At 39.1% G+C, this 72,089-nt stretch overlaps 3 protein-coding genes and 1 non-coding gene across 5 annotated transcripts; 2 read left to right on the forward strand and 2 right to left on the reverse strand.

Moving 5' to 3' along the window:
- The first annotated feature begins 8,454 nt into the window (after nucleotides 1–8,454).
- Nucleotides 8,455–9,162, forward strand: LOC104085575 (uncharacterized). Its single transcript, XM_009589646.1, has one exon. It carries the CDS (start codon nucleotides 8,455–8,457, stop codon nucleotides 9,160–9,162), a length of 708 nt encoding a protein of 235 aa, XP_009587941.1.
- A 4,763-nt stretch (nucleotides 9,163–13,925) lies between these two features.
- Nucleotides 13,926–18,921, forward strand: LOC104085574 (uncharacterized). Of its 2 annotated transcripts, XR_683882.3 has the most exons (5): nucleotides 13,926–14,647; nucleotides 16,301–16,456; nucleotides 16,573–16,922; nucleotides 18,210–18,331; nucleotides 18,464–18,921. XR_683882.3 is itself a non-coding variant. In XM_009589645.4 (4 exons), the coding sequence occupies exons 1-3, from the start codon at nucleotides 14,087–14,089 to the stop codon at nucleotides 16,894–16,896; spliced, it is 1,041 nt and encodes a 346-aa protein (XP_009587940.1). In that variant the 5' UTR covers nucleotides 13,926–14,086; the 3' UTR covers nucleotides 16,897–16,922; nucleotides 18,210–18,436. The 2 variants fall into 2 exon arrangements, 1 of the variants encoding a protein (XP_009587940.1); XM_009589645.4 differs by lacking the exon at nucleotides 18,464–18,921 and having other exon boundaries at nucleotides 18,210–18,436.
- Nucleotides 18,922–41,116: 22,195 nt separating this feature from the next.
- TRNAK-CUU (transfer RNA lysine (anticodon CUU)) lies at nucleotides 41,117–41,189 on the reverse strand. Its single transcript has one exon. It is a non-coding gene; the product is annotated as a tRNA-Lys (tRNA).
- A 917-nt stretch (nucleotides 41,190–42,106) lies between these two features.
- On the reverse strand, nucleotides 42,107–47,374 carry LOC104118812 (acetylornithine aminotransferase, mitochondrial). Its single transcript, XM_009630171.4, has 3 exons — nucleotides 46,827–47,374; nucleotides 45,614–46,048; nucleotides 42,107–43,015 (listed from the first exon to the last, which is right to left on the reverse strand). Exons 1-3 carry the CDS (start codon nucleotides 47,247–47,249, stop codon nucleotides 42,476–42,478), a joined length of 1,398 nt encoding a protein of 465 aa, XP_009628466.1. The 5' UTR covers nucleotides 47,250–47,374; the 3' UTR covers nucleotides 42,107–42,475.
- Nucleotides 47,375–72,089: the final 24,715 nt, after the last annotated feature.

The raw sequence follows: 72,089 nt of genomic DNA on the forward strand, positions 1-72,089 counted from the left end.
AAAAGTAATAGGCACGTGCTGGCACCTTCCAAATACTTCTACTCTAGTTGAAGAGAGTGACTTAGTTGTCGGATTCAACTTTTTTTCCCAACTGCAGCAACATACCTTTCATTAAAACAATTATTACATAAGGAATAGGGGAAAAAAAAAGGAAGAAAACATAAATAGTAAAAATCCACCTCACATAATTTGTATGGAGAAACTCTTGAGGTCGTTTGCTCAAGAAACATGTTATGTAGGAATTATTATACACAGATTAATAATGTAGGGATTAGTAATGCTGAGATTTTTTATCGAGCATTTGATTCTTAATAAAAATAAAATATAAAGGATATTAATAATTTATTTGAGGAAACGAAAAAGAGTAAGTTTGTTATACCATGTTATATTAGGCATAAAATAATATACACATTGGGATATAAACTTATATCATGATTAGTTATGCAAGTTTCAACATACAAATCAAAGAATGTATAAAGCAATACCAAAACTTATATCATAATTATTTTATCTTAAACCTCAAATAAAACGAGCGCACATGGGTCATTTGCTTTAGAAATAAGTTATGCAGGGATTATAATATAGAGATAATAATATAAAGATTATTTTTTATAAGAAGTTTAGTTTTTGTACTAAAAATGAGATATATAGGATGAAAATTATAAAATAAAAGTTTATGTTTAAACTTGATAAAATTGAAAGGATATTGATGATGGATTTGAGAAAAACACAAAAAGTAATTTTTGTCTTTTAGAATTAATCCTTATATAATTTAATTCATGTATTGTCATACCAAATTATACTAGCTAGGTATAAAATAATACATCAAATTGGGGTTAACTTTTATCATGATTAGCAATGCAGTTTCAATAAACAATCTAAACATTGTATAAAACAATACCAAAACTCATATCATGATTATATTATCTTATACCTCAAACCAAACAAGAACAAATTGCATAAATCTAGAAGTAAAATTCATAACTAGATTTATAAAGATTTAAACTCTAAGAAATAGAAATATATGTACAGATTTTTTAAGAGAATAAAATCCTTAATTATGAGAATATGTACTCATATAAAAAAATTTGACATTGAGTGATGTATTAAAGTTTTAAGCATTTGGCCAACATCTCTAGAGGTTTTGTTGATAATCATAGATATTCTATTTCTATTGCCGGCGAGCACATCCAGCGCCGGCGTCGACGTCCCACAGGAGACCAGGTATGCCCCTCTCTCGATTCTCTCTCCCTGGCCTTTTCTTCTTCTCTCCCTTTCTTCCCCCCCCCCCCCCCAAACCCTAACAATACCAATCCGACGGCTACCATCCTCTCTCTTCTCTCTCAATTTTCTCTTCTCCTTCACCCTTTCTTCTACCCCTCCCAAACCCTAGCAGCAGCGAACTCGACGACTTTGTTGCCGTCGGGACCCCTCTATTTTTCTTCCTTTTCTTCTTCTACACTGTGTTTTCGGATTTCAGCCATCACTCTTGCACTTTTAGTAGGGCATCTGTTATCTTTGATTCTCGGCTGTCACTATTTCTCGGCCCGTTATTTGTTCTCTCCGGCGATAGCAGGCCGATCTGGTGTCACGCCCCGACCTCGGGGAGCGGTGCTCAACTGAGTAAACCCAGTCGAGCAAGCTTAATTTATATTAACCTCTCATCATTACTCATACTTGATTTACCATAACATAATTAGATCTTGACTTTCAAATTGAATACATTTGGCTCAATGGCCTAAAATTCTCCTCATGATGGATACATAGCTTTATAAATAACTGTAAATACTATGAACATAGATATATGACAAAACTCAAAACTTTAAGTACATGACCCACAGTATACATGGAGCTTCTATGACAATAGATACCTAAATACATAAAATGAACTAGACCCAAACACCCACTAGAACTGTAAAGGGCTCACCATAAGCTGAGTAGTGAAGAAGGTCCCTATCAAAGATCCATATCATCCTGTAGAAGTATACATGCATTCATTAAAAGATGCAGCTCCCCCGGCAAAAGGGACGTGAGTACATGTGGAATAGTACTCGTATGTAAGGCAGACAAAATAACATATGAAGATACGGTAACTCAAATAAGAGGCAAATAAAGTATATCAAGAAACTACGAAACATCCCATAGAATCAAATTTCAAGTCTTATTATACTTACATCATTCTGAACATCTTTTGGGATCAATTGAGCCATATGAATTATGCGTGGGATACAAAATATAATGTAAATATAACAAAATGTGCAAACAATGGCAATGAAAGTGGCACCTATATTTCGTGTTTGCTATGCGTCTTACTAGACCGTCCACAACCCTCTCTTACTATGCAAATTATACACCTATGCGTTTCACAGACCGTCTATAGTGTTCATCTATATTATACACTTATGCGTTTCATAGACCGTCTATAGTGTTTATTCATACCGTACATATATGCGTTTCATAAACCACTCATAGTATTTATTCATTTATATTATACACTTATGTGTTTCATAGACCGTCCATAGGATTCATTTATATTATACACCTATGCGTTTCATAGACCGTTCATAGGATTCATTTATATTATACACTTATGTGTTTCATAGACCGTTTATAGGATTCATTTATATTATACACCTATGCATTTCATACACCATCCATAGGGTTCATAACACATCATTATGCACATAACCATATATAAACTCAAAGCGACATGATTAACATTACATTTAAGGTCGTAATTTCTCGTATCATTGGAATACTTCATGTTCATGCTCATCATGGAGAAACACAGCTCATTACATTAGCACATGCATGGTGAATCAATAAGTCGATTTCAATGGCACATGAGCCCAATTTCTTTTCTTAAGGTTCATCATCATTTAGCATAGGACATCTCCCTTGCATCTCGTTATTCACTCACTTGTCATCTTGAGATCATTAGCTAAGTTCGTGATTCTTCGGGACGTAATGTAACAACCCGGCTGGTCATTTTGAGAGTAATAGCCCTGATCCCCTATTTACTATTTCCACATACCTTTTTCTTCTTAGGTGACTTACCGGGAGGTTTTGTTTTTGGTTTCGGAGTCTTTTGGGACACTTAGTCCCTAAATAGAGGTTTAAGCCTTAGAAATTGGACCGTAGTTGAAACTGTATGAAGATGACTCTGGAATGGAATTCCGTCAGTTCCATTAGCTCCTTTAGGTGATTTTGGATTTAGGGGAGTGTCCGCATTGTGTTTTGGAGGTCCGTAGCTCATTTAGGCTTGAAATGGCATAAGTCGAATTTTTGAAGTTTTGAGCCGGTAGTGGAATTTTTGATATCGAGGTCAGATTCTGATTCTGGAAGTTGGAGTTGGGCCATAATGTTTAATATGACTTGTGTACAAAATTTGGGGTCAATCGGATGTGGTTTGGTTGGTTTCGGCATCAGTTGTCGAATTTGGAAGTTTCAAGTTCTTTAAGTTTGAATCGGAGGATGATTTGTGATTTTAGCATTGTTTGATGTGGTTTGAGAATTCGACTAAGTTTGTATGGTTTTTTAGAACTTTTTGTTATGTTTGGTTGAGGTCCCGGGAGCCTCGGGTGTGTTTTGGATGCTTAACGGATGAATTTTGGACTTAGGAAAGTTGTTGAGTTTTTTGTTTTATGGTTCTGGTGTTTCGCACATGTGGAGGGGAGACCGCAGGTGCAGGCCCGCAAGTGCGGAAGACCAGGCACAGATGCGGAATTTGGAGGCTTGATCAGGGGTCACAGGTGCGAGGAATTTCCGCATCTGCGATGCCCGCAGATGCGCCCAAGGACTCGCACGCGCGGAGGAAGATCGCAGAAACGGACAGTGTTCCGCAGGCGCACACGCGTAGGTGCGGCCCCTTGCCGCAGACGCGGACCCAACCCTCTTAAGTGATTTCCGCACCTGTGAGGTATTGTCCGCAGGTGCGACCCATGTCCCGCAGGTACGAAGATCGCTAGGCAGAAAAGGGGCATAATCGAGGGTTGAGGTTCATATTCACAAATTATGATTTTTGAGCTCGGGGGAAGGCGATTTCTTGAGGGATTTTCAGAGAAAGCTTTAGGGTAACGATTTCTAACTTGTTTTTGGTTGTATTTCATTAATCTATAGTCGTTTTCTCCATTTAATTTCGGATTTGGATTGAAAAGTTGGGAAAATGGGGAAAACGTTCCACAATCGAATTTCTGAGTTTTGAATGGGTTTTAGACATTGGATTTAGATGATTTTTGTACGAGTGATCTCGTGAGTGAATGGGTGTTCTTAATTGGTAACGTTTACCTGATTTCGAGACGTGGGCTCGGGTCGACTTTTTAGGACGGATCTTGGAATTTTTATTAAAATCTTGATTTCATTAATTAAATTAGTCTATTATAGTTGTATTTGTGATATGTAATTATTTTAGCTAGATTTGGGCCATTCGGAGTCGGATATTCGTGGAAAAGGTATTTTGACCGATTGATTGAGCTTGGTTCGAGGTAAGTGGCTTGCCTAACTTTGTATGGGAGAAATCTTAAGATTTGGAACTATTGTGATATGTGAGCGCCGTGTACGTGAGGTGATGAGTACGTACACAGGATAGTTGTGGAAAAACCCGATTTCTTACTGAGCAACAACTTGTTTTCCTTTTATTTTGAATTATACCATTTTAATGAGTATTAATCTATTTTCATTCTTAATTGAGTTATTCCAATATGTGTAGCTATCATGTTTAGTCTAATACAGCATGTCTACGTGTCTTAATTGCTTATGTGAACTCTGCGCAACATGCTTAGTGAATTTTCTGCTTCCTCCTTGACTGGTACTTAGTCTAAATCGTAAGATTTCATGATGTAGTTGTATTTCTATTTTTACGCTGCATATTTAATTTGGGACTACGGAATGGTATTCCGGGAGATCCCCTTGTACTGCATATTTACTTTGGAACTACAGAATAGTATTCCGGGAGATCCCTCTGTCTTGCATAGTTACGTTTGGGACTACGAGACGGTATCTCGGGAGATCCCCTGTTGTTATCTCTGTGTATTGAGCCGTTACCTTCTAAAAATTCTTTCTTATTAAATTTCACTCTTTATTTTACTGCGATATTTCATTTTTGCCTTGCTTTATTATCATATTTCAGTAGGGTCTGGACCTGACCTTGTCACTACTCTACCGAGGTTAGGCTTGGCACTTACTGGGTACCGATTGTGGTGTACTCATGCTACTCTTTTGCACATGTTTTTCATGTGCAGATCCAGGTGCTCCTTATCAGCCGCATTATCAGTGAGCCGAGACATCTTTGGAGACTTCAAGGTATATCTGCAGTGTCCGCAGACCTGGAGTCCCCTTCTACTCTTCCCCATATCCATTATCTTCTGTATTTTCTTTTGATAGACTCTGATGTATAGAGACACTAGATTTTTTTTCTATAGTTTGTGATTTACGATGTTCCAAGTTTTGGGATTGCTGTGTATTGTTGAACAGTTGGTTGTTAAAAATCATGTTTTTCATTTTATTATTCCGCAGATGTTAGGCTTACCTAGTCGTAGACTAGGTGCCGTCACGACGTCATACGGAGAGGAAATTTGGGTCGTGATACGTAACATCGAAGTCATTTGTATTTATTATTTTAGAAGCATATATACAATGACTAAAACCATTGAAACATACAATGCCTCATAATTCTCATTTTGGCAAGCGGGCACATTTCATGTTCATACTATCACTTACTTGTACTTGCCATGGGTGATCATAGAACATTAAGAGCATTTAAAACATTTAGGAACACTATAACCTTTACTCATGAGAACGTAGGAGCTAATAACACATTAGAAACAAAAGTACAAATACGTTCATCTCATAACCTTTTACACCATATATCAATTCATTCGTACTTTCAACTACTTACAATATCATTATTTCATTGGCTCTCTTAGCCATACATATGATTCTTCTTTCATGGCACAATGGTCGTATTTCATATTTCACACTTTCATATCTTTCCTTTCATAGATCATCATCATAAATATCAATATATAGAATATTCCGAAAATCACAACTTTAGGTTCGTTAGTAATGAAGGCTTTAAACACAATAGGTTTCTTTTCAAGAAATGGAGTAAAATGATTGGCAATCAAAGCACAAGTTAAAATCATAAACGAGTAACACATTATTTATTCTAGAAATACTTTTACCCCAAAGGGCAATACATAATTTAAACTCATGAATATATAAGAGCTCAAAACACGTTGGAAATACTTACAAAGCACAGCATAGTTGAAACAACCACATTTGGGTATGACTTGAGTACATAAGCTTTTAGACAAATCTATTTTTGAAGTCAATTTGGAACAGTTGAATCAAGGCTCATTTCTTAACCTTTCTCACATCATTTCATTTCATTTCATTTCATTGGCACCATTGGCCTGAAGTATAACTTTCATTCTTGGTATGGTGGCCATACTTTATATCTCCAACTCACTTCTTTCACTTTCCAACATCTTTATAGATTATCAACAACAAGACATTTCAAATCAAGACTTTAGGTACACATATGAGCAATTAAGAGTCTTAAGCACATTGAGTTTTTCTTCCACAATTTGGCATGATAACTTTCATTTGAAACACTACTCAAAGCCATAACATTTTAATACACATATCATTCTTGAACATATTCCCAAATGATAACATAATGAGATAGGAACATTTGGAACACATTTTGAATACATAATTCTCGACACTTAGCTTACTCGAGACAATTGAATTTATAGGGAACAACTCGAAACATGAGAATAAGGAACTTGAGCCAACCATACTTGAAACATACGGGAACATCATGGAATTCGATTCTAAGAGAGAAGTTTAGCCAATATACCTCGCTTTGAGCTTTCCTTAAATTACTACAATATTCCCGAAATCCTAGCAACTTCGATCTATTTAGAAACATAACAAAATTGAACACAGATTAGGAAGATATTCATGGTTTTATCTCATTTGAGCATTTTATCAAACACTAGATGTGCAAATTTGATTACAAGGTTCTGCCACAAGATTTCCTTCACTCCACAACCCAATCTTTACCCATTTGAGCTCTAAAATCTTCCCACAAACATTATTGGTACATGCATGTATAAATAATACTCTCACACCCAAGAATCATACTCTCAATCACCCATCTTATGCCCAAATTCGAGATTAAAAATATGGGTATGGAACCTTACCACTTAGATAAAGACTTTGTAAGCTTTCTTGTTGAATTTCAAGGCTTGAGCAAGATTTTGATGAACAATTAGCTTAGGGATTTCTCCTCTCACTCTAGGGCACTTCCCCTCTCTAAAAATATCAGATATTCCCTTTAAAAATAGTCCCTTAGGTCTATTTATCGAGATAGGGTCGGGTTATAAAAATAAAAGAATGGACCCTCCGAAATTCGGACCGGGCTATAGACCAGGCTAGGCACGCTTTGTAGCGAGCTACAGACCAGGCTTCGCGAGCTCTATAGCGAGCTACCGACAAGGCTTTGCAATGGATATAACATGGTCTAGCGTGCTACAGACCAGGCTTGGCGAGGGATATAGAACGATCTAGCGCGCTAGGAGCTGGGCGACGTGAGGTCAAAATGATTCAACTCCCCAACGCACTGTTCAATCCAAAAAGTCCAAAAATATAATACTTTAGCCTACCTTAGCACCACGGAACCTTAAATTATTTGCCGAAAATTTACGGGGCCTTACATCCGACGACGCCCATCTATTTTCTTAGTCCTGTGGTTTTTGTGTGCTTTTTAGGTAGTATTCGGTGGCTATTGGTGACGGGCGGAAGGCGCACACGCAGACGTAACTGAGCAGGCTGGCGTGCATTGAGGTCCCGCAGCCTCGGGGTACACCACACCATAATTACAGGTTCTACAAGCGTGAGTTGGCACATCCCTTCTCTCCCATCTCTTATTTCTCTTTCTTGTGTTAGTTAAATTGTTGTTGTAGTAGTTCATACTAGTTTAGTCATTCTAGTAGCCTGCCTGTAGTTTCAACTTGTTTTCTTCAAGTCGACATGTTGTTTGTTTTGTCTTAGAATTTTACCCTAGCCTACCGTAGGTATAATGGCTTTGGTCTGTAATGGTAGCGTAAGGTCATGTCCTCGGGGAGGGAGAATAGTGGGGAGGGGCATAGGGAAGGGGATAGGGTATAGGGCGGGGCCCAAAATGGGCAAGGGGAACATGATGGCCTATAGGTTGAGAGTTGGATCGTGGAATATAGGGATGTTAACGGGTAAGTCTATAGAGTTGGAAAAGATTCTCTATAAGAGGAAGGTCAATATAGCTTGTGGGTAGGGTCGAGGGTGAGGGATGCAGACAGGTTTAAACTATGGTACTCGGGAGTTAGGAAGGGTAAGAATGGAGTGGGAATTTTGGTGGATAGGGAACTCCAAGAGTCAGTGGTAGAGGTTAGGCGTGTGAGTGATAGATTAATGGCTATTAAGCTAGTAGTTAGAGGGATCACCCTAAATGTCATTAGCGCTTACGCACCGCAAGCGGGCTTGGATGAGGAGTTTAAGAGGCGCTTTTGGGAGGGGTTGGATGAGGTGGTGTATGGTATTCTGCCTACAGAGAAGTTATTTATAGGAGGGGATTTCAATGTACATATTAGGTCGTCTATTGGTGGGTATGGAGAGGTGCATGGTGGCTTCGACTTTGGGGATAGGAACGGAGAAGGTATTTCACTGTTCGATTTCACTAGAGCTTTTGAGTTGGTGATCGTGAACTCTAGTTTTTCAAAGAGGGAAGAGCATTTGGTTACTTTTAGAAGTATGGTGGCTAAGACCCAGATTGATTATCTTCTCCTCAGGAGGAGCGACAGAGGGTTGTGCAAGGATTGCAAGGTTATCCCAAGCGAGACCCTCACGTCACAACATAGGCTCTTGGTGATGGACGTCGATATCATGATAACAAGGAAAAAGAGGTTTGTTCAGGGTCAACTGATGATTAGGTGGGGAGCCTTGACGAAGGCTAAAGCTCAGGAACTGGAGGGGAGGTTGCTGGCTTTGGGAGTCTGGAAGAGTAGCAGGGACGCAAGAGAGATATGGACGACAACGATGACAGACTGTATTAGAGAGTCGGCGAGAGAGGTGTTAGGGGTCTCGAAGGGTTACCCAGGTAGGCATCGAGGCGACTGGTGATAGAATGACGTGGTCCAAAGTAAAATGGAAGGAAAGAAAGGGATGTACCTTAAGTTAGTGGAGAGCACAGACGAGGATGAGAGGAGAGCAAACAGAGGAAGATATAAGGAAGCTAGGAATGAGGTGAAGTTAGCGGTCACTGAGGCTAAAATTGCTGTGTTTGGTCATTTGTACGACGATCTGGAGGCCAGAGGAGGAGACAAGAAGTTATTTTGACTGGCCAAGGCGAGAGAGAGGAAGACTCGTGACCTGGACCAAGTGAGGTGCATCAAAGACGGGGATGGAAAAGTACTAACGGAAGATGCCTAGATTAAGTAGAGATGGCAAACTTACTTTCATAAACTTCTGAATGAAGAGGGAGACAAAGACATTGTGCTAGGGGGATTAGGGCACTCTGAGAGTCACCGAGACTTTAGGTACTGTAGGCGTATTAAGGTTGAGAGGTCGTAGGTGCTATGCACAGGATGAGTCGGGGCACAACTATCGGGCCAGACGAGATTCCGATAGAATTATGGAGGTGTGTGGGTAGAGCAAGCTTAGAATGGCTGATTGCGCTATTTAATGTTATTTTCAGGACGAAGAAGATGCCAGATGAATGGAAGTGGAGTACGATGATACTGATGTACAAGAACAAAGGTAATATCCAGAGCTGTAACAACTATAGGTGTATCAAGTTACTAAGTTATACTATGAAAGTTTGGGAGAGGGTGGTGGAAGGAAGGTAGAGGAGGGCAGTGTCTATATCTAACAACCAATTCGGGTTCATGCCGGGTCGTTCGACTAGGAAAGCTATCCACCTTATCAAGAGGTTGGTGGAACAGTACAAGGATAGGAAGAAGGACTTGCATATGATGTTTATTGACCTTGAGAAAGCGTATGACAAGGTTCCTAAGGAGGTGCTTTGGAGATGCCTGGAGGTGAAAGATGTGCCGGTAGCTTACATTAGGGTGGTAAAGGACATGTATGATGGAGCTAAAACTTGGGTTAGTACTGTGGGTGGTGACTCGGAGCATTTCCCGATTGTTATGGAGTTGCACCAAGGATATGCGCTCAGCCCGTTCTTATTTGCCCTGGCGATGGATGCACTCACACACTATATTCAAGGGAAGGTGCCTTGGTGTATGTTGTTCGCTGATGATATAGTTCTGATTGATGAGACGCGAGGCAGCGTTAACGAGAGGATCTGGAGGTTTGGAGACAGGCTCTTGAGTCTAAGGGTTTCAAGTTTAGTAGGAGTACCACCGAAACTTAAGGGCAAGTTCTATAGAGCGGTAGTTAGACTGGTCATGTTATATGGGGCTGAGTGTTGGCCAGTCAAGAATTCCCATATCCAGAAGATAAAAGTAGCAGAGATGAAGATGTTGAGATGGATGTGTGGGAACACTAGGCTGGGTAAGATTAGTAATAAAGATATTTGGGAGAAGGTGGGCGTGGCTCCCATAAACAACAAGATGCGGGAAGCGGGCTTAGATAGTTCGGGCACGTACGGAGGAGAAGCCAAGATGCCGTGGTTAAGAGGTGTGAGCGGTTGACTTTGACGGGTATGAGAAAAGGTAGAGGGCGGCCTAAGAAGTATTGGGGTGAGGTGATCAGGAAGGACATACACGACTTCAGATTTCTGAGGACATGGCTCTAGATAGGAAGGTGTGGAGGTCGAGCATTAGGGTTGATAGTTAGGAGGGAGTCGAGCATTTTTCTTCCTTCGTACCGGAGGTAGGGCTAGCATGTTAGGGTGTTGTCTTGGATTATTAGTGGTGTAAGTTTGTGTCCACACTATTTTTCTATTTTTTTTCATAGTTCGGTGGCTCTATTACTGGTTGTTGTTATTATTTTCCTACGATGCTTATATTATCTTTCTGATTTTTGTTATTGTCACAGATTCTATTGTGTATTTTTGTCTTTCTTGAGCTGAGGGTCTCTAGGAAACAGACTCTCTACCCCTCCGGGATAGGGATAAGGTCTGCGTACATTCTACCCTCCCAAGACCCCACTTGTGGGATTTTACTGGATTGTTGTTGTTGTTATTGTATAGAGATTCTATTTCTGTAAAGATGGTTGTTATATTATCAAAAGAATATGATTGTTATAAAAAGAATAATTTTACAAATAATATGTTGTTATTAAAATGGATATTATTATTATATATAAAAAAATTATTATACAAACGTAAAATATAACATAAAGAATCGATTCCAAAAGAAATTTAACTTTTTATAAAAAAAATATTATTATATAAAATAACGGTTATAGAAAGATGTGACGGTATGTATCTCTTTCTCCATTTGACTTCCTTTTCAATTTCTTGATCCAATCCTACCAAGTATTGTCGTATGCAACCATCCTACCTTCTCAATTCACACTACCTCCATCTATCTCTTTCATATTACATGTTCTTATTGCCTTTTAAATAGCGACGCTAGAATTATATATAAATTATACATAATAAATTTGTATATGCTATGTCTATACAAATTATATTATATGGTAACTCTGACCATGTCTATACATAACTTTATAAGAACTACCTTTGCTTCTTATTCTTCTTTTTGTCTTGTCTCCGCCATATGAAATTACATGTATTACGTATTCAGAGGCGAATAACTATATAAAATTAATACCATCCTAGGCGTTAGACCAGGCTATTAGTTATGGTACTCCACTTCTGTTAGCTTAATTGCATGAATTAACAATTTAACTTCTAGTTGTCGTACTTTCTGATAATTTTACTTGTTTTTCTTCCTGATATGATTATATTATATTGCATATAATTATGCACCTTCATTATTTTCAATTATCTCTATTGACATATTAATTCAAATTCAAATGTCAACAGGAAATTACATTTTTTCCCACATTATTTTTTTCTTTCGTTAACCATAAAACTTTGTTACCTATAAATTTTAAAACTTCTTATATATACTTTGAAGGTATCGTAAATCTTAAGTAACTTAAATGATTAAATAATAATATTTTATAGAAAAATATCGTTTGTCATATATTTATTAGTTTGGTGTATATACCATTTTTGATTATTTTTTTTGTAGATTTACCTCACAAATTTCACATTTTTAGGTTTTTTACTACCCGAAAAAGTGAAAGATCTATCCATCTTACCATAGCCCAAGGGGCGGATCCACCCCTCCCTGGTGGCATGGCACCCGTTAAGATGATAAATTTTTTATATACCTATATTAAAATTTTCTTAAACTATGTTAAATATTTTATCCTGCCACCCGCAATCATAAACTAAACAAAGGTGTCATGACTGATAGACCTTTTTGAAAGTTTTTCTTGTGTGTAAAATTCAATTTGGAATTTATCTTGAACCTTGTCCGACTTTTTCTTTTCTTTATGCTTTTTATTTCCTTTTGTCCCAGTCATTTCCCTTTTTGGCTGCCTCCCAATTTTCTAGTTGTCGTTTTACTAGTTTTATATTTTTCTTTTCTCCATCCTATTATTTTATATGTGGTCTCTAGCAAAATACTTAAAAAAGGAACTCCAAAACTTTAAAATTTTATAAAATAAGTATTCCTCTTAATCTTAAATTTATGAGTTTTCTTCTTTCAAATCCGAAACACTTGGGTCTTAATGGGATTTGGATTGAGATCAATTATTTTTCATCTTTTTTCTATTATATCATAAAAATTTGTGTTATTATATGGTTATTAAATATAATTTAAATTTTTTTACTACTAAATTATGATGAAAATTTTGTAAGCATTGCTTAAAAAAATATGAGATTTATGATTTTGATTTTTGGGAACTTGTAGTTTATTTAACCCTATACTTATGGGATATAATTTATCTATTGAAGATATTTTTTAAAATTTTCTTATTCTGATTGATTTAATTCCCTTGCTGAAGATGTTATCTTACTTGTGTAAATTTATATTTAATGTACAGAAAAGATATAATTTCCTAGTGAAAATATTGATTTTACTTGTGTTGTTATAATAAAAGTGTTATTCCTTATTTAAAATGCCAATTACGTTTGTTTATTTTATATATGAGATGTAATTTTTATATTTGCAAATACAAAATACCTATTAGGTTGACCCGAATAAACTCAAAAAACCCGAATACATTAAAGAAATTTATGGCACCCGCTACCTTTAAATCCTAGATCCGCTTCTGCATAGCCCTGATTGTACTTAAAAGTATCAATATAAGCTATAATGCTTTACATCAATTCTGTTTTTAACCTTTGTCTTATATTTGCTACTCCCTCCGTTTCATATTAGATGAAGTACTTTTCTTTTTAGTCTGTTCCAAAATGAATGACACATTTCTAAATTTAGTAATCATTTACTTTTGAGATACCAATATTACCCTTACCATCCCTCTTTCAAAAATATGACACGGACCCACTGAATTTAAGAGTAAACATTTTGTGGTGTTTACTCACCGGATCTTTGATCTTAGAGTAGCTAGTAGACTCTAGAATTGAAGGAAAGTTTTTTGACTTAGTTAACGTGGCAAAGGAAAAGATGGAACATGTGAGTCACATTTGATTTAGTATCTATTTTATCATGATTTTCATTAAAAAGCTAGCATATAGGCCCATAAGGATAAAATTGGTACTTAAAATAATTTGACAATAGTATAATCATATTTATCAAACTCAATGCTCAGTCAAATTACGAGTATTATGTATCACATCGATTCTTTTGTGTAACCTTTGTTTAGAATTGCTAGTCTTTTGCAACTCTTTATAACATAGAAAGTACTCGTAGGAAGCGTTAAAAATCCAAAACTAAGGGGGGCAAATGTAAGAATCTGAAAACTGGGGTACTGATCTTGTAAAATTCATATATTTCTAATACAACAACGAACAACCACTCCCTCGCTCTAAAACCCTTGGCGTCACTGCTCATTTCACTACTAAATCCCAATTCTCCGGCGGCGGCGCGTTCTCCATTCAGATATGAAGCAGAAGAAATTGCTAGCCTTAGGGTTCGAGGGTTCCGCCAACAAAATCGGCGTAGGAGTAGTAGCACTCGACGGCACAATCCTCTCAAATCCACGGCACACTTACATTACGCCGCCGGGACACGGTTTTCTCCCGCGTGAAACCGCGCAGCACCACCACCAACACGTGTTACCCTTAATAAAATCTGCCCTAGAAACCGCCGGAGTAACTCCGGACGAAATAGACTGTCTCTGCTATACGAAAGGCCCTGGCATGGGTGCGCCGCTGCAGGTTGCGGCGGTGGTTGTGCGCGTGTTATCTCAAATGTGGAAGAAACCTATCGTTGGGGTAAATCATTGTGTGGCCCATATTGAAATGGGTCGGATTGTAACTGGAGCGGATGATCCGGTTGTGTTGTATGTGAGTGGAGGAAATACTCAGGTTATTGCGTATAGTGAGGGAAGGTATAGGATTTTCGGGGAGACGATTGATATTGCTGTGGGGAATTGCTTGGATAGGTTTGCTAGGGTTCTTACTCTGTCCAATGATCCTAGTCCTGGGTACAACATTGAACAGGTTAGTTTAGCTAATTTGTAGAAAGTAATTTTTTTGTCCCATTTGCATTAAATTTGGACTTGGCTGTTTTTGTTTTATGAAAAAACAAAATCTTTATTCAGAAACTACGTTAAACTGGACTTCTAAATATTAAAAACATGTATAAGAACAGTTCCATCTCAAAAAAAATATATGTATAAGAACAGTTAAGTAAATCTTGGTCAAAGAAAAGTTTTCGCAGACAGTCTAAATAGTGATTATGTGTTAAAAACAGATGGGGTGCAAGGTGTATTGTACTAACTAGTGATAGTTGCGTGTTTTCGCTTGATTTTCCGATTGGTTTGCTTGTCATTGGCCCTTTCCTTTATCTTCCCGAGCCGAGGGTCTATCGGAAACAACCTCTCTGCCTTTTTAAAGGTAGGGGTAAGGTTTGCGTACACATTACACTCCCCAGACCCCATTTGTGGGAATATACTGGGTTTGTTGTTGTTGTTGTTGTTAGTTGCTATCCTTAATGTAGGTACTGAAATTCTTATTGCATTTATTGGTATAACCTATTGGATGAATAGCATACTTTTCACAAAAAGGGTATGATGATGTTAAAACCTGCTTAGGAGGTGCGAACAAGGTAAGAGGTTTTGTGGGTTGGGGAGAGAGAGGATAAATTTTAATGTTTTATATACCTTTTCATTGTTCTGAAACTGTAACTTAAGAAACCCGAGAACAAAGTTTGCCCTTTTCAAGGGCTAGGGTTATGCACTGTTTAATAGATGTTTTCATAATATGTCTGCATATTATTGTACTTTATTGCTGGTTTGTCTATGCCTCCTCTTAGTTATCATATTTTTCTGTATATTTTACCATGTGAACACTCCTTTAGCTACTGTAAATCGGGACCTCTAGCTTTACAATCTAGTCTGCTTGTTTATCACCCATTTTACCAATTTTACCACATCTACTACCTCCTTCATTTACAATTTTAGAAGTTAGCATACTGTTCATTAATTTACTTTTGATCAACCCGCTAACTCAGTAACTAAAGGTGTTATTTAACCAACTTTAGATATAAGGGACCCCGAGAAGCGAAGGTTGCTTTGACTAATATGTTAATTTGAATTCTAAAGAAAAAAACTAATATGTTTGATTAGGAGGGAGCGATAGGAAGGGGCGCATGACAAATGAGGTCCCTGTGTTGCATCTGATTTATGGGGGGTTGGGTTTGATAAACAGGGATCTTGTTAGTATATTCTTTCTTTCTTATACACTGTGCTCTTCTTATTCCTTTTGCGTCTTCCTTTATTGTTGGGTTTGCTTCAGATTATAGCTGACTGGACCTGATTTATTTTTTCCTTGTATGTTATAGACTTGTAATCATCGTGTATTTTTTAGTGTTTACATCTCAGTTTAAAGTTTGGAAGGAAGGGTAATTGATTTAGTAGAAGCAAAATACTAGTGACGGGTGATATAGTTTTTATACCCTTGAGGAGAGCCTGTAAGCACCATTTTATATTTGAAGCTTTTTATAAGTTATTTCACATAATTTGTTATCTGCTGACTTTTTTAAATCTGTATTTGTCAGTGTAGCTGGTTCATGCTTTTGTCTATTATGATAATTAACACAAGATTAACAAAGGAATTAATCAGAGATCTCATCATTGTTTTCCTTCTCGTCAGCTTGCAAAGAAAGGGGAAAAGTTCATTGAACTTCCATATGTTGTAAAGGGAATGGATGTGTCGTTCAGTGGAATACTGAGCTACATTGAAGCCACTGCTGAGGAGAAGCTGAAAAATAATGAGTGCACACCAGCAGACCTTTGTTTCTCTTTGCAGGTCAATATTCAGATTTTGACTTCTTGTCTTCAATTCAAAATTTTACACTGAGTCATTCTTAAAATCCAAAATGCAAAAATTTTGATTGCCATCTCTTTTGTTTGCAACTCTTCTAGGAAACTCTGTTTGCGATGCTTGTAGAGATTACAGAAAGAGCAATGGCACATTGTGATAAGAAAGATGTGCTAATTGTTGGTGGTGTAGGATGCAATGAGCGCTTGCAACAGATGATGCAAATAATGTGCTCTGAGAGGGGGGGCAAGTTGTTTGCTACTGATGACAGGTACTGCATTGACAATGGAGCAATGATTGCTTATACTGGTCTCCTAGAGTATGCAAATGGTGCATCGACTCCGATGGAGGAATCAACATTCACACAGCGATTTAGAACTGATGAGGTCCTTGCAACTTGGAGAGAGAAGGAATCAGCAAAAGTCTGAATAACAGCTGGGTATATTGTATTGAGGTATCTTCACTCTGTTTGCTTGGTTTGTGATTACATTTGAAAGTGACATAGTTTTTGAAGTCTTAGATTTTATTTTCATGAAGTTACATTTATAGAGATTAGAAACAACCCAAGCAAATGTGTGTCTTTACTTCAAGGTGCGCTTGTTTTATATGGATAAGAACTGGCATGATTAATGTTTATAAGAGAAATGAACTTTGTGTGTGGGATAACTCTATCCATTGATGAAGGAGACCCAAGTGCTATTGAACACATTCCAGGGAAAAGCATTTGTCTATAGTGATAGTGATCCATCATCTTGACTTGAGTCTCCACCATATCTATTTCCTGCCCGCTTGTAGCGGTTGGTTAGGCTAGGCCAGTTAGAACCTTTCCGTACTTCTGGATTCTGATTGAACTAGGGAGGATCGATATTGCCGGGGAAGATTGTTCTTCCACAGCTGGCTTGTTAACTATGGTCTCTTGAAAGTTTCATTCTTTTACGAGCTCTCCCAGCCAACAACGTGCTAACCTTAAGCTTGCAAGCACCTTGGTCACATCTAGGTTCCTATTTAATTGCTCTATTTGGGATGGAAAGAAAAAGATCTGCCTTCTGTGGAAGAATCGCTCGAAAGCATGCGATGGGCCTTCCCTTTCTTTACGTCATCCACCACCCTGTCCTATCCACTCTCCCCAAATCTCTACTCGTAATTTTAAGAAGACGCTATTATAGGGACTCTTGACACCAAATATTTGACCTTTAATCTATCCTTTCTCATGCAACTACTCATGTAGTTCGTCATACTGTAGCTCAAACTAAATATAGTAAACATTCTCATGGTTCTTTCTTATGATGAGAATGTATTTTAAACTTAAGAAGCAAACCATCAAGGCATCGACGTATAGAACTTGGAGCGTCTAGTAATGTATTTCTTGTTTAGGCACATGTTTAGGTCCTTTTTCCTCTAGAAGATAGTGTTCTTGTTATTCATGTTTGTCGTGCATTTTGATCAATAGTCATTATGATACCATATTTGTGAGAGGTATGATGTATGTGTTAGGAATACTGAGGTTGCTTTAGTCAAAGCTCAAGATCGTAAGTTTCTTGTTAATAAATATTTTTCCTTCTGGCATACTATAGTTTTCACTTCATTTCATTGAGGCTGTTCTAAATTCTAAGAAGTCTTTGTTGTATTAAGCAATTGTACAGTTCGGCACTGCTGAATTGAACTCTCTGAAGGTCTTTGCGCTTCTCTTTATAGGCCTTTTTAACATGTTCTAATGACTTGCATAATTTGTCTATGGCAGGAGAAGATGTAAATCTTATTTGGTATCTTCAGTTTGTTACACTTTCATGGTCAATCCGTGTGATTGTATTGTACTCTATTTATCTGCCCATGGCGGCTTATAATGGTCAATCCATGTCAACTGTAAGTCGTACATGAACAGTTTGTGCACTAGTTACACATTACCAGAAGATTATTGTAACATATTTTTATACATTATTAATACTGGAACTGCCACTACTTTGGACCCTTTGAAAGCTTATGATCTGCTTGCAGCCTCTGAGTGCTTGGGCCGATTCTTGAGCGAAGGGCGTATTTCATAGCTAATCTTGAAGGTTTGGGGCTTGATTTCGGGTATCTAGGAGTGACGGTGGTAGTTTTTTCTGGTGTTCGTCAGTGCTGGTGGTGGTGGTGGTAGTTGTTCATTGCTACCTGGTCAGTAGCACAAAGGGTCTGGTAGGTGCAGTTTGGGTGACAGTAGTAGCTGGAAGCTCCGAGGGAGGGGGTGGAAGCAGCAAACACTTTTCCTTCTACTTCAATAATTTTCCTTTCCAATAGTTTCTCACGCTTATTGAAATTATATGCACCAAATATTAGTCAAAACTTGGATGACTTACTGCAAGCAATGTGTGGGTCGAGTTAATGCAAATTTTCATTATGTCTGAACTTTATGTGGAAACTTGATTGTTTTCTCAGATCTTTTATTTGTTATTTAACTTCAAAAGATTCATCAACTCAAAATCCGAACAGTTGAATTATTTTGCTTGTATCATGAAGAATATACTTTGTGTTCTTTTGAAGAAGTATAGTGATTGAGTTTTGGTTCTTTTACTCGGTCGTTTAACTCAACCCCTTGACTAGTAGAGCTGAGTTTATTTTCTGAGCTTTTAAACAAAGACGGGCACATCGATTAATTTAGGGGAATTGCATACCTATACCTAAAAGGAATTACAAAGGAGATGATGTAGACAAATGTAACAATAGTCACAGGGGGATTGGGTTCTAGTGAAAGAAAAAAAAAAGTAATGCACTTTGTTTGGTTTTACTGTCATGACAGATCACCAACCAAAAGTTTTTTGAAACTAAAATGTTATCTTAAATCATCTATGTGATGAATGTTTGCGAGAGTTGGCACAAGAAATATGGAACCGACTCCAGTTGCCTTATAAGATTGGTCAAATGGTGCAGCCTATTACTACTAAGGAAAAAGTGGAATAGCTTACAGATAATCGGCAAAACCAACTCAAAATCTTCCAAGTTTGTTTGCTGTAAATATGGCTTACGGGAAGAAATAAGCATTTCAATTTGAAAAATTGTATGCCAACATTGGTCATCCCATAACACGACTTTTTGAACCGGATCTACCGAAGTTATTTCGTGTCAGGGGAAGCGGACATGGACGTGAGGCTTGACTCACAAGTCTTTCTCAAGAGAGGAAGTTACCTTGGGTCAATTATCCAGGAGATGGGGAGATATACGAGGATGTCACACACAATATAAGAGTGGGGTGGATGAAATGGAGGTTAGCATCTGTAGTCCTGTGTGACAAGTGTCACGTCCCAAAATCGAGGAGCGCGACCGGCGCTCAACCGGGTGAACCGGACCGAGCAAGCCTGTTAGATTCCTTCTACCCAAACTCATTCATGAATAAAGAGAATATATGTTTCCTTAATTAAACAATAAAGTGGTCATGTCCGCAATTATCAATTTCTTACCATAAGTTTCACCATTTTTAAAGTCTTAAATGGACAAGTAACACAACCACAACATAGCATAGTTTGTCTTTACCAGGACCAATACACAATCCACACTATGTCTACGGAGCCTCTATAGATAAAGAAGAGTACAATGATAATGCCGGCAACAAGGCCCCGGCTATACATCAAAACAGAATACACAAAGTACAAAAGATTCATGACCCCAGAATGAAGTGGGGCTCACTAAGTCAGCTGGGAAGAAGGTGCACTGCTATCACTGACCAATATCTCCTGCTGTGGAACCACCTGCATCCATTAAAAGATGCAGCGCCCCCAGCAAAAAGGACGTTAGTACTGTCGAATAGCACTAGTATGTATAACTAAACACTCTCTCAATAGAATGACAGATAATACAAACAAGATTATCATAATATCAAAGGAAGCTTTAATCAACATCAAACCTCAATTTAGGATCAAGACACTGTTCAAATTAATTTTCATATCTCACATTGGGAGATTTTTAGTATCGATATACCATTATTCACAATACCATTATTCCCCATACCAATACCACCGTACTCTCAGCACGGAGTCCGACCACGACCCGTCGGCTAGGCTATCTCATTAGAGACATCAACCACAATTACTCTCAATATCAATACCACCGTCTTTAATACGGAGTTCGATCACGACCCGATCGGCTAGGCTATCCATTAGGCACATCAACCATAATTACCATTTCAATTACAATTTCCAGCACAATCACCATCATGTGTGAGGCATGGTGTCCGATCACGACCCGATCGGCTAGGCTGTCTTAATCGAGACATCAACCTTTTTATATCAATCATCGCATTTCATATTACTTTCACATCTTTTTATTTCATTGGCATTAATGGCAATTATTATAAGATCATTCTTGGCACGTTGGCCATATTTAGTATTTCATGCTCACCTTTTCACTTTCTAACATCAACATCATCATCAACAACAATAACAACAGTTTGAATCAATGCATGTAGTAAACATGTGAGCAATTAAGAGTCTAAGGCACATAGAGATATTTCACAAAATTTGGCATAATAGCCTTTGTTTGAATTTAACTTGAAGTCGAACATTTCTAATGCACAGCCCATATTTTTAACACATCCTCAATTGATAACATAACATAAATAAAGCGATTGGAATACTTGTTGAACTTATATCTTTCAACCCAATCTTACTCGGAACAACCAATTTTACAATGATCCACTCGGGACTTACATAATTCACATGAATATCGTGGGATCCAATTCTAAGAGGAGAGTTTAGCCAACATACCTCAATTGAGCTTCTTTAAACTCTAAAATATTCCGCAATTCTTAGCAATTTCAATCTATTGTATAAATATAACAAATTGAATTAAAATTAGGAAGATGATCATGGTCCTAGCTCATTTGAGCATTTTATCAAATATTAAGTGTGCATTAAGGTTCCAAGGTCCTTTTATGGAGAATTCCATCATCCCACAACCCAATCTTTACCATTTTTAGCTCAACAATCTTCCTACACCCTTTTATAACACATGCATGTAAATAAACAACCCTCCTGCCCCGAAATTATCTTGCTAATTGTCCATTTCTACATAAAATTCGAAAGTGAGGGTTAGGGTGTAGATTCTTACCTCTAGGATGAAGACCTAGTGAGTTTCCCTTCTTAATCTTCCAAAACTTGGGCAAGAATTGAAGAACAATTATTGAAGAATACCTTCTCACTCTAGGGAACTCTCTCTCACTCTAAAATATCAGATTATAGCTCAAAAATGACCCAAATAGTGTATTTAATGAAATAGGGTCGGGTTTTAAAAACCCAAAAATGGAGTTCCGAAACAGTTCTGCGGTCGCCTATGCGACCGCATAGTGGTTATGCAGACCGCATATAGGTCGCATAATTGCTGACAAAATGATCAAAAATCTGTCTATGTATGCGGTCACTATCTGCATAACTGTTATGTGGTCGAATAATGCACGACATAACAGTTATGCGGTCGCATAGTCGACCGCATAGCTTTTGCCAGATTTGGACCTTTCCTGCTCATTTCTGCGGCCATTATGCGGCCCGCAGAGTGATTATGCGGTCGCATAATGAACCGCATAAATGCGTTTTTCCGTCAAAAATTTTCCTTTACTTTCCGGCACGTAAGCCTAGTCCGGCTTAATCCTCAACACGTAAGCCTAGTCCGGCACCATGAAATATTATTTTCTTTGCAAATTTTACCGGGCTTTACACTTAAGTACTTCAAATTTTTTCGGGGTGTTACAACAAGAAAGTGCCACCGAAACTTAAAGGCAAGTTCTATAGAGTGGTGGTTAGACCAGCCATGTTGTATGAGGATGAGTGTTGGGCAGTCAAAAATTCTCATATCCAAAAGATGAAAGTAGCCGAAATGAGAATGTTGAGATGGATGTGCGGGCACACTTGACTGGATAAGATTAGGAATGAAGATATTCGGGAGAAGGTGGGCGTGGCTCCCATGGATAACAAGATGCAGGAAGCGAGGCTTAGATAGTTCGGACATGTGTGGAGGAGAAGCTTAGATACCCTGGTTAGGAGGTGTGAGCGGTTGGCATTGACAGGTATGAGAAGAGGTAGAGGCAGGCCTTAAAAGTATTGGGATGAGGTGATCAGGAAGGACATGACGCGACTTCAGATTTCCGAGGACATGACTCTTGATAGATAGGTGTGGAGGTCGAGCATTAGGGTTGAAGGCTAGAAGAGAGTCAAGCATTTTTCTACTTTGTACCGAGGACAGGGCTAGTCTGATAGTGTTTCGCCTTGGAATATTAGTGGTTTATGTATTGTCCACACTATTTTTTTGTTTTTTCATAGTAGTGGCATTATTACTAGTTATTGTTATTACTTTCCCATCTATTTTCTGTCTCTTACGATGATGATATTATTTTTCTGATTTCTGTTGTTGTCACTAATCTATTATTTATTTTCGTTTTCTTGAGTCGAGGGTCTTTCGGAAACAGCCTCTCTACCCCTCCGGGGTAGGGGTAAGGTCTGCGTAAACTCTACCTTCTCCAGACCCCACTTGTAAAATTTTACTGGATTGTTGTTGTTGTATCTACCGAAGTTATTTCTTCTATAGACGAAATGAGGCTCCCGTCGAGAGATCTATTAGTGACATCAAAAAAACAATTTAAGAAGTGGTCTTGAGAACACAAGCCCTAAAACTTTAGCTAAAACTACTATTCAAGAACAAATCCCTCAAACAGATCAAGAACGTTGCATGTATATATTCTCTAGTTCTTCTTCACTCATAAATATACGACATTTAAATATAGTAAAAATCTTTGCTGACACTGTAGTTTTACTTGATTACAGAGCATGCTATAAGTGAGATTCCAAGGTACACAGTGTGAGCTATTGGGATAGCCTCAGGCTTGTCAAAAAGAGTTGCAAGTAGCAGATAAATTTCGTTCAGTTCCAACTGGCAACTGGCAGCACCTTTTTCCTTTTTCTTTCTTCAATATTCTTTCTTCCATGATGTTCCGTAGTTTCTCTTTAATGAGAGATTCCACGCTCTTCTTTGAGTGGAAGCCTCAGACCCGAGTGGAAGTGCAATGTGTCTGGAAACTTGAGATTGTAAATGGATTCGAGTAACCATCCTGATCGCCTCTTTCGTATAAGTTCAAAATATTTATTCGTTTAAGAGCTGAAAGGCTATGCTAATTAATTATGCTTGCATTATGAATAATAGAATTTATATCCTTCTGATTAAGCATCGTGATTGAGTTTTAGATGTTCAGAGACAACTTCTTGACTAATAAAATAAGAGCTAAATTTTCTGAGCTTTTAAACTAAGACCGTCACATTCTGTTTATTCGTAAAACGGTACAGTTGACTTTATAGCGTGATTTATAGACAAACGAATCGATTTGATCCCAAAAATGATAAATGAATAAATAAAATACAAGACTTAGCGTTGAAATCAAGATAAAATAGCAAATAGCTTGGTTCCGCGAGCAAGGCTTCCGGAGGCAGCAATAAGAATAATGTTAGACAAAAAATAAGTATTATTTAGCTCGGAATAGTGTGTAGCATAAGTTTGTTAGAGATTTTCGTGTCCTATAATGGTTGTTGAAGCCATTATTTATAGTTATACCTAGGGAACAAGGTCCAAGGATCAAGCCCCTCTTAAATGACAATGATGGGGGCTAACGACATGCCATGAATGCCAGAATTCTCTGTAACGACTGAGTATTTAATACTGAGGAATATTCTTCATTGAATGTCATCTGGTGACAAGTATTTGTTTGCTCTTGTTGATAATGTTCCCTTAAGGATCCTCGGTGCCAACCGAAGCTATTGTCCTCGGTCTTGGTTTCCACTCGCTTCATCTTCCGTCTGCCCTCCCCCCTCCCCGATTCCACGTGTCACTCTGTCATTCGAGCATTTAATATGAACCGATTTTACCCTATACAGATAGTCCTCCTGCTTTCCGGTGGCACATCTTTGTGTCACCGGAAAGTTGGTGAAGATTCCTTTCTTGGCGGAAAATTTTCTGAACCTTTCTGAAAAGTTTCTGACGCTTGATAAGACGCACGTCTCCTCGCATTTAATACCCTAGACACGTGTTACTCCACGATTTAGCAATATTTTCACCAGTTCTCGAGATAATCATGGTCACGATTTTAGTCACATATTCCTTTACTTATATACCTCATTCTTCTTCTTTCACTTCTACCAGTTTCATAAACTCTTCTCAACTTCTCTGCATTAAAATTCTTTCTGCTTCCGTCTTTCTTTGACCTTCTTCAAAAAACTCTTATCATCCTCTGCTGATTATGGCTTCTTACACTGATTCTTCCAAGAACTCCGATTTTCTCTTCGGTGGGGGCCCGAAGAGGAGCAAAGACAAAGAGATCGATGTTGATACTTATCCTCCTACAATGAGCACCATCATCCCGAAACATCTCAACACAGCCAAGGACTTCGAAGAGATGTTTCCTACTTCAAACTCGCGCACTTGGCCTATTGGCAAATACCCTTCCTCTATTCATCCTTCCAGTATTCCTGCTGTGAAGGAGGATTGTGACTGTCATGCCTTGAACATCATTGCTCTTGATCTGGTAGAGCGAGTGACCTTCACTAAGAAGGGTTTTACGTATGTTTACATGTATCCCTTCACTTTGGGTCCGTTCTCTTTGAGCGGGGGACTTGACCCCATGATTTTGGAGTTGTGCCACCGATACCAGGTTTGTTTGGAACAGGTAGGCCCTTCGGTGTGGCGAACGGTGGCCTTTCCACGGCTGCTGTGCCAGGAAATGAAGGAGCCCCTCACCTTGGCTCATATGATGAATCTCTACTCCCCCAAGATCTTTGGTGAGGGATAATAAATTTCAGCAAGCGTGGCCACCATGCTTTGCTCACCAACATGGATGACGACAATGACTGTGGGTGGATGGAGCGGTTTGTCGTCATTGCCACCAGAGATATCATCCCGGTTATAACTTTGTCTTTTCCCGAATCCTTGACTCATTCACGTAAGTTCATAATTTATCATTTTCTCCAAAAATATAGGTTGTTTCATGTCCTTCTTCATTCATTATTTCAGCAACTCGGTGGACACCTCCAAGGATTAAAGGCCTGGACCGGTGGGTTCAAAAGATTCTGGACATCACTACGCCAGAGACCCAACGGTGGAAGGAATTGGCCCCCAAAATACGGGTGGAGGGCCAAGAACCACGGTAAATAAAATATTCCTTTATTCTATCTTTGTTAGTGAGTAAATTTGCTAACCCTACCTTTTTGTTTGATTCAAGTCTCCTGCAGGGTTCTGTTTCCATCCCTAAGGAGGATATTTTGGTTGATCCTGCAGAGGCTGCGAGGTTGTTGAAGGAGGCTCTCACCCGGACGGGTGACCTCGTGTCTGCTTTCAGTACAAGCGCTTCTTCTCGGAGTCCCCGGTTAGAGAACAAGCAACCAAAAAGGCGGCGCCTTTCCTCGGACGAGGGTAAAAACAAGAAAGCAAAGTCGCACCCGAGCCAGCCGCAGCCACTGTGGTTATCGATGATGACGAAGAAGCCAGTGATGAAGAGGCTTCCCTGCAAAGGAGACAACGACCTTCATCAGCTCAACAGAATGATCAGTCTGAAGAGCGTAGAACCCTAATCGAGGACGATGCCCGAGAGCTCAGGGAGAATTTGACTTAGTGGAGAATGCTGATTCTCCCTTTTTGGTCCCGGTTGCTGCTTCCGGTTCTATGAAGCCGGACACTGGGCCTCTTCTGCCTTCAGTTGGTGAGCAACTAATAAACAACGCTGCCTCTACTGCAGCTGCTTCTCCTCCTACAACACCATCAGCTCCATCTCCTTCCACACCGGCCATACCTTCATCACCAGCAACTGCTACATCTCCCCCACCGGCCGCAGACGCTCGAGAGGAGGATGTCCCTCCTCCCTAATCCCCTGATCACGAGAATTTGGGGCACAACTACTCTCCCCCTTATGCAGATCCCCAAGGGAAGAGGAGTGTCTCACTCTCGGTGTCAACGGAGTGCCATCTGTTGTCCAGGCCACTGGAACTCGGCAATTATCTGAAGCTGTTGGCTTCAGACAAAGATAAGAAGAAAAGACACTCTTTTTCAGGTGAGTGTAAGATAAACAACATCATGCACAATGCAACAACGGTATTGTACTTGTTCTTTTACTGCTTGTTTCTCCTTGACTTGTTATGGCAGGGTTTCTAACTTTGATATTTGCTTCGCAGGCCAACTTCCTCGCTTCCCAGGGCCTTCAGAAATTGATGCTCAATAAAGAGAGACTCAAGTGCGAGCGGGATCAACTTTTGGCCGATAGGAATCAACACTTTGCGCGCCTTCCGGTGCTAGAGATGAAAGCCACTGAAGTGAGTGATCTCGAGGCCCGACTGCAGCTTAGCGAGCAAAAAGTAGTGACCCTTAGTCAAGAATCTTCTCAATTAAATATTCAATTCCAAGAAGCTAAGGCTAAGTGGTCTGAAGTTCAAGATGTTGTGCTTTCTGCTGCCGAACGCGAGTCTACTGCCATTGAACGAGTGAATAACTTGAAGGCAACCTTGAATTCCAAAGTTGAAGAGGCTGATGCTGTAAAGGAAAAGTGTGCCCAGATGGAGGATAGGTATGAGAGGAACATAGAACACAATAAGGTTTATATAACCACTATTCGTGATCTCGATCTTAGCCTGAATGTCATGCGATCCGAGCAGGATGGCCTTTTGACCGAGGTTGATCGGCTTAAATCAGAACTTCATCGTCGAGCGGATTCTCTCATCATAAAATAAACACATTTTATGTATCATATGAGGAGGAAAATAATGGAAGAGGACAAAGCAAACGTCATTGATATTGGCGATGAGATCGTCAAGGCCCAAGCACTGGAGTTAATCCCCCATTTCATGAATGACTATAGGGATAGTACCGAATGCAGCAGTTCTGCTGGTTGGTGCACTAACGGTGCATGACGTTGACACTTGTCATATTTCTGAAGGAATGCCTTCACGTCTTGTTCCATTCGAGGCCAATAGTATCCTTCTCTGACTAATTTTAGCACCAACGAATCTGCACCGGAATGATTCCTACAAATTCCTCCATGAACCTCTCTCATGACGTAGTTTGCCTCTGAGGCTTACAGACATCAAGCCAACGGGCCTTGGGGAGACCTTCTATATAACTGCCCTCCCCAGAAGCTGTAACGAGCTGCTTTGGTGCGGAGTGCCTGGGATGCCTTCGAGTCTTCAGGCAGCTTGATGTGCTCAAGGTAATCGATGATCTCATTTCTCCCGTCCTAGACTAGGTTGGTTGTATTAAGTTCATAATAACCGTCCACATCCATTACCGAATGCATAAGCTGATCGACGGGACCAGCATTCGATCCCTTCAATTCCGTGGATGATCCCAAATTAGCCAATGCATCCGCTTCTGCATTTTTTTCTCTCGGGATATGGGTGATCGACCATTCCCTGAACCGTGCGACCAAAGTTTGAACCTTAACCACATATTGTTGCATGTGCTCCTCTTTGGTATCGAAGATTCCATATGCTTAATTTATCACTAGTTGGGAATCGCATTTGATTTCAATGACCTCAAAATCTAGCCCCCGGTCCAGTTCAAGTCCTGCAATCAAAGCCTTATACTCGGCTTCATTGTTAGTCAAGGGAAAAGTTTTTATGGCCTGCCTCAGGACTTCTCCCGAGGGCATGACTAAGACCACCCCGATCCCGGACCCTTTCACGTTGGAAGCTCCGTTCGTGAACAAGATCCAAACTCCTGATGTCGTTTCGGACACCATCACAGCTTCTTTTGTGGCTAAAGGCAGCATCCCGGGATTAAAATCAGCCACGAAGTCGGCCAAAACTTGTGATTTGATCGCAATCCTGGGCTTATATTCAATATCAAATTCACTAATTTCAAGTTTTCAACTACCCATTTGGCCAGTCGACCTGACAATTCAAGTTTGTGAAGGACATTCCGCAGGGGAAAATTTATCACCACGGCTATCGGGTGGCACTGAAAATAAGGCCTAAGCTTTCGAGCGGCGACTACGAGAGCTAAGGCCAGTTTTTTGAGGTACGGATAACGAGTTTATGCTCCCTATAAAATTTTCTGACATACTAGATAGGATATTGCATATCTTCATCCTCCCGGACTAGAACAACACTTACTGCTACCTCTGAGACCTTTAAGTATATTATCAACTGTTTATCTTCCTCCGGTTTTGATAGTAACAGTGGGCTCGATAGATACCGTTTCAGGTCTTTTAGAGCTTGTTTGCGTTCTGGAGTCCATTCGAAGTTGTTCTTCTTCTTTAGAAGTGAGAAGAAGTAATAACATTTTTTTGAAGACCGGGAAAGAACCTGCTCAGAGCGGCCAATCTTTTAGTTAGTCTTTGGACTTCTTTTACGCTTGTTAGCTGGTCTGAGATATCCTCAATGGCTTTGATCTTATCGGTATTGACTTCGATCTCTCTTTGTGACATGAGGAAACCCAAGAATTTACCAGAGCTAACTATGAACGCACATTTTCCGGGGTTGAGCTTCATATTGTGCTTCTTTAAGATGTCAAATATTTCCTGGAGATGTTTTAAATGGTCACCTGCATTCAAAGACTTGACCAGCATATCATCTATGTACATTTACATTGTTTTACCTATTTGATTTTCGAACATCTTGTTCACGAGCTTCTGATAAGTGGCTTCGACGTTTTTGAGCCCGAAGGGCATCACACTATAACTATATGTGCCGAAGTTCGTGATGAACGACGTTTGTTCCTGATCCTCCAGGTTCATCTTAATTTGATTGTACCTCGAATAGGCATCAAGGAAACTCATTAACTCGCGCCCGGCCATGGCGTCGATCATTTGATCGATGTTTGGCAGTGGAAACGAGTCATTCGGGTACGCCTTATTCAAGTCCTTATAATCTACGTACATTCAGAATTTATTATTCTTTTTCGGAAAAGCAACTACATTAGTTAGCTTGTCGGGATACTTTATGTAACACCTCGAAAATTTTTGAAGAACTTAAGTGTAAAGCTCGGTAAAATTTACAAAGAAAATAATGTTTCATGGTGCCAGACTAGGCTTACGTGTTTGAGGATTTTTGGCGGAAAAGTGCATTTCTGCGGTCCATTATGGGACCGCAGAATCACTCTACGGACCGCATAATGGTCACAGAGTGAGACAGTTAATTGGGTCAGTTGGAAATAATTATGCGGTCGACTATGCGATCGCATAACTATTATGCGGTGTACTATGCGACCGCATAACTATTATGCGGACCGCATAGTGACCGCAAACTCAGGCAGATGTTTGGTCATTTTGGACACCAATTATGCGACCGATATGCGGACCGCATAACCATTACGCGGTCGCATATGCGACCACAGAACCTGTTCCGGAGCTTCATTTTTGGGTTTTTTAAACCCAACCCTATTTCGTTAAATACACTCTTTGGGTCATTTTTTAGCTATTATCTGACATTAGTGAGAGAGGGTGCCCTAGAGTGAGAAGGTGTGCTCCAATATTGTTCTTCAATTCTTGCTCAAGTTTTGGAAGATTAAGAAGGCTAGCTCACTAGATCTTCATCCTAGAGGTAAGATTCTACACCCTAAACCCTAATTTCGAAATCATCTAAAAATGGGTAATTAGCAAGATAATATTTGGGCATGAGAGTTGATTATTTTACATGCATGTGATATCAAAGGGTGTAGGAAGATTGTTGAACAAAGCATGGTAAAGATTGGGTTGTGGGATGATGGAATCCTCCATAAAAAGACCTTGAAACCTTAATCTACACTTAGTATTTGATAAAATGCTCAAATGAGCTGAGACCATGAATATCTTCCTAATTATGGTTCAATTTTGTTATGTCTCAAATAGATTGGGATTGCTAGAATATCTGGAACGTTGTAGTAATTTAAGGAAAGCTCAATTGAGGTATGTTGGCTAAACTTTCTCTCTTGGAATTGAATTCCATAATGTTTCCATGAGTTTCAAAGTATGGGTTGCGTATTAAAATGTTGTGGCTTGAATCGTATTTCAAAAGAAGGCTAGTATGCCAAATTGTGTGAGAAAATCTCAATATTCTTAAGACTTTTAATTGCTCATATGTGTACCTAAAGTTTTGATTGGGAATGTCTTGTTGTTGATAACCTATAAAGATGGTTTGAAGTGAAATCAGTAAATTGGGAATATAAAGTGTGGCCAACGTGCCAATAGTGAAAGTTATACTTGTGACCAATGGTGCCAATGAAATAATGTGAGGAAGATTATGAAATGAGCTTTGACTCAACTATTCCAAAATTTACTTCGACAATATAATCGGCTAAATATTTATGAACTCAAGTGATGCCCATATGTGGCTGTTTTAGCTAATGCTATGCTTTGTAAGAAATTTTCAATGTGTTTTGCATTCTTACATATTCGTGAGTAGAAATTGTGTATGATTTCAACTTGTACTTCGATTGCCAATCATTTTACTCCATTTATTGGAAAGAAATCGATTGTGTTTAAATCCTTCATTACTAATGAATTTAAAGTTGTGATTTTCGAAATATTCTACTTGATGATGATTATGATGATGATCTATGTAAGGGAAGAAATAAAAGTGTGAAATATAAAATACGACCATTGCGCCATGAATAAAGAATCATATATATGGCCAAGAGAGCCAATGAAATAATAATGTAGTAAGTGGTTGAAAGTACGGATTAGGCGATATGTGGTGTGAAAGGTTATGAGATGTACGTATTTGTACTTTTGTTTCCAATGTGTTATGAAGCCCTATGGACGATCTATGAAACGCATAGGTATATTGTGTTATGAAACCCTATGGACGGTCTATGAAACACATAGGCACATTGTGATATGAAATCCTATGGACGGTCTATGAAACGCATAGGTACATTGTGATATGAAATCCTGTGGACGGTCTATGAAACGCATAGATACATTGTGATATGAAATCCTGTGGACGGTTTATAAAACGCATAGGTACATTGTGATATGAAATCCTATGGACAGTCTATGAAATGCATAGGTACATTGTGTTATGAAATCCTGTAGACTATCTATGAAACGCATAGGTACATTGTGTTATGAAATCCATTGTGATATGAAATCCTGTAGACGGTCTATGAAACGCATAGGTGCATTGTGTATAAGAGATATAGATGTACGGTATGAATAAACACTATGGACGGTCTATGAAACGCATAAGTGTATAATATGATATGTGAACACTAAGGACGGTCTAATGAGACACATTATTAATGCAGACAATAAGTGCCCCTTTTGTTGTCCTTTTTTGTGCAGGTTGTTTCAATTACATTATATTATGTGTTCCACGTATAGATCATATGGGCATTCTATTTTGAAAGAGGATTTCTAGCTATACATACTAGTGCTATTCGACAGTACTAACGTTCCTTTTATCGGGGGCGCTGCATCTTTAATGGATGCAGGTGGTTCTACAGCAGGAGACATTGATCAGTGATAGCAGTACACTCCGTTTAGCTGATTTGGTGAGCCCCACTTCATTTCGGGGTCACGTATCTTTTGTTTCTCATGTACTTTGTGGTTGAGGTATAGCCGGGGCCTTGTTGCCAGCATTTCTATATTACTCTTCAGTTGTACTTAGAGACTCGGTAGACAGATTGTGGGTGGTATTTGATGTTGGGAATTGGATTAGAATTGTTGGTGTTTGGCAACATGTTTTTCATTAAATCTATAAACTCGTACTATTTTGGAAATATTGAATGATGTTGTTAATGGGAATAAAATGGAAGCGGTTAATGAAATCTCTTTAGTATTTGATTAAAGGAGTACATCTCCACTTTATTCACGAATGAATCTGGGTAGAATAAAATATAACAGGTTTGCTAAGTCGGATTCACTCGGTTGAGCGCCGGTCGCGCTCCTCGGTTTTGGGGCGTAACACTTTACCTCCCGGATTGAACCGATGTCAAGTAGTCGAGTAACCTCTTCTTTGACAAACCTATTTCTGACCTCGACTATCGGGGGATTTTTTTTCCTTACCAGTGGGATACTTGGGTCCAGGCTTAGCTTGTGCACGACCACCTCTACTGGGATACATGTCATATCTGCATGCGACCATGCGTAAGCATCAACGTTAATATTAAGAAAATCAATAAATCCTGACTTGAGCTCGGGGTTGAGGCTTGTCCCCAAGTGGAAGTTTCTCTCTAGAAACTTGTCAAACAATGCCACTTGTTCGATTTTTTCTGTCGTAGACTTGGTCGCATCTGTCTCTTTTGACACCTGTAAATATCTTAGTACTTGGTGGGGTCCCGACGACTCCTCCCCTTTGTCATCTTAACTTGGCTCGGGAGCAGGATCTCCCCCCAGGTCGTTACACTTGCTAAGTTGAATATGAGGAGGAGTTTTGTTGCCGGAATGATGCTTCTGGTTAGCTTGGCTTGTTCCAGCACTCTCCATTGAATTATGTTGGCTGAACTTCCTCGGTCCACCAAAACACGTTTAATTTTAAAATCTAGAACGTTAAGAGAAATTACTAAGGCAACGTTGTGCGGCAGAATGAGTCCATCCGCACCTTTTTCTGTGAAGGTGATGCCGTCTTCTTCCACTGATCTGCATCAAAGTCTTCTTTTGATTTATATATGTTTTTTCCCGATCTCTACCTTTGGTTGATGCCACGAACCCAAGCTGATCATCTTCTATCCTTATTTTTAATTCGTAACGGTTATGGACATCCGCCCATGTGGTTGCTTGGAACTCAAGCAAGCTTTCTTTCAGCTTTCGGGAAACATCGGAGCTCCTCGGGTTCAACCCCTTAGTAAATGCCTCAGCTGCCCATTCATATGGCACGACCGATAACATCATCCATTCTTTCTGGAACCTGATCAAGAACTCACGCAGCAATTCGGACTCTCCTTGCGAAATTCTGAATATGTCTGTCTTCCGTGCCTGGACCTTCCTGGCCCTGACATGGGCCTTGATGAAAGAATCTGCGAGCATTTCAAAAAAATTGATCGAGTGTTTAGGTAGGAGTGAATACCATGTCAAGGCCCCCCTCATGAGGGTTTCTCTGAATTTCTTCAACAGGACAAACTCAATTTCATGTTGAGCCAAGTCGTTTCCTTTCACCGCCGTTGTATAAGTTGTGATGTTCTCCTGAGGGTCCAAAGTCCCATCATACTTCGGTATGTCCGATATTTTGAACCACTTCGGAATCAATTCTGGTGTTGCGCTCGGCTTGAATGGCAATTATGTGTACTTCTTCGAGTTCGGGCCCTTCAATACTAGTGGTGCACCCAGAATTTTGGTCTATTCGGGCATGGAACCTCTTTTATGTTTTGGTCCATCCGCTCGTTCATTTCCCTCATGAATCTCATAAGTTCATCCTGGAAGGGATCATTGTCATTGTTACCGGATCCGTTGCCTATCCCCCTAGTTTCGTTGAAGCTAACTTCTCCCCTCGGGGTATTGTTATCAACCCTTTGAGCTGTTTGATTTGCGGGAGCGTGGGGAGGAACATGACCTCTTCCATTCGCATAGTTGGAGGCACTTGACAATGCATGCATCAGTTCCATCATGGCATGGTCTTGCCTTGAGAGATTGCCCATGATGGCCTTTTGTTTCTCCCTCAAGATCCTTACTGTTTTTGCAATGTGCTCGTTCTCAGCGTCATCAAGAATTGTCCCCCGCAAATGTCGGGGATACCACCTGCCATGGACCAGAGTTGCTACGTCTTCCTCGTTGCGGGTGTCACTGATCAAATCCTCATGTTGAGGCAGATTCTCTTGTGCCTCAACATAGTGTGTGATGTTGGCATCATTAGCTGCCATTTTTTTATTTTTGCTATTAAACAAAGAATCAAGCACGTTAGTCATAGATGCAAGGATCGACTCAATAACGCAGTTGTTTAAGACCCACGGTGGGCGCCAAATTGTTTACCCGTAAAACAGGATAGTTCAATTTATAGCGTGGTTTATAGACAAGCAAATTGATTCAATCGCAAAAATGATAAATGAATTAAATAAACTACAAGAATTAGTGTTGAAATCGAGATAAATAACATATAGCTTGGTTCCGAGAGCAAGACTGCCGGAGGCAGCAATAAGAATAATGTTAGACAAAAAATATGTATTATTTAGCTTGGAATAGTATGTAGCATAAGTTTGTCAGAGATTTTCGTGTTCTACAATGGTTGTTGAAGCCACTATTTATAGCTATACCTAGGGAACAAGGTCCTAAGATCAAGCCCCTCTTAAATGACAATGATAAGAGCCATTGATGAATATGTAACGACATGCCATGAATGTCAAAATTCTCTGTAACGGCTGCGTATTTAATACTGAGGAATATTCTACATTGAATGTCATCTGGTGACAAGTATTTGTTTTCTCTCATTGATAATGTTCCCTTCAGGATCTACCCGGTGCCAACCGAAGCTGTTGTTCTCGGTCTTGGTTTCCACTCGCTTCATCTTTCGTCTGCCCTCCCCTCCCCCCTCCCCCGGTTCCACGTGTCATTCTGTCATTCGAGTAGCTAATTTGAACCGATTTTACCCTATACACGATACACATCCTCTGCACCAATCAATTTAGGAGGATAAGATATCGTGGAGGTTGATCTCTGTTGGGCACTTCTCGACAAAAATTTCTTACCTATATCTAATAAGGATTATCAAGGAGATACTTGTAGACAAATTTAACAATAGTCACAGATTCATTTGGGTTCTCGTCCAAGAAAGGAAAAAAACACAAAATGTTTGGCTCTGTTGTCATGTAAAATCACCAACCAAAGCTTTTTTGACAACTAAAACATATGTGATGACTGGAAATCTGTTTTGTTTGAATTTTCGAATAAAATCATGGCTGAGCAGATTCTCCAAAGTGAATGGAGATGGAAAAAGTTCAAGCTACATCTGGAATGGTGGAATCCTACTGCAGGTTGTATACCGAACTCCCTAACTATTAAAACTAGCTGGATTAGTGCCATATGAGTTCCTCTACATCTGTGGTCGCAGAAGATCTTCAAATAAATAGAAGATCTTTGCGAGGGTGGAAAGCTACTGAAGAAGAAACAGATCATAAAAACCATCTCAAGTGGGCTAGAATTGTAATCATTGGCGACAACAGGAATATACCTAGTGAGGTAGTGATTGAAAGAGACGAGATTAGATTTTTCATCCCAATATGGGCTGAAAAACATGCAAGGTTTAAATTAAAGCCGACATCAAACTCAAAGATCATCGAAGAAGAAAAGGGCTCGAAGTACCTAAAAGACCGATGGACAAAGGAACCCTATGAGCTAGTAAAGGAGTAGGGTAGCCAGATAGCTGTAGATGGGATGGGAAACGAGCATGTGGGGTGTACTCTTTCGCATTTCAAAAATAAGGTAAAGGGACGTGATGCGCACATGGATGGTCCAGGGTTTAAATTAACAGATTTGGGCCTTAATGAACCCAATTTTAAGAGGAAATCAATTGATCCAGACGTTTTATCCCAAGTCATTTTTAATGAGTTTTTATGGAAGCCCACTAAAAACAAAAGACTCGACTCTTTTATAGAAGAGTTGGGATGTGTTTCTTGCTCGGACAAGGTGGAACTTAAGGAGATCAATGCAGGGGGTCTTAACCCAACTGAAAATCTCAAAATTGTTCCACATGCAGAGGCATAAATGACTCGCGACGAGTCAGAAAGTGAAGTAGAAGCATGGATACAGGGACAGAAGGCAGACGATGATATGGCTTGTATTAAAATGTGGGAAGGCCAATTTGGTAGCAAAAAGGAGCAACAACAACATCTGTGTCATCTTAATTTTGGAATCAATGAGCAAGATTTGGAAGTGGAGGATGTTGTACCTCTTCTAGTACAACACCGCGACTTATTAATGGAAAAAGAGATGGACGCGACACTTTGGGTTCATCAGAATATGAACAAATTGGGAAAAATGTTCGAGGTAAATTTTCAAGGCCATGAAGAAGAAGCTCTAGAGTTACTTATGCAAATAGATAGTTGCAGACAAGTTAGAAGATTGGAGACAGATATGGATGTTAAGAAACAAAGATTCAAAGGTACATTGGAGTTAAAAGGTTTAGCCTCTTTTGATGTGAAATTCAAGAGCGGTGGGAAAAGAAATATGGGGAAGGATCTGCCTATTATTGTATTATGAAGATCAATTTAGTATCATGGAATGTAAGGGGATTAAATGACAAGAAGAATAGGGGGATCATAAAGAGTCTAGTGCTCAACTGGAAGGTAGACATTATTTGCCTGCAGGAAACAAAATTAGAGGGGGAACTTAAGAAGTTTGTCAGTCAAATTTTGGGTGGGAGATGGGTGATGTATGCATGTCTAGAAGCCAGTGGCACGAGAGAGGGTATTATTATGTTATGGGATTGCAGAGTTTGGAAAGGGGAGGTCTTACAGATTGGTGCTTATACTTTGACATGCAAATTTGAGGCTCTTTTACAGAATTTTTCATGCCATATAACAAGGATATATGCTCTCAATTATAAAATAGAAAGGAGAATAGTGTGAAGGGAAATTGGTGCAGTGAGAGGCTTGATGGAAGGTCCTTGGGAAGTTTGTGGTAACGCTAATATCATAAGGTACCCATCTGAAAAAGGGACTGCTTGAGGAGGTCTAGAGCGATGGTGGAATTTTCTGACTTTATAGAAGACATGGAGTTGATCGATCCTAAACTAAAAGGGGATTCTTATACCTGGTTCAAAGGGAATAATCATACAACTACTTCTAGATTTGACATAATTCTAATTTCAGAAGACTAGGATGACATTTTTAGAAATATCAAGCAAACTCTCCAACAAAGGTTGATTTATGACCATGTCCCTATGTCCTTACGTTACGGTGCTTGGGAGTAAACTGAATCATATTTTAAGTTTGATAACTGATGGCTGAATACTGAAGGTTTTGTGGACAAAATTAGAGAATGGTGGACATCTTTTGATTTTTTAGGAAAGTCAGGCTATATTTTAGCTTGTAAACTTAAAGCTCTCAAAGGCAATCTAAAAGAATGGAGTAGAAGCAGTAAGGGAAATCTGGGAATGCAAAAATCAAAGTTGTTGAGTCAATTGGCAGGTTTTGATTCAATACAATAAACAAGAGCTCTTGCAGAGGAGGAATCAGTGAGAAAGGCAGCTATTCTCATGGAATATGAGGATCACCTCAAGAATGAAGAAATTGCATGGCGACAGAGATCCAGGGCCCTTTGGCTCAAAGAGGGGGATAGAAATACAAAATGTTTTCATCAAACTGCCAATGCACACAAGAAATGCATCAACATTGACCAACTAGTGATTCAGGATGAAACAATGTAGGAGCCAAACATCATTAAAAATGAGATTACAACAACAACAACAACAACGACCCAGTAAAAATAAGATTATTGAATTCTATAAGAATTTATATATATAGCCTGAAGAGTGGAGACCTTTAGTCATATTTGACAATTGTCCTACAATTTCAGAAGAGGAGAATAAGTGTCTACAAAGCAAATTTGAGGAGCAAGAGGTCTTGAGTTGCCTGAAGATGTGTGCAAGTGACAAGGCCCCATGTGCTGATGGATACACAATGGGCTTCTTCATCAAGTGTTGGGATATTTTGAAGCAGGACATTATGGAGGATTTCAATAACTTTCACTCCCAAGAAATATTTAAAAAAAGCTTCAATACAACATACATAGCTCTGATTCCTAAGAAGACATGGGCTAAGGAATTGAGAGATTTCAGGCCTATTAGCTTGATAGGGAGTTTTTACAAGTTGATCTCAAAGGTTTTGACTGAAAGACTAAAAAGGATGGTAGACAAACTAGTGGATGCATAACAGATGACTTTCATCAAAGGAAGACAAATAATGGATGCAATTTTGATTGCTAATGAAGCTGTGTATTCAAGAATCAAACAGAAGAATTATGTGTAAATTAGATATTGAGAAAGCTTATGATCATGTAAACTGGAAATTCCTATTGAAAATGTTACAACAAATGGGTTTTGGGGAGAAATGGATCAATTGGATGAAATTTTGTATCTCTACTATCAAATTTTTCATCCTCATAAATGGATCCCCTGAAGGTTTCTTTCTTGCTCATAGAGGTTTAAGACAAGGAGATCCTCTATCTCCCTTTCTTTTCATAATAGCCATGGAAGGTCTGAATAATATGATTAAGACAACAAAAGTCAATGGATGGATTAAAGGTTTTGAGGTTACTAGAAATGGAACTAACAGTCTAGAGATCACGCATCTCCAATATGCTGATGACACTCTAGTCTTCTGTGATGCTGAAGAGAAGCAGTTGAGATTTTTGAGAGTTATTTTGGTATTGTCCGAGGGTATCTCAGGACTTCACATTAACTGAAAAAAGAGCCATATTTTTCACATTAATGTAGTTCCTAATATGGAACAATTGACACTAGTATAGAAGTAGGAACTCTACCTACTGTTTATCTTGGGATGCCTTTGGGTGCAAAATCTAAATCCAAAGAGATTTAGAATTCTGTTATTGGAAAATGTGAGAAGAAGTTGTCCAGGTGGAAAGCACAATATCTATCAATGGGAGAAAGACTTATCCTAATTAACTCAGTACTAGATTCACTTCCTACATATATGATATCACTGTTTCCAATTCCAGTAGAAGTCACTCAAAGATTGGACAGACTTAGAAGGTCTTTCTTTTGGCAAGGGAATAAGGAGAAAAAAGTCTCCCATTTGGTCAAATGAAAATCTCTCACGGTTGGAAAAGGTCAAGGTAGTTTGGGTATCAGAAACTTGAAGAATCAAAGCAAGGCTCTCAAAATAAAATGGTTATAGAGATACTCCCAAGAACCTCAAACCTTATGGAGCAATGTGATCAAAGTTAAATATAGTGAGGAAGATAACTGGGTGTCAAAGGAAGTCAGTATATCATATGAAGTTAGTGTGTGTAGATCTATTAGGGCACTCTAATGAAGAACCACTCTTACATTAGAGTGAATATGATAACAAAACTTCATTTTGGAATGATAACTGGTTGGGACATGGATGTTTAAAAGAACTTTTCCCTTATATGTATAGTCTGGCTCAAAACCAACATAAGACAGTAACTGAAATGTGGACTTCTCAAGGCTGGGATCTTGTACTTAGAAGATTGTTGTATGACTGGGAGATAGTAAGATTAATTGACTTTTACAAGAATCTGGAAGCATTTAAGGTAATACAGAATGGGGTGGACTCACAATGGTGGCAGAGTCACAACAGAAGAGTTTACAAGGTGAAGGCATCATATAAGATTTTGAATCACACTGATTTACAGGTAACTAATTAGCCATGGAAGCATATATGAAGAATCAGGACTCCCTAAAGGTAGCTTGTTTCACTTGGCTACTAGCAAAAGAGGTTGTTTTAACCCAGGATAATCTCATAAAGAAAGGGATTTCATTGTACTCGAGATGCTTTCTATGTGGGGAAAATGCTGAGACAGTTAGCCATCTATTTTTACATTGCAAGATAACATACCAACTATGGAAAATCTTTATTAGTCTCAGGGTTATTTCATGGACAATGCCCTGTAGGATTACTGAAGTTCTTTTCAGCTGGGATGAAGTTGGAGCTGAAGCAACAAACAGAGATAGATGGAAGACTGTCCCAGCATGTATATGGTGGACAGTCTGGAAAGAGAAATTCTAGATGTTTTGAGGACAGAAGCAACTCAGTGCAGAAGATGAAGCTTAGTTGTGTTCTACTCTTTTGTTTTGGTGTAAACAGATTTACACAGAAGATATTGTGTTAATCCTAGATATTTTAGGGTTTTGCTAGGATTGCATACCAGTTCTCTTATTTCTACTTACCTGGAAGCATATATGAAGAATCAGGACTCCCTAAAGGTAGCTTGTTTCACTTGGCTACTAGCAAAAGAGGTTGTTTTAACCCAAGATAATCTCATAAAGAAAGGGATTTCATTGTACTCAAGATGCTTTCTATGTGGGGAAAATGCTGAGACAGTTAGCCATCTATTTTTACATTGCAAGATAACATACCAACTATGGAAAATCTTTATTAGTCTCAGGGGTATTTCATGGACAATGCCCTGTAGGATTACTGAAGTTCTTTTCAGCTGGGATGAAGTTGGAGCTGAAGCAACAAACAGAGATAGATGGAAGACTGTCCCAGCATGTATATGGTGGACAGTCTGGAAAGAGGAATTCTAGATGTTTTGAGGACAGAAGCAACTCAGTGCAGAAGATGAAGCTTAGTTGTGTTCTACTCTTTTGTTTTGGTGTAAACAGATTTACACAGAAGATATTGTGTTAATCCTAGATATTTTAGGGTTTTGCTAGGATTGCATACCAGTTCTCTTATTTCTACTTACCTGGAAATATGATTTTCAATACAACCTATGTACTGATTTTATTAATATATACAAGTGTTATCAGTTCCAAAAAAAAAAAAACATATGTGAAATGATCTATGCGATAAATGTTTATGACAGTCGCCAAAAGAAACATGGAATTGATTCCAGTTGCCAAATAAAATTAATCAAATACTGCACTTCATTGCTACTAGGAAAAAATGTAGAAATAGTATCGCCAAAACCAACTCATATTTAATGAACTGCCAGCATAGAGGATAATCAAAGAAATAAGCATTTCAATTTGAAAAATCCAATGCGGACATTGAATAGCAGAATAACAACAACGATTGAGGTCAGCCCAAAAGGTAACGCTACGCCCACCGTGGGGCTCGAACCCACGACCACAAGGTTAAGAGCCTTGCGCTCTACCAACTGAGCTAGACGGGCTAGATGAAGAATACGTGCATATATTCTTATTATTCTACATCGAAAAAGAAAATAAAGAGACGAAATGAATTAGTTCAACTCAATACGATTTTCTGCACATAAATTGGAAAACTTGGTCCCTTGCTTCAGTAAACTAAGCCATTTTGTGATGTGAATGGCAAGGGGAAATTCTCGATGCATTTTTACTGTATCAAGTATTTGAACAAAGTTCATTTTGGTGAATTCTTTTCCCATTTTTCTGGTTGCTATTGGGTTATATGTTCTGAAAATGCAGTTAGAAAATTTACATTGCTGTTTTTTCAATTTTTATTTTCACAAAACACGTAGGAAACCGTAAAGGAAAAAGAATACCACATAAGAACCAATCATATAAAAGATGAACAAAATAAGAGAAAACTGAAGTAAAGCAACATGTGCAAAGAAATTGCAAAATAAAAGAAGCTTTTGTCAGTTTTTTCACAAAAACGAGGGGAAAGTTTCAACCTACCTAACAAACCAAGTTAAAGCAATTCCTTTATCCAAATTCTGCCGCAGCTGTGCACGCGTTGGTCAGTGCAACAAATACATTGGGTTAGATTTGCCACTAAAAGCAGAAGTAGAAACTCTTATGCCAAGACAGTATTCTGGGAGCTGGGAAGCAATGACATTGTACTAGATCTGTTGGGTTAGATTTGCCACTAAAACACTAAGACCCAAAAATATTTTCATCTCTAAAACAAAAGACTGGCACACGTACAATTGAAGTTGATAGTGACCATACAGCGGCAATAGAAGATAGTATTGAGTGCATTTGTGCATAATGGATATCAGACTCAGAATGCTGGTGAGACAGTTGAATGGTCACATATTTATGAGTAGCAGAGCTAGTTTGACACTGAGAGATGCAATGGCACAGAGAGAGTCGAGCACCATCTATGTGAAGTGGAAAATTTTAAGCTCTTTCAAGGTAAGGTTGCAGCGTGAGACATCATGTTTATTCATACACAAGTTTCAATGGATATAATCTTGTTACAATGGACACATTCCATCAGCTTGATTCAGCTGGTGGAAATTTGAAAATACATCTAAAACTAAAACTGATTCTCACTTCTACATGAAAAGTCTAAATAAGATTCCTCCTAAATGAATCTTCAGCCGACAGAATGACACAATCAGGTACAACATGAACTTCACGGAAGATGATACCTTTAACATTGCACTCATGAAAGTGATCTACATCAGCAATGGACAGAGTCCTGTGAAGCTACACATAAAGGTGAACGTGCAAGAAAACCCGTCATTCAACCCTAATTCTTGTTGGTCTTATCTAGCACAGGCAAACAATTGAATAAGATCTCAGCTGCATGGTCCAATTCTTGCTCTGTGATGGTCAATGGCGGTACAAGCCTCACAACATTTCCTTTTCCAGCCGTTAATACAAGAAGGCCAGATTGTTGACATGCATCAACCAGTGGAGATGCTGGTACATCAAGGTCTATCCCGATAATAAGCCCCACGCCTCGTACTTCTTTCACATGTGAGTTTCCTCCTAATTTCTTAACAAGCAATTCCCTGAAATATTGACCTTTCTTGGTGACACTGGCAAGGAAACTTGGTTCGGCAATCTTGTTCAGCACAGCAACTGCAGCATTGCAAACAAGAGGACCGCCAGCAAAGGTGCTACCATGATCTCCATAATTTATGGCAGCAGCAACTCTTTCAGTCACTAACACCGCCCCAATAGGTAGACCTCCCGCAAGTGGCTTTGCAAGAGTCATAATATCTGGGTATATGCCATAAGCTTCATGTGCCCAAAGATGACCAGTTCGTCCTAGGCCACATTGAACCTAATAACACAAGATACACATAGAAGCTTCAGCAGAGTTGACACATTCCGTCAAAATTAATTCCAGAAAAATTAGTGCCTTATAGTAGGAAAGGAAGCAACAACCAAGATATCAATTACCAACATAAAGTTTGAATGATGGCATTATATCACTTCTTGTTATAGGTAGGCAGCACTTTTTGTGATGCATTTTTATAGGTAGATAGCACTTGTACTTCCTTCTTTTTGGGATAAGTAAGATGCACTCATATTTTTCATTGAATCATTTATCTATACAATTCAATGTAATAAAATCTTACGCAATGAACATATAAAACCTTATTCTCGTATACCAACTTATGGTAGAAGCTCTCTAATATTGACGACTTGACTCACGAATGATCCGACTTTCTCAAATTGTGTACTGAATCTTAAAGTTCACAACATACATGAAGAAATAAGAATAGCAAGTCTTCTTTCTGATGAAGCAATTACAAATCACTATTCATTAGTGAAACATTGTTAACCAGTACCTTCCACAACTCATAAAATTTGAATCAGGTAAACAAAAAGCTTCATTTGCACAGATACCCAAGTGATTTTAAACAGTACCAAGCAGCCAAGGAAGTACATGAAAGTATTGAATACTAATTTGAAATTTAAGAATGAAGAACCCAAATAAGGACAATTTCTTTTAGTATTCTCAAGAAAAGAAGTATATCAGTCATTACTCCTGTTTATTCTAAAGGCTTTTCTCAAGAGTAGAGTGGTGAAAAAGTTAAAGATAGAAAATAGAATAATAAGTTTTAGCCTAGTTATTGAAGAACACTAGTGTATCTAATACAGTTTATTGCAACTCAACCACAAGCAGGACAGATTTAGAGGGGCGGAAGGGGGTTCACCCAAATCCCCTTCGCCGGAAAATTACACTGTGCATATAAGGTAAAATTTGTTTTATATCTCTATATATTATATTTTGAATCCCCTTGACACAGCCCAAAAACATAGCTTAGTGGTCAAGGGGGTTCAAAACCTTTGTAAGGTCATTGGTTCAATTTCCATTGGCCACATTCTCTTTTATTTTGAACCCCGTTAGCATTAATCCTGCCTCCGCCACTGACCACAAACCACAACTTCATCAATTTAATATTGGTTAAAGACAATAACCGGAAATCCCATTTCATATTGCATGATTCTTATCACCCTTAGAAACAAATTCCTAAACAATCGAACAGAGGAGACTTAAAGGAGAAAACAGTTTCCACTTTCCCTTCATAGAATATAGGGAAAAGGGCCAAATATACCCCTCTACTTTCGAATATTGTCTACATTTAAACTCCGTTATACTAACCGGTCAAATTTATCCCTACCGTTATACTATCTGGCCAAATTTATCCCTATCATCAGCAAACGTTTAAAAATTACCCTTTGATGTGTTAAGTAATTCAAAATCTCCCAAATTCCTTTTATTTAAATCACTTGTTGTTTTTCTTGCTCCACTATTTTCAGAAATTACTATTGATATGAATGCTAAAGTTACTAGACTATACAAATTATTCATGAATATTTTTAATTACCAATGCACACACTTTTCTTCTTGTAATAATGGTTTTAGAATTGGTTTTTAAAAAAAAATTCAACCATATACACGCTGTAGAATTCAGTGGGTCTATTTATTGTGAATTATATGCAGCTGATTATCATGTATGTACATGTATTATATTCAAATATATTTTGCCATTGTCTGGTTAGTATAGAGTTTGATCGACTAACTTAAGAGTACACAATGTGTAGGCATTTGATTAATGTTGAATTCGACGATATAAAGTCTCCTAGGAACTTCAACTTCAATCACTAATACTTGCAAAGTCTCCGTACATTTGGTGCAACGAATTCATTAAAATTGGGATGTTGTAAATACTTTTAGAATTTAGACAAGCTACCTAATTTAGATTTTTCAAATAACTATACTTTGTTTATTAACGGTTGTATTATTTAATATTTTTTTCTCCAATTCATATAGCAAGTAAATGCCAATTATTTTGAACATAGTGGACCAAGAAGCAGAATCAATAACTTAATTATAATGATTTGGGAGATTCTGGGTCACCTGGCAGATTGAGGGGTAATTTTTAAAAGTTTACTGATTGTAGGAGTAAATTTGACCCGATAGTATAACGGTAGGGGTAAATTTGGCCCAATAGTATAACGGAGGTTAAATGTAGACAATATCTGAAAGTAGAGGGGTATATTTGGCCCTTTTCCCTAGAATATATGTTAGTGGGGAATTGTCCTCTCAAACTGTTAATGGTAAGGACCATAGCACAATCCACTGTGCTGAAAATGTTAGGGATCAAGTTCACCCAAAAGCTTTTCACACCTTAACTCCAAACTGTTGAACTTTTCTAGTGGACACAGCATGAAAATTCTGAACATTTTTCATATACTTGATTTCTGATGAATACCAGAGAAATTTCTTGTCAAAAAGATGCATTAGACATTCTAATTTACATCCGTCTGTTTTTTATCAAAACATTTGTTTGTGTATATACGTTTTTTTGATGAGACATAATCATATCATAGACTAAAGTGGCAGCAATATAATTCGAAAGTTTCTTACCTCATCAAAGACAAGAAGCGAACCAACACTATCACAGGAAGTTCGCAGCGCTTGTAAGAATTCTTTTGTTGCACTATATATTCCACCTTCACCTTGGATTGGTTCAACAAACACAGCAGCTATTTTACCACTCTGAATTAGCTCTGTGGCCGATTGAATATTGCCATACTCCAGGAAGGTAACTCCTGGCATTACAGGTTCAAAAGGTGACCTGTAGTGCTCTTTGCTTGTCAAAGCAACAGCACCCATGGTCCTTCCATGGAAGCAATTGGAGAAGGCAATAAACTCCACAGGAGGTTGCTTCTCATCGGGATGCGAAAACCGTTGAAACTTCCTTGAAAATTTAATTGCAGCTTCATTTGCTTCTGTTCCAGAGTTTGAGAAGAAAACACGGTCTGCAAAAGAACTAGCAACAAGACGTTTTGCAAGCTCAAGCTGTAAGTAATAATAGAACAATATGTTAGTGTAAAATACAAAGTTCCTTTAGCAAATGGAGGATAATAGATTCCTTGAAGCCTCAATTATTAATTATAATGCAGAATTACAGTTAAGAAGGTAATTAAGTGATATAGCAAGATATATACATAGAAACAACTTGAACAAACATGTATAGGAAAGCTCTGCTGAATAAGACTTTGCTCACGACTGCCTTCCAAAAAATCCATATAAAAAGAAACTTTCCTCTGCTAGTAAGTTCCAATTATCATTTCAGATCATTCAGTTGCACGACATGAATCCACAATAAGCTACTGGTGTTTATTTTTAACCCGGAACCACATATACTCTATCTCTGTTCACTGAATGTATGTAATCAACTCATCACACTCTAGCGTAAGCACACCAAAATATGAAGAACAACTACAAAACTCGAACATAATTGAATTGGGTAATATTCCTTTTCCTCATTCTGACAATTTAAGAAGCCTAGACAAGACAAATTTCTACTAATCCTCAATCCCAAACTAGTTGGCTCGGCTGTATGATTATCTATGTCCATCCCACTCTATTTGAGCATGTTGCATTCCAAAAATAGCAGCAAAAGACTCATTCTTTTTAATCCCTATACACTATAGAATTCCCAGGTAAAGCTCTTTATTAGAAGGAGAGAAAAAAATGGAAAGAAAAATTGAATCCAGTAAAGAACCTTTTTTACATCCCTGTTCACTATAATTAAACTTTCTAATCAGAGAATAAAAAAAGTGGAGGAAGTGACCTGAGGGAGAGAATAGTAAATATTGCTAACATGGGTGAGGGTATTAGCTTGTTGAGTAACAGCAGTAATCCAATCAGGATCCCCGTGTCCAAGTGCATTCACAGCAATACCAGAAGTCAAGTCCAAATACTCTCGCCCTTCTAAATCATACAATTTACATCCTTTGCCACTGGACAGAACCAACGGAACCCTAGCGTAAGTACCCACGAATACCTTGTTCGATTCCTCCATCACCTCTTGGCTCTTCGTCATTCGTGGATTGGAAGAAGAGTTGGAATCGGGTGCGTGCACTTCCACGTTAAGAGAAGCGGCGATTCTGAGGCCGAATCTACCATTGTTGAAGGAACGGTGAAGATGGGTCGAAGCCGGAGAAAGGGTATTGTTGTTGAGGAAAAGGGATGATGAATATGAATAGCAGCTCATTGCTGAAGATGGGAATTTCACAAAAGGGAGAAAGAAGCTTTTTGCAATCAAATATGTCTGCGTTAGACTGAGGTGCTAAGCCAAGGGCTTCAACTTTCCGACTAACCAAAATAAACACGTGACCCTCCGCGTTTCCTAAGCATTATTTGCAACAAAAAATATTCCGTTTTTGGAATTAAGCTAAAAGTATTTCCTCTCACCCATTTGTTTAACTACTTTTACATTATCTAATTAAAGTAAAATAAAAAATTCAAAATTAAATTATTTTTGAATATAAGAAATATTATTGTTTTATAGATAAATTAAAAATAAATGTGTGTCGCATAAAACGAACACAGAGGTATTATATTTTTTTAAATAGTTGTGTTTTCTTGTATTCTATGTAATATTTAAATGTACTATTTTAGAAGAACTAAAAGATTGATATTGAATTCACATCCAAAATTAAATAAGTTGACCTTCCGATTTTATGTTTACCTACTTTTATGAAATTTGTTTTTCTTTTCTTTGTTTAATCTCACCGGCTAAGGATTTTGTTTCACTTTACATTGTTAAAGATACTTTTGATAATAAATTTTAAAAAATTTGAACCTCGTTCAATCCATAAATACGTACAATAATTGTTAATAAACTAATCAAAATAACTGTTGTGTTTTCTTTCAAATATTACTAAAATTTACTCTTTTTTTGTATTAGAACAAGCACTAACTGTGATTAAGAAATCGATTTTTCGTTAAATCATACGCAAAATAATCCCAACTAAACAGATTTAAAGTCTCCTAGTTTTCTTTTTTCCATCTTTTTGTTTGTGGGTTGTATTTTCCTATAATATTATTTTGTTGATAGAAATAATGAAGTGGCTGCTGCTGGGACAAGAGTTGGTGAAATGGGAAATGGGAATCTCAGCATATAGGGTTGGTGACACGTGACCCACATTCACACATGCTCGACTTGTCTTGTGTTTAATTAAAAACTCACATAAAATCAGTACTGACTAGCCTTCTCAGTTAGTCAGTTTTCTTCCACATGTTTTTCATAATTACCTTTTTCCCAAATTTCTTATTGGTAGCTCTTTGACAAATACATTATTTTGAAATCTAAGACTTACATTGATAGTCTGGTCAAGAGTCCGTTACGTTGGAAAAGTCATTCAAAGTTGTAATATTAAACTTTAATTATTTAGGATTTGATTTATTTAATTCATACCTAAATAAGATTTTTAGTTAAAATTAATATAGAAATAAATTTTCATGTTTCTAGTTGATATAGGTTTCGCACTATTATAAATAGGATTATTATTAACTTATTTTACGTGTGAAGAAAAGTGAAGATTTTATTGAGAGCTTTTAGAGATATAATAAAATATATTAATTCCTATTCTTTTATTAATTCTGACCCCAAATAGGGGTATTACTAACTTATTTTATGTGTGAAGAAAAGTGGAGACTTGAGGAGAACTGTAGAGCTTTCAGAAATTTATAATAAAATATTTTTCCTTCGTATTGGTTTCAGAACTTCTACGATCTTGGGAGAGAATCAAGTAGCTTCCGCTGCCGGCAGCAGCACTAGTCAATGTGTGCCACCCATCTGGCCATTGAATATGTTAGCAAACGACGGGCCATTGATATATGCATGAGAAAAATCATACTGAAAGGGATTGAGAAAAAAAATTCAAGTTCAAAGAGACGCTAAATATGGACAACAGGAAGAAAGATCTTCTCTAAAGGTTTGAGAGAAGTGGATTACAAAAATTACAATATTGCAAGTTTAAGAGGTGCAAGCAATTTTACATAAGAGGAAGAAACTCTTCTCTAAAAGTTGGAGAGAGGTTAAAAAATAATTGAAAGTTGATTACAAGTGAATCAATAATTGGGTGTTGATGGCAAAATGCATCAACGAGAGTTGGAGACATGTGCTTCAACAAAATTGGGTGTTGGTGAAAAAGTGTATCAATAGGAGTTGAAGACAGCTGCTTCAACAAAATCGAGTGTTGCTGACAAAGTGCATCAACGGGAGTTGGAGACATGTGCTTCAACAAAATCGGGTTTTAGTGACAAAGTGCATCACCGGGAGTTGGAGACAGGTGCTTCAACAAAATTGGGTGTGGGTGACAAAGTGCATCAATGAGAGTTGAAGACATGTGCTTCAATAAAATTGGGTGTTGGTGACAAAGTGTATCAACGTGAGTTGGAGACAGGTGCTTCCACAAAATTGAGTGTTGGTGACAAAGTGCATCAACAAAGGTTGGAGACATGTGTTTCAACAAAAGTAGAATTTGGAGAAAAGTGCTCCAAGACAACAATACAAACAAGTCAAACATATACAACTTTGAATTACGGGAAAATGTTGGAAAACTAACTCAAAGTTGTAGTAGAAAACCTTAGTTATTTAGGATTTGCTTTATTTAATAGCGAAATATATAAACCGCCCCTTTAAGTTGTCTTTAACGATCGACCGAACACCTCAACTGAGGTCGTTTTCAGCTAGACACTTCATTCATTTACAAAAAGTATGTCTCTTAAATACCCGAATCCAACAAACCTCATGAGTGAGTTACAATCGCGGATGGCGTGTCAAACCGACCAATCATTAAATAACACATGAATTTTAAAAAGTATATATATACTAGTCACTCTCTTATTAAAAAACGATAATTTTTTTTTACTAAAACTGCCCATACCCCCCCCCCCCCAAAATAACGAAGCATTCCATGACCTCTCTATTCTTGTAAAGCTCATTGCACACTTTAATTTCTTCTTTGTCACGGTGAATAATCTGGATAAGAACAAAAACTCCATTATAAATTCTCTTGGTTAGTAAAGAAGTTCGTATATTTAACAAACTGAATCTTGAACAAATTGGAGGAGAAGGAGGTGTGAAAATTAGGTGGGGTCCACATTATTTTAGGAAAAGAAAAGAAAAACCCCTAATTTTAGGTAGGCAACTCGCATTTCAGAGAGTGCATTTCACGTGATGGGGGCTGACATGGTCAGGTATTTAGTTGATCTTCTTTAGTGAATAAATAAAGTGTCTAGCTGAAAATAGTCTCAGTTGAGGTGTTCGGTTGATCGTTTGAGACAACTTAAATGGGCTTTTTATGTATTTCACCTTATTTAACCTTGTCTAAATAGGATTTGTAGTCAGAATTAATATAGGAATAGATTTTCATGTTTCTAGTTGACATAAATTTCGCATTATTATAAGTAGGGGTATTACTAACTTATTTTATGTGTGAAGAAAAGTGGTGATTTTGTTGAGAACTCTCAGATATATAATAAAATATTTTTCCTTTCACATTATTAAACTCAATCGTTGTATATAATTCTAATTTACGCTTCCTATCCTTTTACTCAATAAGATTATTCCTAGTTGGTGAAGAATTAACATTAGTCTACATATTTTTGTCAATCCATTTATGATACGATTAATAATGTATAAATTTGAATTTATAAGTTTAGGAATCAAGATTCTTAACAATTTTTATGATTTTTTTTCTTCTATAACCGGATAAAATCAAATATCAAAACATTGAATTTCTACATAATCCACTTGTGTTGCATTTGTATTTTTGGTTTTGTTGGGTTTTAGCTAAAAATGGTGTGAATAGAAAATGGAGGGGGAAATAGGCATTGATTTCTACCACTAGCAGCAAAAGATATTTTTCTATTTGACTACCCTAAGCCTAAAGATGTTTATTAAAAAAGATGTCACAATTTTTTCAGAACGAAGACCTGATAATGAACTTCTTCTTGTAATTGAGGCTTGGAAGCACTCTGGACTTTTATGCAAGAATTTTATTCTTCGAGCATGGAAGATGATTTGTATAACGTCTAGAGTAATGTGGAGACGACAAGAGATATATGAACTGCGCTTGAAAAGAAATATAAAACTGAAGATGTTGGGTTGAAGAATATTGTAGCATCAAAATTTCTGAACTATAAAATGGTAGATAGCACGCATGTTATTACCCAAGTCCAAAAATTATAAGTGATTATCAGTGATCTTCTTGTTGAAGATATAACCTGAATTAATACTTTTATTGAAAGTATTAATTATATTATTACTAATATATTTTTTATTTAAGGTTTGGTCATAAATGAAGTATTTCAAGTAGCGGCATTGATTGAGAAGTTGTCTCCTCTATCGAAGGACTTCAAAAATTTCTTAAAACACAAACTCAAGAAGATGTTGCTCGAAGATCTCATTGTTCGGTTGAGGATCGAAGAGGACAATAAGGCTACAGAAAAGAAAGTTTGTGAAAACTCAACAATCATGGGAAATATTATTGAATATGCTTCACAAGATAATTAAAAAAAAATGAAGAAGCCTTTTGGACCGAAAAATAATCCGAGCAAGAAGAGGTTCAAAGAAAATTTCGACAACTAAGAAAAAAGTGGATACAAGTCTGTAAATTGTCGTGCTCCAAAGAAGAACAAGAAAAAAGGATCAAGCAAACATGGTTGAAAAGAATAAGAAGATTGATGACTTGTGTGTTATGCTTTCTGAATGCAACTTGATACGAAATCCCAAGAAATGGTGGATTGATGGAGCCACTCACTATGTTTGTGCTATTATAAAAGTATTTGCTGCATATGCTCTTGTTGCACCCGAAAAGACGTTTTCTATGGATTCTGCAACGGCCAAGATTGAAGGATGTGAAATTTTTTTCAGATAATTTCTGACAAGGTAGTGACTCTGATCAAAGTTCTCCATGGTCTTTAAATAAGGAAGAATTTGGTCTCTACCGCACTTCTCGTCAAGAACGGGTTTAAGCATATTTTTGTATCTGACAAAGTTGTTATAAGTAAGAATGAGATGTTTGTAGGAAAATGTTACCTTACTGAGGGCACTTTCAAACTAAGTGTAATGGTCGTTGACAATAATAAAATTTTAGCTTTTTCTTACTTACCTGAGTCAAATAATATGTGCCATATATATATTTGGGATGTGTTAATTATAAAACCTTGCGCACAATGATTAATTTGAAAGTATTGCTTAAGTTTGAATGCAATTAAAAAAAGTCAAATATGTGTTGAATCTAAGTACGCTAAACATTCTTACAAGTCAATTGAAAGGAATTCTGAACTTTTACACTTAATACATAGAGATATTTGTGATATGAAGTCAATACCATCTCGCGGGGAAAAGAAATATTACATTAATTTTATTGATAATAGCACTAGATACTGCTATGATTACTTACTTAATAGTAAAGATGAAGCAATAGATGCATTCAAGCAATACAAAAATGAAATTGAAACGCAACTTAACAAGAAAATAAAAATGATAGAAAACGATAGGGGTGGTGAATATGAATCTCCTTTTGAATAAATATGTTTAGAATATGGTATTATTCATCAAATAAATTTCTCTTACATGCCCAATCCAATGAAATTGCAGAAAGAAAAAAATTAATTATTCAAGGAAATGATGAATGTTTTATTGATAAGTTCGGGTTGCTGGAGGCTCACAAAAGGCGCCATTCGCCACAACTAGACAGCCAACAACAAACTTGAAAACTTTTGCATTCATAATGCAATAACTACTAAAGAAATCTTTCTCAACCACTAAAGTAGTCTTTCTCAACTACTAGAGTAATCTTCGTTAATTACTAGAGCAATCTTCTTCAACTACTACAATATTTTGAGACTCTACACTCAAGTATAAATCGGCCATATCCCCATATTTTGGAGGAAGAAACTATAAGAGACTTAGCTAACCGAATATTATATCGAATCTCCCATTGTAAAACTCACTCATTCTATATGAGAAATAAAAAAGAAGAAAATCCAACTTGAGTTACTTCAAAGTGTGCGACAGAAGTGCAGGTTCCGAAACCCAAAAGGATAAAAATAGGACCAAAGATAATTGATTTTATTTTTATTAGATATGCTACTTGTAACGACCCAATCGGTCATTTTGAACTCTAGCACATCGTTCGGCAGTTTGAGGCCTTGAAAAGTTTCACTTCAGGTATTATGACTTGTACGTGTGGTTGGAATGAAATTTCAGGAAGTTCGGAGTTGATTTGGAAAAAAAATTCTAATTTCGGAAGCTTTAAGTTGGAAGAATTTGACTAAGGTTTGAATTTTGAGTAAACGACCTCGGAATCGGGATTTGAAAGTTCCAACAGATCTGTATGGTGATTTTGGACTTAGGAGCGTGTCTGAAGAATTATTTGGAAGTCTGTAGTTACATTAGGTTTGAAATGACGAAAATAGGAAATTTAAGTTTGGAAGTTTAACCAGGGAGTTGACTTTTTGATATCGGGGTTGGAATTCAATTTTGGAAATTGAAATAGGTCCGTTACGTCATTTATGACTTGTGTGCAAAATTTGAGGTCAATCGAACTTGATTTGATAGGTTTCGACGTCAAATGTAGATGTTTGAAGTTCTAAAGTTCACTAAGCTTGAATTGGGGTGCGATTCACGGTTTTATCATTGTTTGATGTGATTTGAGGCCTCGAACAGGTTTGTGTTATGTATTGGGACTGGTTGGTGTGATTAGACGAGGTCCCGGGGACCTCGGGTGTGATTCAGGGTGGTTTCAAACCAAGTTTGGGTGTTATGATGTTGCTGGTGCTGGTGTCGTGCTTCGCGATCATGAGTGGTATTAAGCGATCGCGAAGAAGGATTTCTAGGGAAGGTAGAGATTACTCATCGTGAACGCGACACAGAGGTCGTGAATGCGGAGAAAGGGCCTGAGGAACCTACGCGAACGCAAAAGGGCAGTCATGAACGCGTAGAATGAAATGGGGAGCTGGGCTTGGAGCAGTTTGGCCTATGCGAACGCGGCTCGTGGACCGCGAACGTGAAGTGGCAGGGGTCTAGGGATTTGCAAACGCGACAAGGAGGTCGCAAACGAGTAGAGGAAATTTTGGAGGCTGTTGTTTCAGCCTTCGCGATTGCGATCGCGATGAAAGGCTGGCCTTGGCAGATTGTTTTAAATCAAGATTTTTGCTCATTTCACTCATTTCTCTCTTGGTTTGGGCGAATTCGGAGAGCTTCAAGGGAATATTTTCATCGAGCAACATAAGGTAAGTGATTCCTACCTATTACAAGTTAAATAAATAGTTTATATGTGGATTAGAGCATGAAAATTAGTAGAAATTGTAGGATTTTGGTAGAAAACCTAGAATTGGTATTTTTAGATTTGAACCATGAAATTGGACATAGAATTTGGGATAAGTTATATATTTGAGTTCATGGTGTTATGGGTAAAGTTTATCTTCAAAAATTTTCGGAATCCGGGCACGTGTGCCAGAGGGAATTTTATAAACTTTTCGAGCGGAGTTGGGAATTAATATAAATTGATCAATTATGGGTATTAGAGTGTATTTTGATTGGTTTGGACATTTGTTTGAATAGTTTTGGATCAACGGGCGTCGGTTTGAGGTATTAGAGAGGCTTCAGAGCCGGTTATAGAACTTCGGAGCTATAACGACATAACTTGTCATTTTGAGAATTAGCACCCCGTTCAGTGGCTTAAGATCTCGAGCAACCTCGTAATACGTATTATGACTTGCTTGTGTGGTTGAGTTTGATTTTCGGACGATTCGGGATCAAATTGGGAGAACAATTCTTATTTAAGAAGCTTAAAAGAAAAGAGTTGACCAGAGAGTCGACTTTTGAGAAAACGACTCGGGAATAGAATTTTTATGATTCCAATAGCTCTGTATGGTGATTTTGGACTTAGGAGTATGTCCGAATATTTATTTGGAAGTCCGTAATTGATTTTGGCTTGAAATGGCGAAAGTTGGAAATAGAAGGTTTGAAAGTTTGACTGGGAGTCAACTTTATTGATATCGGGGGTCAGAATCTAGTTATGGAAATTTTTATAGGTCCGTTATATCATTTATGACTTGTGCGCAAAATTCGAGGTCAATCGGACTTGATTTGATAGGTTTTGGCATCGAATGTAGAATTTGGATAATTCTAGAATGTTTTGACGTCGTTTCTTCAAGAATAAGTGGTATCACATTAAGCAAATGATATCCAAATTCATTTTTGATTGAAGAATTAGACCCGTATTGAAATTTCGGAGCCACAGCAAAAAGAATCGTCGAATTCAGACATCGTATGAGAGAGTTATACCCATTTTCGTGTCGGAAAATATTTCCTGTCGTTGTCAGCTTCCAGGGTAGCGTGGGGCGCTATCCCTGGCACTGGGACTGCTGGAAGTACTGGACACGGTGCCACAGGCAGCGCCCCACACCACCTGCAGCGCCCCGAACATAAAAACCCCATAAAACGGGGAGTTTTGCTATTTTTACTCAGTTTTGAGTTTGGGTAGCTCGGTTTAGGCAATTTTTGGGCGATTTTCACGGAAAAGCATTGGGGTAAGTGTTCCTTATCCTATATTGATTATATTTCATGAATCCGTGAATTTATGGAAGAAAAATTAGATTTTTATAAAATCTTCCAAAAATATAAAATGAAGATTTGGAGGTCAATTCGATATCGGAATTCGATAATTTTTGTATTGTTGAACTCGTATCGGAACGGGTGTTTGATTTTTGTGAGTTCTTCCTGGATTTGATATGTGGGTCCCATGGTCATTTTTTAAAAGGAATTTTGGATTTAATCCGGAAAATTAGTAAATTCAAATGGAACCAATTCCTACGATTTTTATTTAGTATATTGAATTGTTTATGACTAGATTTTAGCATTTTGGACATGAATTCGTGAGACAAAGGTTTATTGGAATCTTGAATTTGATTGCAAATCGAGGTAAGTATCTGTCACGACCCAAAATTTCCCACCAACGGGACCGTGATGGCGCCTAATATTTCACTTACGAGGCAAGCCAACGTTAAAAAATTATTAAACTAATTCCTTATTTCCATTCAGTAAATAACAATAATTAACTAAAATAAAATATAATAAGTGCGGAATATCATAAAACTGTATTAATTACTACCACCCGGATCTGGAGTCACAATTCACGAGCATTCTAGAATTTACTACAAGTAATAGTCTGAAAGAAATACAACTCTCTGAATGAAAGAAAAATAGTAGGACATAAAATGATAGACGGGAACTTCAAGGTCTGTGGACGCCGACAGATCTACCTTGAGTCTCCGGACAGCGGCCAATAGCAAAAATCCCGATCAACCAGAGCCGGTATCAAAATCTGCACAGAAAGTGTAGAGTGCAGTATCAGTACAACCGACCCCATGTACTGGTATGTGTCGAGCCTAACTTCGACGAAGTGGTGACGAGGCTAAGGCAAGGCACCTACAATCAACCTGTACAATTTAACAGTGTATACGCAAATAACAGGAATGAAGAACTAATAGGAAATGTCGGGAGGGGAAACATACTGAGGGGAATACAAGATAAAGAACTATAACAAAATGCTCACCGGAGCAGTCAGTATACCATGAATCAACAGGAATAGTGAATACAGTAAAGAAAAATGCACAGCAACACCCTTCGTGCTTTTACTCTCAATCTCACCATAAAATTAATAGAAATGGCACGACATCACCCTTCGTGCTTTTACTCTCATATCATGGCACGGCATCACCCTTCGTGCATTAACACTCACAATATGGCACGACATCACCCTTCGTGCATTAACACTCACAATATGGCACGACATCACCCTTCCTGCATTAACACTCACAATATGGCACGGCATCACCCTTCGTGCATTAACACTCACAATATGGCACGGCATCACCCTTCGTGCATTAACACTCTCCCTTACCATAATGCAATGCATAAATAATACCATGGAGATAGAATAACAACTACAAACCTTACTTCCACATTTGGTTCCATAATATCAATCTCAACTTTGAAATAAAAACTCAATTATCACTAGGAAATCCGTAAACATGATAAGAACGATAAATTGAACAATACTAGTATAACACGTAGCAATTTGACATAGGAAAAGAAATTATAAGAAAAATAGAGAAACATGAAAAAACAGGTGAATTTGGCGGTGCATAAGTACTCGTCACCTCACATATACGCCGCTCACATGAATTTCACTTAGCAAGTAATCTAAGGTTCCTAATTCCCTCAAGTCAGGGTTAGACACAACACTTACCTCGCTCCGAAGGCCACTTAATTCTCAATCACAACTTTTCTTTTGGAATTCACTTCCAAACAACTCGTATCTATTCAAAAATGACTCAATAATATCAAATATTGCTAAAGGAATCAATTATATTGCATAAATTAAAATTTTCCAATTTTTCTTCCAAAACGTCGAAAACTCGACCATGGGCCGGCTTGGTCAAAACCCGAGGTTCGGACCAAAATCTTTTTACCCATTTACCCCCGAGCCCGAATATGTAATTAGTTTTGGAATCCGACCTCAAATTGAGGTCTAAATCCCCAAATTCCTGAAATCCTTATTTTCTACCCTAACCCCTAATTCTACCATGAAAACTCTAGATTTTAGGTTAAAATTTTAAGAAATGTAATGGGTAATTGAAAAAAATGGTTTAGAATCACTTACCAACACTTTGGGGAAGAAAATGACTCTTGAAAATTGCCTCTACCCATTTGGTTCTTGAAAATGTTGAAGAAATGGCTTAAACCCGTGTTTGATTCTATTTTATGCACTGGGCGAGAGTGTTCATCGCGTTCGCGAGACCACTGTCGTGTTCGCGAAGGGTACTGGCTGCCAACCCTTCGCGTTCGCGAGACCCAGCTCGTGTTCGTGATGGTTACCCCCCCTGACCTTCGCTTTCGCGATGAAGGAACGACCAACCCTCCCCCAGGTCCCCAAGTGCTTCGCGTTCGCGGTGAACAGGTCGCGTTCACGAAGGGTAAATCCCCCATCACTTCGCGTTCTCGACCAGGCCTTCGCGTTCGCGAAGAAGAATTCTCAGCCTCACCAGATTACTCTTCGCGTTCGCGAGAGTACCTTCGCGAACGCGAAAAAGGACATGCCAGAACACAAATTCTGCAGAAAAACCAGATTTTCAAAGTCCAAAACATCCCGTGGCCTATCCGAAACTCACCCGAGCCCTCGGGGCTCCAAACCAAACATGCACACAAGTCTAAAAATATTATACGATCTTACTCGCGCGATGAAATCGTCAAAATAACACCTAGAACTCTAAATTTAGCACCAATTCAAATGAAATTCTCAAGAACACTTTAAAACTTCTAATTTCTCAACTGGATGTCCGAATCACGTCAAATCAACTCCATTTCTCACCAAATTTCACAGGCATGTCTTAAATATCATAATGAACCTGTACCGAGCTCCGAAACCAAAATACGGACCCGATACTAACAATGCCAAATATCAATCAATTCTTAAAACAAATAATTTCCAAACTTTTAATTTTCATCAAAAATTCATAACTCAAGCTAGGGACCTCCAAATTCGATTCTGGGCATACGCCCAGGTCCCATAATTCGATATGGACCTACCGGGACCGTCAAAGCATGAATCCGGGCCTATTTACCAAAAATGTTGACCGAAGTCAACTAAAATCAACTTTTAAGGCAAAAATTCTTATTTTTATTAGTTTTCAACATAAAAGCTTTTCGGAAACCTGCCCGGACTGCGCACGCAAATCGAGGAGGGTAAAAATGAGATTTTTAAGGCTTAAGAGTGCAGATTCGAGTTCTAAAATATAAGATGACCTTTCGGGTCATCACATTCTCCACCTCTAAAACAACCGTTCGTCCTCGAACGGACATAGAAAAATATCTGGGCTGGTGAAAAGGTGGGGATATCTACTCCGCATATCGGACTTGGACTCCCAAGTAGCTGCCTCAATAGGCTGACCTCTCCACTGCACTCGAACTGAAGGGTAACTCTTTGACCTCAACTGACGAACCTGCCGGTCTAGAATGGCCACCGGCTCCTCCTCGTAAGTCAAATCCTTGTCCAACTGGACAAAGCTGAAATCTAACACGTGGGATGGGTCACCATGAAATTTTCAGAGCATAGACACATGGAATACCGGATGAACTGAGGATAACCCTGGAGGCAACGCAAGTCGATAAGCTACCTCCCCTACTCTCTCGAGGATCTCAAATGGCCCGATATACCTAGGGCTCAACTTGCCCTTCTTCCCAAATCTCATAACACCCTTCATGGGCGATACCCGAAGCAATATTCTTTCTCCAACCATGAATGCAATATCATGAACTTTACAGTCAGCATAACTCTTTTGGCTGGATTGAGCTGTACGAAGTCGATCTTGTATAATCTTGACCTTGTCCAAGGCCTCCTGAACTAAATCTGTACCTAATAACCGAGTCTCCCCTGGATCGAACCACCCAACTAGCGACCTACACCGTCTACCATATAATGCCTCATAGGAAGCCATCTGAATGCTCGACTGGTAGTTGTTGTTGTAGGCAAACTCCGCTAATGGCAAAAACTGATCCCAAGAACCCCCAAAGTCAATAACACAGGTGCGGAGCATATCCTCCAAGATCTCAATAGTACGCTCGGACTGCCCGTTCGTCTGAGGATGAAATGTTGTGCTCAACTCAACCCGCGTACACAAGTCACGCTGAACTGCCCTCCAAAAGTGCGAGGTAAACTGCGTACCTCGATCAGAAATGATAGACACGGGCACACCGTGAAGACGGACGATCTCACGAATATAAATCTCTGTTAACTGCTCCGAGGAATAGGTAACTGCCACAGGAATGAAATGCGTTGACTTAGTCAGCCTGTCCACAATGACCCAAACTGCATCGAACTTCCTCTGTGTCCGTGGGAGTCCAACAACAAAGTCCATAGTGATACGCTCCCACTTCCACTCAGGAATATCTAACCTCTGAAGTAAACCACCAGGTCTCTGATGCTCACACTTTAACTGCTGGCAATTTAGGCACCTAGCTACATAGGCAACTATGTCTTTCTTCATTCGCCTCCACCAATAATGCTGCCTCAAGTCCTGATACATCTTGGCGGCGCCCGGATGAATAAAATACCGGGAACTGTGGGACTTCTCAAGGATCAACTCACGAAGTCCATCCATATTAGGCACACAAATACGACCCTGCATCCTCAAAACTCCGTCATCTCCAACAGTAACCTGCTTGGCACCACCGTGCCGCACTGTGTCTCTAAGGACAAGTAAATGAGGATCATCATCCTGCCGATCTCTGATGCACTCAAACAAGGAAGACCGAGAGACTGTATAAGCTAGAACACGGCTGGGCTCAAAAAATCTAACCTCACAAACTGGTTAGCCAAGGCCTGAACATCCAATGCAAGCGGTCTCTCACCAACTGGAATATATGCAAGGCTACCCATACTGACTGACTTTCTACTCAAAGCATCGGCCACCACATTGGCCTTCCCGGGATAATACAATATGGTGATATCATAGTCTTTCAATAGCTCCAGCCACCTCCTCTGCCTCAAATTAAGTTCCTTCTGCTTGAACAAATACTGCAAGCTCCAATGATCAGTGAATACCTCACATGGCACGCCGTAAAGATAGTGCCTCCAAATCTTCAGCGCGTGAACAATGGCTGCCAGCTCTAGATCATGAACAGGGTAATTTTTCTCATGAACCTTTAGCTGCCGTGAAGCATAGGCAATAACCTTGCCATCCTGCATCAATACCGCACACAGACCAATACGAGATGCGTCATAATATACTGTAAAAGATCCTGAACCTGTGGGTAGCATCAATACCGGTGCCGTGGTCAAAGTAGTTTTGAGCTTCTGAAAGCTCGCTTCACACTCGTCTGACCACCTGAACGGGGCACCCTTCTGGGTCAATCTGGTCAATGGGGCTACTATGGATGAAAACCCCTTTACGAATCGACGGTAATAGCCCGCCAAACCCAAGAAACTACGGATCTCTGTAGCTGATGTGGGTCTAGGCCAGTTCTGGACTGCCTCAATCTTCTTAGGATCCACCTGAATACCCTCTGCTGATACGACGTGACCCAAGAAAGCAACTGAACTCAACAAAAACTCGCATTTTGAGAACTTAACATATAACTGGTTGTCTTTCAGAGTCTGAAGGATGATCCGAAGGTGCTGCTCATGCTCCTCTCGATTGCGGGAGTAGATCAAGATATCATCAATAAACACAATTACAAAGGAATCCAAGTAGGGTTTGAACACCCGGTTCATCAAATTCATGAATGTTGCTGGGGCATTTGTTAGCCCAAATGACATCTCTAGAAATTCATAATGCCCATACCGAGTCTGAAAAGTTGTCTTAGGAACATCGGATGCCCTAATCCTTAACTGATGGTAGCCAGATCTCAAATCAATCTTTGAAAACACCTTGGCACATTGAAGTTGATCAAATAAATCATCAATCCTCGGCAATGGATATTTGTTCTTGGTGGTGACTTTGTTCAACTGCCGATAATCTATACACATCCTCATCGATCCATCTTTCTTCTTCACAAACAACACAGGTGCACCCCAGGGCGAGACACTAGGTCTAATGAATCCCTTATCAAGCAAATCTTGCAACTGCTCCTTCAATTCTTTCAACTCTGGCGGGGCCATGCGATATGGCGAAATGGAAATAGGCTGAGTGCTCGGAGCCAAATCAATGCAGAAATCAATATCCCTGTCGGGTGGCATCCCCGGTAGGTCTGCAGGAAACACCTCTGGAAAATCACGAACAACCGGTACCGAATCTATGGAAGGAACCTCCACACTAGAATCGCAGACATAAGCCAAATAAGCTAGACACCCCTTCTCGACCATATGCCGAGCCTTCATATAAGAGATAACCCTGCTGGAAGAATGGCCAAGATTCCCTCTCCATTATAATCGAGGCAACCCTTGCAAGGCTAAGGTCACCGTCTTGGCGTGACAATCTAATTTAGTATGATAAGGTGACAGCCAATCCATACCCAGTATGACATCAAAATCAATCATGTCAAGAAGTAGAAGATCTACATGAGTCTCAAGACTCCCAATGGTGACCACACACGAATGATAAACACGATCTACAACAATAGCATCTCCCACTGATGTGGACACATACACATCAGCACTCAACGAATCACGGGGCACAACCAAATAGGAAGCAAAATAGGTTGACACATAGGAGTAAGTAGATCCCGGATCAAATAGAACTGAAGCATCTCTACTGCAAACTGAAACAGTACCTGTGATAACAACGTCAGATAACTCAGCCTCAGGCCTGGCTGGGAAAGCATAACACCGAGGCTAGGCCCCACCACCCTGAACTACGTCCCTGGGATGGCCTCTAGCTGGCTAGTCTCCACCTCTAACGGCATGACCTCCATCTCTAACTGTCTGGCCCCTACCTCTGGCTGCCTGACCCCTGCCTCTGACTGGCTGAGCAGGTGCTGCAGCAACTGGTGCCGGAACCATGGCATGAGAACTCTGATTCTGTGAGCTGCCCGTTTCCCGAGGGCAAAATCTAGTAATATGCCTCGGATCACCACAAGTATAACATAACCTCGGCTGTTGTGATTGCTGACCCTGAAACTGACCCTGTCGACCTGAATAACCACCCTGATAACTCTGGAGTGGAGGTGCACTACTAGGAGCTGGTGGTGCACTGTAGGCTAGCTAGTCGAAATAATGCATCCGAGGGCCACGACCACCTGAGGCACCATGGGATGCCTGGAGCGCGGAATGAAACGGCCTGGGAGAATGGCCTCTACCAAAAATACTCCTGCCTCTAGATGAGGCACCGCTAAACTCACCGGAATGAAGAGGCCTCCTGTCAGACCCCTGACCTCCCTAAGTAAGAACCATCTTGACTCGTCTGGCGACATTAGCAGCCGCCTGAAAAGAAATCTCACTCCCAGTCTCCTTAGCCATCTGCAATCTGATAGGCTAAGCAAGTCCATCAATAAACCTCCTCACCCTCTCTCTCTCTGTCTCTCGGTAGGAAGCAGAAGAATAGCATGACGGGCTAAATCCACAAAACGGGTCTCATACTGAGTAACCGTCATACCGCCCTACTGGAGATGCTCAAACTAACGACGACGCTCCTCTCTCAATGTGATAGGCAGAAACTTCTCTATAAAGAGCTGGGAGAACTGGTCCCAAGTAAGAGCAGGCGACCCAGCTGGTCTGGTCAACAAGTAATCTCTCCACCATTTCTTGGCGGAACCAGTCATCTGAAATGCAGCAAAATCGACCCCATTGGTCTCCACTATACCCATGTTCCGTAGAACCTCGTGACAGCTATCAACATAATCCTGGGGGTCCTCTGAAGGAGCACCACTGAAGTGAACAGGAAAGAGCTTGGTAAACATGTCCAATCTCCATAAAGCCTCAGAAGACATAGCTGGCCCATCTCCGACCTCTGCCGCAATAACCGGCTGAACTAATCCGACTGGCTGAGCTGCTGGAGCCTAATACTGGGGAGCTATCTGCTCCAGAGCGGGAGTGGTAGGAGTCTGGGCTCCTTCTCCAGCCTGTGAGACTGCTGGTGCCATGGGAAATACGCCAATCTGGGCCACACTCTCCATAAGGCCTACCAAACGGACCAAAGCGTCCTGAAGTACTGGGGTAGCAATGAACCCCTCCGGAACCTGAGCTGGTCCGACAGGAATAGTCTGGGCTGGAACCTCCTCGTCAATCTCTATCTGAGGCTCCACTGCTGGGGCTGCTGCTCGGGCCCTAGGTTGAGCCCTGCCCCTGGCACGGCCTCGGCCTCGACCTCTGCCCCGCGTAGGAGCTGTCACTGGAGGCTCTGGCTACTGCTCAGCTGAGGAAGCGGTACATGTTCTCACCATCTACAAGAGAATAAGAGTAGAAGCGTTCAATCAACATTAAGAAAGCAAAATCGCACGACAGAGAAGAAAAGAAGTGAAACTTGTTCCTAAACTTCATAGCGTCTGGAAGATAAGCACAGACGTCTCCGTACCGATCCTCCAAACTCTACTATGCTTGCTCGTGAATCGAGAGACCTAAGCAACCTAGTGCTCTGATACCAACTGTCACGACCCGAAATTTCCCACCGACGGGATCGTGATGGCGCTTAACATTTCACTTGCCAGGCAAGCCAACGTTAGAGAATCATTAAACCAGTACCTTATTTCCATTCAGTAAATAACAATAATTAACTAAAATGAAATATAATAAGGGCGGAATATCATAAAACTGTATTAATTACTACTACCCAGATCTGGAGTCACAATTCACAAGCATTCTAGAATTTGCTACAAGTAATAGTCTGAAAGAAATATAACTGTCTGAATGAAAGAAAAACAGTAGGACATAAAATGATATACGGGGACTTCAAGGTTTGTGGACGCCGACAGATCTACCTTAAGAATCCGGACAACGGCCAATAGCAAAAATCCCGATCAACTAGAGCCAGTATCAAAATCTGTACAGAAAGTGCAGAGTGCAGTATCAGTACAACCGACCCCATGTACTGGTAAGTGTCGAGCCTAACTTCGACGAAGTGGTGACGAGGCTAAAGCAAGGCAACTATAATCAACTTGTACAATTTAACAGTGTATACGCAAATAACAGGAATGAAGAACTAACAGGAAATGTCGGGAGGGAAAACATACTGAGGGGAATACAAGATAAAGAACTACAACAAAATGCTCACCGGAGCAGTCAATATACCATGAATCAACAGGAATAGTGAATACAGTAAAGAAAAATGCACGGCATCACCCTTCGTGCTTTTACTCTCAATCTCACCATAAAATTAATAGAAACGGCACGACATCACCCTTCGTGCTTTTACTCTCATATTATGGCATGACATCACCCTTCGTGCATTAACACTCCCAATATAGCACGACATCACCCTTCGTGCATTAACACTCACAATATGGCACGGCATCACCCTTCGTGCATTAACACTCACAATATGGCACGGCATCACCCTTCGTGCATTAACACTCTCCCTTACCATAATGCAATGCATAAATAATAACATGGAGATAGAATAACAACTACAAACCTTACTTCCACATTTGGTTCCATAATATCAATCTCAACTTTGAAATAAAAACTCAATTATCACTAGGAAATCCGTAAACATGATAAGAACGATAAATTGAACAATACTAGTATAACACGTAGCAATTTGACATAGGAAAAGACATTATAAGAAAAATAGAGAAACATGGAAAAACAGGTGAATTTGGCGGCGCATAAGTACTCGTCACCTCACATATTCGCCGCTCACATGAATTTCACTTAGCAAGTAATCTAAGGTTCCTAATTCCCTCAAGTCAAAGTTAGACACAACACTTACCTCGCTCCGAAGACCACTTAATTCTCAATCACAGCTTTTCTTTTGAAATTCACTTCCAAACCACTCGTATCTATTCAAAAATGACTCAATAATATCAAATATTGCTAAAGGAATCAATTATATTGCATAAATTAAAATTTTCCAATTTTTCTTCCAAAAAGTCGAAAACTCGACCCCGGGCCGGCTTGGTCAAAACTCGAGGTTCGGACCAAAATCTTTTTACCCATTCACCCCCGATCCCGAATATGTAATTAGTTTTGGAATCCGGCCTCAAATTGAGGTCTAAATCCCCAAATTCCTAAAATCCCTATTTTCTACCCTGACCCCTAATTCTACCATGAAAACTCTAGATTTTAGGTTGAAATTTTAAGAAATGTAATGGGTAATTGAAAAAAAAAATGGTTTAGAATCACTTATCAACACTTTGGGGAAGAAAATGACTCTTGAAAATCGCCTCTACCCGTTTGGTTCTTGAAAATGTTGAAGCAATGGCTTAAACCCGTGTTTGATTCTGTTTTATGCACTGGGCGATAGTGTTCATCGCGTTCGCGAGACCACTGCCGCGTTCGCGAGACCACTGCCGCATTCGCGAAGGGTACTGGCTGCCAAGCCTTCGCGTTCGCGAGACCGAGATCGCGTTCGCGATGGTTACCCCCCCCCTGGCCTTCGCGTTTGCGAGACGTTGCTCGCGTTCGCGATGAAGGAACGACCAACCCTCCCCCAGGTCCCCAAGTGCTTCGCGTTTGCGATGAACAGGTCGCATTCGCGAAGGGTAAATCCCCCATCACTTCGCGTTCTCGACCAGGCCTTCGCGTTCGCGAAGAAGAATTCTCAGCCTCACCAGATTACTTTTTGCGTTCGCGAGAGTACCTTCGCGAACGCGAAGAAGGACATGGCAGAACACAAAATTTGCAGAAAAACTAGATTTCCAAAGTCCAAAACATCCCATGGCCTATCCGAAACTCACCCGAACCCTCGGGGCTCCAAACAAAACATGCACACAAGTCTAAAAATATCATACGAACTTGCTCGCGCGATGAAATCGTCAAAATAACACCTAGAACTCTAAATTTAGCACCAATTCAAATGAAATTCTCAAGAACACTTTAAAACTTCTAATTTCTCAACTGGGCGTCCGAATCATGTCAAATCAACTCCATTTCTCACCAAATTTCACAGGCATATCTTAAATATCATAATGAACCTGTACCGGACTCCGAAACCAAAATACGAACCCGATACTAACAATGCCAAATATCAATCAATTCTTAAAACTAATAATTTCTAAACTTTTAATTTTCATCAAAAATTTATAACTCAAGCTAGGGACCTCCAAATTCGATTATGGGCATACGCCCAGGTCCCATAATTCGATACGGACCTACCGGGACGGTCAAAGCTTGGATCCGGGCCCGTTTACTAAAAATGTTGACCGAAGTCAACTAAAATCAACTTTTAAGGCAAAAATTCTTATTTTCATTAGTTTTCAACATAAAAGCTTTTCGGAAACCTACTCGGACCGCACACGCAAATCGAGGAGTATAAAAATGAGAATTTTAAGGCTTAAGAGCATAGATTCGAGTTCTAAAACATAAGGTGACCTTTCGGGTCATCACAGTATCTTGCATAATCTTGAGTGGGGGAATTACCCCTAAGGCATTGAGTATTATGTGAAAATTGTATAATACAAAACCATGTGCGCGAGGTGACGAGTAAGTACCTGGTTTATATGTGCAAATTACATTGGTTGAAATTCGTAGACGCCCTTATGTATTAAATTGAAAAATTGTTGGAACATAGTAAATCTTTTATTTGTCATGCCTCATTCCTTGTTTGTCGAGGTTGTTTTTATATGATAATTTGGTGTGATTTTCACTTTGATTTTTATGAGAAATATCGTTGTTAGTTGGGTTGACAATTCTTGAAAATAATTTCATTATGGATTTTTCATCTGCAAATAATTAATTAAATAAGTTTAAATTGAGGCGTTAATATATTTATCAAAATTTGGATTAAAGAACGTGTTGTCCTATGCTAAGTTACTTTTCCATCTTTGTTGTTGTTTTTGAGGTTTTATATACGTTGTGTGGAGCCTTGGACTATTTGTTGAGAAATTTATTGATTTTGCTACATCTTTGGAATTTGGTTGTGGTGAGTGGGCAAATTCTGATATGAATTATTGTATTGTGTTGTCATTTAAACACTCTCCTTGATGTTATTTATTCTTCCTACCTCGCTTGTTAATGATATACATGTGCTTGGTAAGGGAGAGTATAAAGCACGAAGGGGGATGCCATGCCATTTCAATTTTATTATCATGTGAGGGAGAGTGTAAAGCACGAAGGGTGATGTCATGACATTTGAGAGTGTAAAGCACGAAGGGTGATGCCATACCATTTGAGAGTGTAAAGCACGAAGGGTGATGTCATGCCATTTGAGAGTGTAAAGCACGAAGGGTGATGTCGTGCCATTTGAGAGTGTAAAGTACGAAGGGTGATGCCGTGTAATTTCAATTACATTATCACGTAAGGATGAGAGTAAAAGAACGAAGGGTGATATCGTGCCATTATTTTTATATTATCATATGTTCATGGCATGAAGGGTGTTTCCGTGCAGGCAAGTTTAAGAGACATACATTATATTGTGATATCTTTTCGTTGTGTATGCATTCATGCCTTTTTCTTGAGATGTTATTGTACACCTATGCTTTCTATGTGACTTGTAGTCGTTGTTGCTTCCTCTGTGCCTCCCACTTTATTTCTTTTATTGTTATTGGCATTTCTCCCACCTAGTTGGTAATGTTATATGTATGCTCGGTGAAAAAGAGATAAATGCACTAAGGGTGTTGCCGTGCCAATTGATTTTATCTCTCTGTCTCTCTCTCTCTCTCTCTCTCTCTCTCTCTCTATATATATATATATATATATATATATATATATATATATTTCACGACCCAAAATCTCACCAGTCGTGATGGCGCCTATCTCAATAATAGGCAAGCCCACAATCTTAATAAACCACCATATCTTTTAAATTTGAAAACAAAATAATTAAATTCAGCGGAAGAAATCTCAAATACAAATATAAACTCCCAAAACCCGGTGTCACTGAGTACATAAGTATCTAAATGAATACGAAGTCTGACTGATAAAAATCGTTGAGTGAAATTATAGAACAGTACAATAACTAAACATGAAGAGAATCAAGTCTGCGGACGTCAAGCAACTACCTTGATCAACAGAAGTAACTCTGAAATCTAGCAGTTGTCGTATCTGGAAGCACCTGGATCTGCACACGAGGTGCATAGTGTAGTATGAGTACAACCAACTCAATAAGTAACAAAACTAACATCTGGGCTGAAAGTGGTGACGAGCTTCGCAAGTACACTCCAGTATAAATAATGGTACAAAAATGTAGGCATGCTTTCAAGACTCAGTACAAGTGAAATGGATCAATATTGCATGATATGAGGAATATGACATCTCAGTAGAAAGACCACATGTAGTACTGGTCACAAATTATTCAGTCATTCGGTACTGTTTATGGCCAATCCAGCCCAGGGGTGTTCCAACCCGTATATAAATACATATCGACTGACAGTCAGTCTCTCAGTACCGTATAAGGCCAATCCAGCCCCGGGATAATTTATCCGCAAATGTAAATGATACGGACAAGATCCATGTCCAGGTAAATTCATTATAATATAAATAAGTAAGGCAAGTCCATGCCCTGAGAAATTCCATTCCGAATATATATAATCATCTTCTCTCACTGGGGGTTTGTACAGACTCTGGAGGGGATCCTTCAGCCCAAGCGTGATATACAACCGATATGGCCTACTGCATGCGGGCAGTCCCGATCCCTATAATAACAAAGCCTATAAGGCCTAATGCAGGCGGACAGCCTCGATCCATAAAATAATAAAGCCTATAAGGCATGCTGTAGGCGGGCAGTCCCGATCCATAAAATAATAATGTATAAAGCCATTCTGGCCTGCTGCAGGTGGAAAACCCCGATCCATTTAATGATAACATATATAAAGCCAATATGGACTGCTGCGGCGCGCAGCTCGATCCCATAAATATCCTCACAATGGACGAATATGACTGAGCATGAAATGTATATTTTTGATATAATTTAATTCAAGAGCACCACGATCCCATGGGTCCCAAATTATTGGCACGTAGACTAAACATGATCTTTAATAAAAGCCTCACCTCAATTTCTCTAACATGTGGAACATGTTCAGATAATAACATGATTCATAAATTTTACAACTGCACAGGATTTATTCAAGACACAATTTCTATGGTGCGCATCCACATGCTCGTCACCTATTGTGTGTGTCATCTTCAAACAATTTATATCATACCAAATTCGGGCATTCATACCCTCAGAACCAAGTTTAGAAGTGTTACTTACCTCAAATCGTGTAATTCTTTACTCCGCTATGCCCTTGCCTCGTGAATTGCCTCCAAACGCCTCGAATCTCAAGTTCCCCTTGAATTCTCTCTGAACATCGCCCCAAAACCAGTGCTTGAAGGTCCAAAAATGGCAAAACTCGGAACTTCTCCATTTTTTTCTGTCTAGGGCCTGTCGCACCTGCGACCAGATTAATCGCATCTGCGATCGCCCAAAATGCTCTCTCCGCTTCTATGCGTTCCTTCTCGCACATGCGGCCTCGCAGGTGCGGTAAAATTCTCGCACTGCGCACTCTGCCTCACCAACCCCTTGCCGCTTCTGTGCTTGTCAAGCTCACTTCTGCGGGCTAGCACCTGCGAGCCAAACTCCATAGGTGCAATTACATTAGTAGGCAGCAAATTTCCAACTTTGTTCTAAGTCCAAATTTGATCCGTTAACCATCCGAAACTCACCCGAGGCCCCCGGGACTTCAACCAAATAAACCAACAAGTCCTAAAACATCATACGAACTTAGTCAAGTTCTCAAATCACATCCAACAACACTAAAAACACGAATCACACATAGATTAAAGCCTAATGAACTTTGAAACTTCCAATTTCTACAAACGACGTCGGAACCTATCAAATCACATCCGATTGACCTCAAATTTCGCACACAAGTCATAAATGACATAACAGAGGTATTCTAATTTTTAGAATCCGATTCCGACCCCGATATCAAAAAGTCAACCCCCAGTCAAACTTTTCAAAAATTCAACTTTCGGCATTTCAAGCCTAATTCTACTACGGACCTCCAATTAATTTTCCGGACACGCTCCTAAGTCCAAAATTACCATACAGAGCTATTGGAATCACCAAAATTTAAATCTGATGTCGTTGACACATAAGTCGACATTCGGTTAACTTTTCCAACTTAAGTTTTGAATTATGAGACTAAGTATCTTATTTCACTCCGAAATGCTTCCGGACTCGAACTAACTAACCCGATAAGTCATAAATCAACTATAAGGCATAAATTGAGCAGAAAATGGGGGAAACAAGTTTATTATACTCGAAACGACTGACCTGGTCGTTACATTCTCCCACACTTAAACCTATGTTCGTCCTCGAACGTGCTAAGAGTTGTTTCCATGCCGTCAACTCACTATTCCATCTTACCACGCACGTACCCGGGGGTGATCCCATGCCACCCTATTCCATGTAGGTTTGACAATACCATGTAACTGAAGACTGACTTCAACCTTAGCCCATAAACCTTGGAATTCAATTTCCAACATTCAGAATTTCTTTTCAAGACATGAATCTCACATCAACACGTTGTATGAGTCTGAACAAGTTGTATCAAGCCATAACCATAGCCCCAGATATAATCACTTAACATACTACACAACTCGCATGCTCGCAACACCATTTTCGATTAGATTAACTACTCCAAAGTAGCCCGGTAATAGTATTAAACCCCATATCAACAAAACCTCATTCTAAAACTTGTGCACACTTCTGATAATGAAAGAAACACGCGAAATATCATAACATCTTGTCAGATTGACAAGTCATGGAGCCCTCCCGCCCCAACCAGAAACATAATCACTTTCTAAGCCGACTTTCAATATTATCCTCCCAATATATCGTAATCAAACCTGATAGTACCCATTCTAGGTCCAATGACCTTATATTATTAAATAAAACTATCTCACTGATATGCCATACCAATACAACTCAATCCAAAACTGGGCAACCTTGTACCCAAAATGGAAGATGTCTCAAAGAAGAGAACCGTATAGCGAGTTCAACAAGCACCACCACAACTGCAATGCTATAAGCTCATTATATATAGTAGAACCAAGACACACAAATTTAATAACAGTAACCAGCTCTTCTAGAGCTCACATTAACATCACTCGCACGAACAACTCACGTGCTATAGTATCAATAATATAAATATCTGGACCCGTACAGATAACTCACGTGCCAATAATATAAGTACATGGATCCGTACGAACAAATCACGTGCCAATAACATAATCCGCCTGGCATGGTCACATGCCTCTAATTCAAGCATATCATACAGGAGTAATCAAATAAGTACACATGAACCATCGTAATTGATCACAACTCCAGCACTCGTATGGCTATCACATCCTCCATGCACGATCATCCCACTAGGAATATTTCCATAATTCCTCCGTGCCACATATCAATAACTCGTATATCAGTAGTCTATTAACTAGGTAAATATCGCAAT

Source organism: Nicotiana tomentosiformis, chromosome 5, assembly GCF_000390325.3.
Source record: "Nicotiana tomentosiformis chromosome 5, ASM39032v3, whole genome shotgun sequence".
NCBI classification, from domain to species: domain Eukaryota; kingdom Viridiplantae; phylum Streptophyta; class Magnoliopsida; order Solanales; family Solanaceae; genus Nicotiana; species Nicotiana tomentosiformis.

Bases quoted from the DNA above. Each gene is read 5' to 3' on its own strand.
- LOC104085575 (XM_009589646.1), top strand. From the start codon at position 8,455: ATGGCTATTAAGCTAGTAGTTAGAGGGATCACCCTAAATGTCATTAGC.
- LOC104085574 (XM_009589645.4), top strand. From the start codon at position 14,087: ATGAAGCAGAAGAAATTGCTAGCCTTAGGGTTCGAGGGTTCCGCCAAC. The intron at 14,648-16,300 runs GTTAGTTTAGCT...CCTTCTCGTCAG, and splicing joins CTGGGTACAACATTGAACAG to CTTGCAAAGAAAGGGGAAAA. The intron at 16,457-16,572 runs GTCAATATTCAG...CAACTCTTCTAG, and splicing joins ACCTTTGTTTCTCTTTGCAG to GAAACTCTGTTTGCGATGCT.
- LOC104118812 (XM_009630171.4), bottom strand. From the start codon at position 47,249: ATGAGCTGCTATTCATATTCATCATCCCTTTTCCTCAACAACAATACC. The intron at 46,049-46,826 runs GTCACTTCCTCC...TATTACTTACAG, and splicing joins TTTACTATTCTCTCCCTCAG to CTTGAGCTTGCAAAACGTCT. The intron at 43,016-45,613 runs GTAAGAAACTTT...TTGTGTTATTAG, and splicing joins CGCTTCTTGTCTTTGATGAG to GTTCAATGTGGCCTAGGACG.